The sequence below is a fragment of the Lottia gigantea genome, assembly GCF_000327385.1.
Source record: "Lottia gigantea unplaced genomic scaffold LOTGIsca_75, whole genome shotgun sequence".
NCBI classification, from domain to species: Eukaryota; Metazoa; Mollusca; class Gastropoda; family Lottiidae; genus Lottia; species Lottia gigantea.
Window position 1 is genome coordinate 1,137,682 of NW_008710508.1, and position 72,089 is coordinate 1,209,770.

Sequence of the window (72,089 nt, forward strand, 5' to 3'; positions counted from 1 at the left end):
TGCCTTGTGCTAGTATTACTGTGACATTATACCTTATTCCCGTATTACTGTGACCATATTTCCGGTGACAAAATTTTCTCTGATCAAGGTACTGTGCACCCATAGTAGGCCCTAATGAAATAGTTCATTATGTAGCCTACGGTAGTCTATAACTGTAAGTTTGCATGTAGGTAGCCTCTAATCGAGGCAATTTGGTTTGAAATTATCATAAATAAAAAGTTGTTCTCTGGTTGTAAATCAGATACCACAAATAGAATTACGTACGGTAACCGTTACTAACACAAGCTCCATTAGGATCACTGTAGATAAAGTATCACAAAGCATTGTGTTATTATCTTCTAGCAATTAAATGTATATCGATAGACCTACATCTCTACAACTCTTACCCATTGCCATTATCATTCAGCACGAATGTAGCATAATTGCTAAAGTATCTCTTATTTATTCAAGCGTTTGTCTAGTTTTCCACATGATTTAGTTTATATCAAATAATTCCGCGCTGTGACTGCGTGACTGCAGATGACTCAAAAAACAAAAAACAGAACTGGAGCCGTAAGCCTAACGACACTACAACCTGCGAATCTTGCAATATTCAACAAATCATGCAATTAAACTTTACCATAGATTATCTAATCGATTAATCGACATTGTATTCCTTTTTCAAAAATTTTCGCTGGAAAGTGTTAGAATCAATTCTAACGTATTGTGAGAATGGATTTTTTTTAAAATTAAAACGTACATTATTAGAATGGATTTTTTTTGGGAGGAATTGTATTTTTTTCTTTTTTACATTTAGGATGTACGTAGGAATCCATGTTCTAATTATTTTAGGAAATTCTTGGAACTCGGCCTCGGTCTTTCTTTATTTCTCTAAACACCTTAAACACGTATAGGCCTACATCATGCTTAAAAAGTGCAATTTTGATTAAAACACATATTTGCTTCTATATAATTGGAAAGAGCATGGTGATATTCCAGAAGAATTTGTGACGTATGTAATACAAAAAGTAAACATCGTAAAACTATCTTTGGAGAGATCTCATGAAGGGCATTGCCTCACAGGATCATCAAAGATAAAGGTCACACGATTTTACAATTACTGAAAAAAGAAATCAAAAGGAAAAAGATGACAAACAAAACAATAATTCAAAAATCCAAGCTCTTGCTTTTTTTGCTTTTTCTGATTTTTATGAAATTTAGTATGATTTTGATGAAAGTTTGTATGAACATTTTATTTGAACAATGATACTTTAGTCTGAGAAACGGGAATTTTTTAGCCTAGCCAATGATAGTATAATAGCCCACCGTCAAAATTGGAGCCTTCAAATCCATGTGTGTCCAGAATTATTGTTTGAATGTTAAAAATGACGAATCGTCATTTTAAGACACTCTGTGATATTCAGAAAAGACATCTTATAGAAATAGTGAGTAAAGTATTTATGAAGGAATTATGCGATTTTCCAACATTTCTAGCACTTCGGAAGACTATTTACATATTATATTCAAGACTAAATGCAACCCCCCAAAATGGCGCATTTGTCCCTTTAATATGATGAATTTAGTCAAGTTCGAACTTCCTTGAAGAGTATTTAATTTTCGGGGAAGGGAGGGTTTGATGTTATATGGTCTTTGGTATTGATGATATTTGGACAAATTCGAATATGACGACTTTTGATAAAAAAGAGTTTGAGTTATTGCCCTTGACTTTAAAAACCGCGTCTAATTTTGTTCCTGAACACTCGATTCAAATGAATTTATCATGTATCATTTATATCAGCAAGTTCAAACTCTATGATTATAATCATCAATCTACATGTATTGTAATAAATTTCGGTGTGATCTTTTATATTTATAAGATTTTGACGATTTTTGGTTGAACGGTTTTTGAGTTATTGCCCTTGACTATTTAAATAAATTTGATCTTGAAAATAAGAATCTACAATTATAAATCTATTTTAAAGAAATTTGGAATGATCTTTTATATTGATGAGATCATGGTCAAATTCGAATTTAACAAGTTTTGGATGAACAGTTTTTTGAGTTATTGCTCTTGACTTGGTAAAAATTGGCTTATAGTATACGTGATTGAGGTTGAGATTCGGATAAAAAGTATGGTATAACATATCCAATCTATGTAATTCAGATTTAAGAACATTGTGTAAAACAGTGTAAACAGTGTTGGAGAAAATAAGCAATTTGTCCATGATTTGGGATTAAACTTGATATGTTTACTGATTTTGGTGAGATATGTAAGGGTAACGAATTGTATATTTTGGAGTTATTGCCTCGAAACGAACAGCTTGTTAATTTGACACAACTTGATTAATCTTAACGTCATTTATTAACCTTGATTTTGTCAATGTTTTGATAAACATCGAGTCTGAACTTGATAAAGTCCATAGTGTAAAATAATTTTTACGAAACTCTGCTGATGTGCGTTTAATTTTTACATAATTTTCTGACCTTGACCTAATCAATTCCGTCAAAATTGGATTGCATTTTTGCTTTTTAGAATATGGACAACTATCCACTAAATTCAAGTACCGGTATCTAGAAGATGCCTGGGAGGGAGGGGGGTGTCTCTCCCAGAGAAGTACCCAATGGACCACCACCTCAATACGCCACTCAAGTGATGTGTAAGATAATATACACTTACTTAAAGCTTGAAATCATGACTATGCATACCGTTTGTATCTAAATATTTATAACAATTTCAATCATTCCCGCTCTTTTCATTCCATAAACTGGATTATAGACCGTACTTGTAAGGTTAAGTTATCTTCTGTCAATAGAAATTAACCTAAATTGGAAATATATCTTTGATGCCGTTTTAAGTTTATATATATTTCTGATTATTTCAATGCAAAAAGAAAGTGTATTTAACTAAGACTGGTTGTTGTGATATTAGAATTCAGATATAGCTAGAAAGGTCGAGAATATTCTACTGTAATATTATATTAAATGATTATTCTCTTTATTTATAACATTCATTGTGATTTATATCTTACTTTCTAGCCAGCTGTTGATATTTTAATGAATAAGTTAAAGCTGACTAAACCATGTCAGCATCTTGTCAAATTATTTCATATGTAGTTATGTCGTATATTCAAATCATTTAAAGTATTGTTACTAAACGAGTAAAACCATTTTCTGTTAATTAATTGAATGGGTAGACTTGTGAAGCTAATATGAAGTTTATATAGTTAACCAATTAGACTTGACGAATTAGTCACTACTTGGTCATTCACTGTTAACATTTACCCTACAACAGTACAGTATCAACTTTATATTTGTTCGCGGCCAATACTGTGTATACTTGGCCAACTGCGCTGTATACATCACACACAAACGTTGTAGTTTATAAGTTGATGTAGTCTAGTTTATTTTCTTCTTTCAGTATATTATGTGTAGTGTCAAATCTTGGAGTTGTGACGACGTTGGGAATTGGTTAAAAGAAAATGGATTGGAAGATTACGTCCCTTTACTTTGTGAGCAGCATAAGGTTGATGGACCTGCTTTATTAGCTTTAACAGAAGATGACTTGAAGAATCCACCTCTCAACATTCAAGTATTAGGACATGTTAAAAAACTATCTTTAAAACTTGGTCATTTGAAAGAGGAAGATATTGAGTGTAGATTAAAGAGATACCATGTTGCTGATACGGTTATAGATGGTTTTAAAACTAGCAGAAAAAGATTCTCAAATTTTTATGATAGAAATAATAATGATACTCAAAATGAAATTCTCAAACCAGTACTGTGTTTTATATATGCCTTGTGTGTATCTTTTTTAGTAGCTATTGGCATTGTTGTTTGTGATAACCGTGTTCCAGATATTCGTAGGAATCCACCCTTACCAGATTTGTTCTTAGACAATGTAGCCTTTGTTCCATGGGCGTTTAAAGCCAGTGAAATAATATATATAATAATGGTCAGTATTGGTTTCAGCCTTTCCATATTTCATAAAAACAGGTAATATTATATTTCAATTTCTTTACACACATTCCGTCGTCTGTTTCGTAAGTTGTATGTACCTTCAGGTATATAGCACTAGATATATTTCATGATATAGCTATGTGTTTTCATAGTATAATACCACAAAATCATACATTCACATTGCTGAGACTAAATGTAAATATGTTATTCATTTGACCTGAATCAAAGTATTTCAGCTTTTAACATCAACATCTTGTCAAAACAGTACCGGTATTCTACTTGTGTGAGATCTAATTTCTAAACAATACTGATTTTAATCCGGTATCACTAACAACTAACTCATTGTAATATAGGGGATTGTCTTATGTACAGTAGTAGATCAGCTTATAACATCACCATTTTGTCAATACAGTATTCTGTCTATGAAAACAAATTTCTAAATAAAACTAAATTTAGATCGGGCACATCCATTACATGCATTTACTTAATATAGTATTATGGGATTGTCCTAAACACTGCGTTTATGTGAACTGTAAGATGACCTATTTTATATACAGGAAATAATTTTATTAATTCCTTTATTTAAAGAATGACTGAAAAGGAAACACAAGCAATGTATAGCACAATCGATGCATCGCAAGACATCCTTGAATTGATTTTTTTCTGAATTGTAATAATTTTTTTAAAAGGTAGTATATCAGGGGTATTATATGGTGGACAGACTAAATATTGATACATCATATTAATGCAATACATCATTACATGCACAACTATCAACGTCAATGACCCGAAACTATAGCACCCGTTTGAGCTTGAAATGATTCAGAAAAATAGACGAGACATTGAGAAGTCACAATTCTCGTTTTAATGAGTATGGTACAGACCCTACCCTTAAAATATGTATTTCTAGTGGAAAGAAACCACGATATATGATTGTTTTAGAGCAAACGAGGAGATCATTTGATATTTAAGCTGAATATTTAAAGTAATTTAAATCTATTAGATGATAGCCAAGAATAAATTCGTATCTTGTGTTTCCATATACGATGACTAATACGTTGAACATACTTCCCTGTTTCCGTAGATAACATTTTGAGTACACGTGATTATGGCAAATTGACGAATTTGTTAGTAATTATCACTAATCGTATTACATTATAACTATATAATATGTCGGTGATATCATATACAATCGATCCTTTATAAAAGTTTGAAGGTTATATCAATATCCGCTATATAATATGTTGACCACTTTCTCTTTTCATGAATAGTCAACAAATGTCTTTTGTGATACTTTGCAATTCATGTTTCAGGGCTAATTCTGAATAAAATAAAAAATGCTTAAAGACGGGTTCCCTTATTTTCATTTATGAAAATGAAAAGGCTAATACCTATATGAATTGAAAGTAGAGATGTTCAAATCGTGGTGATTTTCTTTTCTATGCAGGAAATCTACGAGATTAACTCTGTATTTTTTTATTATTTGATGTCTTTAAGTTAATTTTACTCTCCTTAAACCGTGTTTGTATATTATGTATGTATTGTTTTGTAAAGTATGTATATACATGTGTGTATGTTTTGTATTTTGTACCTGATGAGTCATTGACTCAAAGGAATAAAGAATTGAATTGAATTTAGAAAGTAGAGATGTTCTAATGACTTGTGAAAATGTCCATAATTAATTAATAAACAATTAAAGAGAATTACCAGCAGAATTCAAATGAGTGACCGATCAAGAAAGGTCAAAAAGTTTTTTTTTTGTTTATCCAGTCTGTACTGACATGCACATTTATAATTGGTTAATTATATGCAATAAGAACATAATGATATAATTAAGAATACATGATAATTCATTAGAAACACCAGTTAATCAAATAGCTTGCATAATTTGACACTAAAAAATGAGGAAACCCATCTTTAATGTTAGTTATTTAGGAGACAATTATTCACAGCTCATCTACAGTACATCTACATAGCTACCGTACTGCATAATTGATATGTCATTCTTCTGTTTCATACAATTACCATTTGTAGTCAGTTGATCTGATACATTGATGCTGCACCCAGACATTCCTACAACCTAGAATTCTCTTTGTCCGTGGTTCTCATCCATTTTCTTTGCATCCCATTTTCATTATGGAGCGTCTAACTGTGGCACCATGCATCGTGTCCAAACCACACCCCTATACGTCATACTTCCTAATAAGACCATGTCAAAATTTTCTTGATACGGCACAATGCTTAACCCTTAATTCAAAAAGGCAGCCTTTTACCTCGGATATCTAATTATGTACTTATATTAGTGCCAACTAATATAATACCAATATCACCCATGTTTTGAGCTTCGAAAAGGTAGTATTTATAACAGAATTCCCAGACAGTAGGATGGTTTTCCGTGAAGTCAAAATCAACAAGTATAAGTCTTTTTTTATATATAAATCCTCTGATTCTAGGCAGTGCTAGGGCAGGAATAGGCTAGACATAATCAACATGACATTGACCCCCGATCCCAATCTGCATTCGAGACCCCGCATTTTAGAGAGCATTTTGGTAACCTTATGGTCCATTGTGGATCTACCAAAATATTAACATTAGTGTAATTTGGTACTGATTCTGATATTTTAATGAGTTTCAACCTAATTCAGAATCGGTAGTTATTTTGGAATACATGTGGACAGTTTTAAAAGTGCAAATTGATTTCTACTTTCAGGTCGGTGATGTTAAGAAGATTTTTCTATATGCAAGGCACTTTGATGTTTTTAAGATTATTTACTATCCTTCTAACGTCTTTATCTGTACCAGGGGTTCATCTGTATAAATATTGTAAAGTAAGTTTTATACTTTTGTTTATTTATTGACCGAGTTCCCAGTATCAGATTTTCTTTATTAACGATATGTATTTATTTTGTTGTGTTTTATAATAGAGAAAGAAATGCAGTTAGCTCAGAATTGGTATTACGGTATCTGAGAAAGATTTTGCTATTTGTAAAGTGTAAAGTATATGATAAGTTTTTAGGAACTTTTGTCGCAATTATTAGTGTATAATTCAAAAATTATTTTGGCGGATAAAGAAATCTCAAGTGATTATTTACTCGATTATCAGACTCATCTGAAATATTTCCGAAAAGCCTTCTCATCTCAGCTTAATTCTTATGCACTGTCTGTATATACTTTCAGAAGTACACTGGTGTCCAAGTTATATTGCAACAAGCTGTTCATATTATATCAGGTATTGGTCTTTCTGTTGGTGGCGTTAGAACTTGTGGTGATTTATTTTTCAGTGGTCACACTGTTAACCTGACACTTATAAACCTTACTATTATAGAGTGTAAGTATAGATAAGTGTTATATAACCTATTTAAACTGTTCATCGTGTCTGTATATTATACCGATCATACCTTTGAAATAATGACAATGAGCCATCATTATACTAATGTTTAACAATATCACATCTCAGAGAGACCGACCGTGTCACAGAGAATTCTGATGTCGCACTGTCGCATGTTTTATATTCACAAAGTGTTTTACTGTCCTTAAAAATACGAATCTGAATCAAATAGTGAAAAGAACAATTCCGAAACACTCTGAATCACACAAAATGAAATTCAAATTTGTCTTAAAGTCTATTCCTTATTTTTTTCAACATTATTAGAACTTTGGCAATGGCAAATTTGCTAAAGCAGCTATCCCAATGATGACAGTGATCGTGAAATTAAGAGCATGACGCGGTGAATAAAGAAACAAGTGCGTCACTTGAATTAGATGGTGAATATACGTTAATCGTCTTCATAAGTACCAGAAATGTACGAAAATCGCATAATTTCTTCAAAAATATTTCAAACTAGGAATTTCACTCTCTATTTCTATATAATTATGTCTTTTGTATATGATTGAGTCTCAATACTAATACTGATTAGCTTAGCTAATATAAGACTTAGGTACCAACGGATAGCGAATCTGTCCCTTCATGTCTTAGATCAATGAACCACTTAAAAATTTAAGCAATATCAATGATTTGCCTGTTTTCCTTATCACAACAAAATGTACTTTTCATGATTATAAAGCCTCACTTTAACTTCACCATACATGATAAATTGGATAGTAAAGGATAAAAACCTATATGATATATTTAGAGTAGCCTATTACCTACATTACGCTCAAAGCTGTTCAATTAGTCTGTGTATATACTATATAGCTAGGAAATTTTCATAACCGTGGAGACAATTTATTGAAAACTAGTCTGTCAATTGCTAGTTTCTCGGGCGACATCGTTTCTCGGTCAATCAATCAACCACTTCAAAGTTAAAACATAACATGTTTGTACATAAACGTGCATATTATTTGAACTCATGTGGAACGACTAAAAGAAGATATGAATCATTTGGGATGCATTAGTTGACAATTATGTTATCAGAACATATATTCTTTTTTTATGGTTCACATAACATATTATTTATAATAAGCATTTATTAAACAAATTACCACGAATAGACCACTAATGAAAGGATTTTGGCATGCACGATTTTGGTATTTTCATTTTGTGTTTTATACATAGGCTTTCAATTTCCGAAGTTTGAAAGGTACCGTACCATGCTTTATGCCAATGGTTACGAAAATACTGTTAAAAGTCAACTGGCAATTCATGTCAATGTTTAACAATGCCTATCTCATAATTCCTATCATAAAGTCGGTTAATCTTTAACAGAGACGAAACATTTTCATGACCTAAAATATGAGTTGCATTGCAATTTCATTATGAATGTTGTGATGTTACTCATTAATTAAAACATCTGTATTTTAATAAGGTTGGCCTTTAAATACATTTGCTTATTTCAGTAACATAGGATGTATTTGCGGAGTATACATACACTATATTTGCACTCAGTTTCAATGTGAGAAATGAGGGCATGGCATAAAATGTCATCATGTATTGAAACTTGACAACACATAGACGAACCATACAAATTCAGCCTATTTCATGACTTTTAAAAGTTCAGTTAAACATGACGGAAATGTACACCTAATGTATTTTGTGTTGGCGTATGGTTTATTTTTAATACATCTATCTGACTCATCTTGACGGCCACCATGCTTGTTCAAGCAATTAGTTTACTACTAACTGTACATTGTTGTTTTCTTTTCATTTCAGATTCTTACAAAACCCGTATTCGTCATTTGCGTATTTTAACGTGGCTTCTCAATCTGTTTGGTATGCTTTTCATACTAGCTGGTCATGAACATTATTCAATTGATGTCGTTGTAGCATTTTTTCTTACCTATGGATTTTTTATGTATTATCATGCTCTAGCATATAATCGCTCTTTAATGCAACGAGATGCCAAAAGAACAAGAATATGGTTGCCTTTCTTCAAATATTTTGAATCAAATTGTGCTGGTGCTGTGCCTAATGAATTTGAGTGTCCCTTGTTTTCATGGACTTCTTTTAAAAAACGTTTAACATTTTATCGAGATAATTATATTGCTGTTTGAATAAAATCATTCCTAAAATTGTGTACAATTTTGATAACCCCTTTCCCTTCTCATAGTTTATTGTTAAAAGCTGAATAAACGTTTTAATAATTAGAAGCTCACTGCATCGAATGTCAACGAAAATGAACCTTTCGTATTTAGGCCTCAAAGTGTTTCTGATTTGAGTTCGTTCATAAGTTAGTTTTGCCGCATTGCCCAACTTGCCGCATCGTGCCCAACTGCACAAAAACGACTTGTAAAACGAAACTAAAGGTTTGTGATATAATCCGGAATTGCCATTTGTTTCACATGAAACGAAATATTTTAATATGGTGTCCCGCATCGATTTTTATACGCACACATCTCTCTATGTGGACGTATATTGTCGGCATCCCCGTCCATCGGTCCGTCCGTCAACATTTGCTTGTAAACGCTCTAAAAATTATTGCCCTTGCCCCAAAATCTTGAATATGCTATTCCTCTCTTAGTTTTCAACCAATTTTGATGAAACTTAAAATGGATGTTATTGGACCTAAATCGAAAGTCCGTCCGTCAACATTTGCCTGTAAACGCTCTAAAAACTAGATTTTTTGATGGAATCAAATGAAATTCGGTATGTGTATACATATTCATAAAACGAAGATCAGGTTCGAAGTTTTGCAAAACCGGTCCACATGTGCAAAAAGTCTTTGTAATTTCATTTTTACAATCTTCCTGTAATTTCTGACCTGATAGCACTGGAAAAATTACGAAATTCGAAAATTCGTCTCTCACTTTTTTCGATCAAATTTTTCATTTTTTTTTTTTTGTTTTTACATCGATTGATCTCAAATTTTAAATGCAAAGAGACTTCACTAATGTTAATAATATGGTACAGTCAAATTTTATACGTCATTTCCGCTTTTAAACAGGAAAGCGACTGAATTTCAAATCTACTTCCGGTTGAATAACTTCCGGTGTAATTTATGTAGGTCAACAAAATTTAGCTGATCTTTACCAAATAAAATTCTATGGCCGATTTTAAAATAAAATCCAGACCGGAAGAGATACTTTGGCCGCCATATTGAAAAAAAACACACTTTTGTAAATAGAAAAATGGGGCCTCTATGAAGAAATGGACGTATATAATTTTGATGTGTATGTAAACTGCAATCGATTGCCAACAAAAACTAGGAAGCCGATTTTTGAATTTCGCTTTTCCTTTTTTGCAACTTCCGGTTGAAGTTTTTGCAAGTTCTATCTCTTGACCTTGACATTTGATCACCCTGACCTTTATATGATTAAAGGTCATTGACCTTGGCTATCAATTCATACTTTGACATTTGACCTCCGACCTATACTTGCGGTTTTATAGCGTTCCGAAAACAGCCAAATTCGCAACTTTGTACTGCTCTAGCATGTGACCTGAATAACAATTTTTCGGATTCTTAATGTGCTTCTCATGCTCTTTCCAGTGATATATAACAATCGTATTTTTAAAGCAAAATTGAAATTCGTGATTTTTTCAAATTTGAGTGGTTTTTTACAATATTTGTGTCTCTTTGAGCTTGGTGTATACATGTATATCTTATGACCTACTTGATGTAGAATCTTGAAATTTGGAACACAACTAGACATGTTAAATATGAATTCACTTATGACAAAAAAGTTGAGGTGGGCGTGGCACATTAGGGTTAAATTACTTATTATTTACATTTTTATCAGGGGTATAACTTGTATAAAATTCATTTGTTCAAAACAGGACCTTGCACACAATTACCTCACCCCTTTGGCCAGTTTGTGTGAAAAGGTCAGTTGTTTCAGCTTCGTAGTTCAAATAGAGAAACAGGGTTTAAATTTTGCATATTTTCAACTTTTGACCTTTACCATTGATAACCTTTGTAACTTCCGGTTTTATAATGTTTGTATTTTCCCCTTAACATGGTCAATCTAATCACACTTTCATATTTTATGTCTGGCTTCAACTTCCGCTTTCACAACCTTCCAAAAAAGCGAAATTGGCTAAGAACGTTGTTTTTTCAGATTCTCTAGAAAATTGGCACAAGAGCAAAGTCAGTACCACGAGTGGTTCTAGTTTTTCTTTTTTCTAAGCAATCGCAGGTTCGTCGATTTTTGTAGTTAGTGGTGTGGAGCCAATCAACCCCAGCTTCTACCTTGTCCACCAGGACATTCTGGGACTTATCTGAAACCAGTGGTGGTTGAGCCACTGCCGAATTATAGAGCACATCGAATACGAGAATTTCAAACTCCTCGCTTGATAATTCTGATATACTATTCAGAAGATTTTCACTATTCAAAAGATTTTCACTTTCAGACATTTCAGTTGCCATTTTTTCTAGCAAGAGGGTGACGTTATGGGCAAGCTGTAGAGGGACATAACTCTTGCAAGTTATTACCAAATTTATTTATTGCACTTGTCTTGTTTCGTTGTATGGATTTATGTATTTTGTATTACGGTTCTGATCTTTTGTACTTGGTATTTATTTTATTCCAGATTTTACCATAAAACAATAGTTTCGATTTCTTAACAGGTCCAATTATATTATATATATATATATATATATATATATAAAAAAAAGATGCGGGACAACAGATTAAAATATTTCGTTTCATGTAAAAAATGGCCATTCCGGATTTTATCAGAAACCTTTAGTTTCGTTTTACATGACTGTCGTTTTTGTGCAGTTGCGGCAAGTTGGGCAATGCGCCAAAACAAACCCACCGGTTCGTAAGATATGATTTAACTCCACTGTCGCAAAGATCATGATGTAGGCTAATAAATGATAGGAGCATAGGCCTACAAATAGAACAGAAGATATAAATCACCATCCGTAGCGGTATATACTCTACTTTATGGGTCAAGGGCTTCTTATTGTGTATTTGGTATAAATGAAAAGAGAATTCCTTAAAGGCCAGGTTCAAATAATCAATTAACTCTTACGAAGTTATCAAGTGCTACTAGCAAGCAGATTGTGACACAGTGAGCCACCATCAGTCTCTAATGTTGCAATTAATTAATGAATTAAAAAAAATGTGGCTATTACAACCAATGTTGTAATAATAATATTCAAACTAAAAATGTCGACTAAGTAAGGCACGGGCACAATTAGCATGTTCAATTTTCTCAGGTTCAGAAAAGGTTTTATGTAGTCTAATGTGTATGATTCAAAGTGATTGTCTCCCCTCGATAACTTGGGCATGTTCGTCTTTGTTACCTTGGTTTGATTCAAAATTTAAGCATATTTCAAACCTGATAAAAAAAAATATATATTCTCTTCTATTTATACTTTTTTTTATTAGCTATAGGCCTTTTGAAAATATAAGAAAGAAACTTACACTTACAGTTACACGAGATCATAGAGTTAATTAACACAAAGCATTAGATTTATAAAGGAAGTAAAACGAAGGTGTCCAACTCTTAAAATAAGAAGTCAAAAATGTCACCATAACAAAAATAACTCAAAAAAGTAAAATAACAAGTAGGCCTTGGGCCTATTGTGAATATTGAAATTTACATCTGCAAAAAGTAAGTAAGATTTATTTTAAGGACCAGTGTTGGGAGAGAGGGAGATTGTGTTCTGGAATGAATAAATTGTATGGAGTTTTATGTCCTAACCTAGATCTACAGTGGTGTAACCTATTTTCGTGGATATAAGGATTCAACACCAAATTTCGTCAAAGTTAAAAAAAACGAAAAAAAAAAATTTATGTCTCAGATGTTTCCTCAGATATTCTACAAAATAGTTAAAATTGGTTTATTTCGATTTTCTTTATGAATCCTTCACTTTGACCCATATTTCATGAGCAAGCAACTCGGCAACGGCGGCAGAATGCGTCACCTATTTTCGTGTACAATGTTTGATCTATAAATAAGTCTAGAAAAACACGTTGTATGGATACCAGGTGGTATAATTAACTTCTTTTAGTATTTATCTTTAATATCAATTCATTATAACTAGTGACAATTCCTTCAAAGAACCAGGATTTAAAAAAAAAATAGAGACTGACAAAATATGATACGTAGCGTGATTTAGTGCTAAAAGTCACTGAAACAACATAAGAATATGGTCCACTTTGTGTTCCATAGAAATTTTCTGCTGACACGGAATCCGCTAGTTGATCACATGAGTTCATTCGTTGGACTACATTCTAGCAGACGACACTTGGAATTCCGATTACCGCTTGGGATTATAAGGAAATTCGTCCGATAAAAACTGGTGACGTTTGGTAATAAGTGAAATCCGCCATTTTGTATTTGTCAAAATATACATTAATACATTTTACCTTGCTTGAAACTACTGGATTCATTCTACTAGCTGATATTGTAGAGAAAACCCATGTTTATTAAAACAAACTAATGCGGAGGTCGCGCAAGGTCGCTCATGTAAATTATTAATTCTTTCCAGAAATCCACGAATAATAGGTTTCCACGAAATTAGGTTACTCGACTGTACTAAATAGTTACAGTGGTTTAACCTATTTTCGTGGATATATGGATTCAACATCAAATTTTTTCAAAGTAAAAAAAATGGAATTTTTTTTTATGTCTTAGATGTTTCCTTAGATATTCTACAAAATAATTAAAATTGGTTTGTTTCGACTTCTTTGTGAATCCCCCACTTTGACCCATATTTCATGAGTAACCAACTTGACAACGGCGGCAACATGTGTGGTGCTACTTCACTTATGTACCTCTTTATGATCTATTTTCGTGTACAATATTTGATCTATAAATAAGTCGAGGAAAAACAAGTGGTATGGATACCCGTTGGTATAATTAACTTGGTATTTATCTTTGATATCAATTCATTATAACTAGTGACAATTCCTTCCAAGAACCATGATTTAAAAGAAAAAATAAGATATGTAGTGAGATTTATTGCTAAAAGTCGTTAAAACAACATAAGAATATGGCCCGCTTTGTATTCCATAGAATTTTTCTGCTGACACGGAATCCGCTAGTTGATCACGTGACTTCATTCACTGTACTAAATTCTAGCAGACGACACTTGGAATTCCAATTACAGCTAGGGATTATAAAGAATTTTGGCTGATAAATTGTAACGTTTGGTAATAGGTGACATTCGTCATTTTGTATTTGTCAAAGTATACATTAATACATTTTACATTGCTTGAAACTACTGAATTCATTCTACTAACTGACATTGTAGAGATAACCCATGTTTATCAAAACAAGCAAATGCGGAGGTCATGCGAGGTCACACTCACACATGTAAATTATTAATCCTTTCCGGAAATGCATGAAAAATAGTTTAGCACGAAATTAGGTTACCTGACTGTATAAGGCTTAGTTATATCTCTTCTGAATCTGAGCCTAAGGGCCTGGCCAAACAGGCGAGTCTGGGGTCGTAGTGAGCCGAGCTAGCTGTCTTACCTGGGATGGCCATTTTTGCCCCTTATATGAATGCAGACTGGCACTTCTTCTGTTTATATGATAACATGCTTTATGAAGGTTACATCATCAACATAAATACCAAAGATAGGAAAATACTGATGGCAGTGATGGTGTGCACACTGATTTACGGTGCATTTTTGGATGCATGTCATGTTCTCAGTCAACAACAGGAACAGTTTAATTCTTTGCTATAATGAAGATTAAAGAGGAGTCGTATTGGTTGATTATCATGCTAAAGAGTTACCTGGCAGCGAAACATACGGATTGGCCATCACAATATAATATCTGGTGTTTAACTAATTACGAAATTGAAATAGACATAATTTTGACCTGTTGATTGCACTGACCTAGCATATGGAGAATATTTTAGCTATAACTTTGTACATTTTGAAAAGACATAGGGTCAGTTACAATGAACATAAAATTTAAGTTCTCAAGAATGGTCAATATGAGTACTATTCATCAGTGAAACCTGGTGTCAATTTATGACACCAGGTATATCTGCTGATGAATGTATGCTCTTATAGGCCAAGTTTCAATTTCTTAAATTTTATGTTCATTGTAAGACCTAGTATCACTTTAAGGGCCTGGTTATAGGTGGTGGGCCAGCCCAGTGAGCTGACTCTAGTCAATTTCTAGTATTAGTATTCCTTTAATTAGACTGTATGGTATAAGTTAATCCTTATGTCTTGACAAATGAATACATGCGACCCCATGCACTATGCAATTATTTGTTTTTGTTCAAGGCCATCATACGTTCGACTATCCTCATAAATCAATTCTTTGATAGAAATAGAAGGAAGCTTGGCTGCCATATCTGAAAGTAGGGTGTTCAGTGACGTCAGCTGATAAACCAGCAATCAACCCTGTGACAGGGGGAAGCTAGAATATTGGGATCTAGTGAAACTAATCCTCTGATAGTGTTTGTGTATGAAGAAAGAACTATACCATTCACCAGAACTCCCTATTAATGGCATTATGTCAAGCTTTGCTTGATCAAACACTTGAACCCTAGTTTTAGAAATAGCATCAATGGTTCAGCCTCAGAGCTGGCTTGGAACTTGGATAGAGTGCAGATCATGCTGGCATTGAGAAGTTCTTAAAGCTTGACTAACATCTCAACAGAACAGCAAGCTTTGAAAACAGGGGGTTAATTTTTTTGAAATTTTGATTTAGTCTTGGGTGTATTTTTATATGTGGACGTATATTGTCGGCACCCCTGTCTGTCGGTCTGGTCTGTCTGTCCGTCCGTCAACATTTGCTTGTAAAAGCTGATTTTTTGATGGAATCAAATGAAATTCGGTATGTGTATACATATTCATAAAATGAAGATCAAGTTCGAATTTTAGCAATTTTCAACCGTTAGAAGCAGAAATATTCCCCCGAAATCTTGAATATGCTATTACTCTCTTAGTTTTCAACCGAAACTTAAAATGGATGTTTCGTTTTTACCATCCGCATGCCGTGGTGGGCATATATGGCTGTGGTCCACTATCTTTATATGATTGGAGACAGTCCCCTTTAACTCATTATCTTCTATTGTCTAATTAGGGTATGGGTAACTCAAACACAGCTCCAATTGATAGAAAAAGAAAGCTAGAAGAGGTTGAAGGAGAAAATAGCAGTGATAGTTCAGATTCATCTCCACTTCATATTCCTAAAAAGTAAGTAAGTTCATAGTCAGTGAGACGTAGATGAAAAAGTCTAAAGAAGTCTAAAGTACCTTTTTTATTTTACAGGATAGACTAACTTTCACTGTTATAAAGTTTACGAAATAGTCTTACTTAATTTGAAATAAATGAGGGCAATAAATCAATGCATAGATAATGCCTTTTGCATACTTGTATGTTTCCTTGGCCCTATTGTATTATCATAGGAGCAAAGAACTCACGAAGCAAAACTTTGTTGCACAATAAGCATACATGTGTACAGGTCAGGAAAAAAAATCTGGAGATTTGCCTTGAAAAATCTGGAGATTGGGTGAAAAGTCGGGAGATTTTTCCAAAGCGCGTAAGTTCGTGATTTGAAACTCCAAATAGATTCTTTTTTTCTTTTTTTTTTTCAAATAAGCTTTAAGCCTTGTAAATTAATTAAATTGATCATAGGCCTACATGACACAGTTAAAATTAACAATCTATAATTATGGATAATTCTAGAAATAGTGCCTGATATTTTAAATTTAGGGGCCCAAAAAAAATTTGATGTTATCATTCTTCAGTATTGATTGAATCAAAAATAATGTCAAGGTAAATGATGTTTGAAAACAAGAAAGCAAGCATGATCCCAGCCGTCTAAAGTAAATGGTACCGGTAGGCCTACATGTAATATCATATTAAAAATCAGTATGTTCTGAAAGAAATATTTAGTAAATAATATGTACTGGAATGTTACTTTTTCCAAAGGTGTAATTCATGACATCTTAAATATCTCCAGTGCGATCATTAAATACTTTTCCTGCAACACTCTCACGATGTATCGAACTGAATTTTCCGCTTCCATTTTGACGTTCTTCAGATATGGAAAGACTTGTAATAAGTGATGATAGATATTTTGTTGATTTATGATAGAGAATTTGAACATTGAAAATGGTAGGTCCCGTGAAAATTTGATCAGGAAAAAAAAACAAAAATCGGTAGAATCGGGTATCCCGCCGGTAGAGCGGTAGACAACATGCAAAAGCGGTAGAAACCCGACAACATAGGTAGATTACACATGTATGAATAAGTTCTTTTTCAGGAAACGTACCAAGTCCACATCAAAATATATCTTTCAAACTTTGTTTATAAATGGGGAAAATAGTGATATAACAATCAAAGCTATAGGGAAAGACTGGAACCTTCATAAACACTATCTATGTCAGGTAAGTCAACAAGTATTAATTGATTGTATTTGTTTTGCACTGTTTCTGTAATAAAAATATATTTTATTACATCATTCAAAAATGTAGAAATATGTTCATATTGTTATAAATTATGTTTTATGTCTTTGCATATATCTATGTAGAAATATCAGATTTTATTGTTCTAAAGATAGGTAAAAGGTAATGTTTTAATATTGCATTATTTCAGTGTGGATATTTTAATAGTATGTTTAATGGTAAATGGTTAGAATCAGAGCTAACAGAAATAGAGGTTGATATACTTGATAAAAATATTGATGAAAAGGGTATGTTTAAGCACTGGAAAAGATACTTTCTGTCTGATTTTCTTGAAAAATAATAGTGGACAAGCACTTCGAAGGTTCGGGATACAAGCGTTATCATCTAACAAAAACAGAAATATCAGTTCATCGATTTGTGCAATATTTAAAAATTAGTTTATTGTATTATTCTTTTTTATAAATTGATAAATTTTGATTGGCAAATTCATATATCTATCATGGTTATGACTTTTATTGCAGCACTTAAAATTGCATTTGGTTCTCTGTATACAGATGATATAATGGTGAAACCTGTAGAAGTTGTAGGAGTTTTAGCTTCTGCTACCTTTCTCCAATTAGAAGGTTTAATACAGTATTGTCATACACTTATGAAAGAATCAATAAGGTGAGCTTAAACTAAACTGAAAGAAGACTTCCAAACCTAATTTGAAATATTTTTGTAGTGTGTAAAATTAAGAACTGGATAAGAACTAGGAGTTTCATCAAAATCAGAAACAAAGTTGTTAGGATATCCTGTGTTTTTGAATTAAAAATAATTAAAATATACCTCTATTTGGATTAAATTTCTACCCATTGTATCCAAATTTCGTATATATATATATATGCAACATAAAAGTTTTCCTTCATCGTCTACACAATTAAAAGCTTTCATTAACTAACTCTAATTGTCATTATTAATTACAGTACTGATATTGTAGTTGAATATTATGAAATAGCTCATCAATATGGTTTAATGGATATCAAAAAACTTTCCTTTGACTGGCTTTTGCATAATTTAATGTCACCTACTAATTTTAAACTTCTAAAGAATATCAGGTATGCTTGAGGTTTTTAATTATTTCATTGATAAATGCAATATTTATATATTTATAAGTTTTGCTAAAGCTCCTTGATATAAACTAGTGTCCAAAAGAAACGATACCAACTTATTTTCAAAATTGTATTTTACTAAGTGAATTGTCTAATATGAAAACATGCCAATTCGTATTGCACATCCCAAACACAGCATAGTCGATAAAAATACCGGGAACACGTGATCACTTACGGGAAAAAAAGTAAATTTCATGAAAGTGACATTTCCCTCTCTAGCATGATCTGCACGTGCATAAAAACTGTATAAAACGGCTGATGTTGGGCTGCGCACGCATCACTATCACCAGGTTGATGCAGCGGTTACGTCAGACAGGTCAGACGTCAGACAGGCCCAGGAGTGGAAGACCACGAGTAACCACGCCCCGTGAAGATCATTACATTCGGGTATTACAGCGACGTCCACAGCACTGGGACACAGGATCAGTCGACAGACCGTCTACAGGAGACTATGGCAGTTTGGTATCCGGCCACGTCATCTCTACTACGGACCGCTCCTGACGCCTCGACACCGTAACAACAGACTGATCTGGGCCAGGCGAGTTCGACGTTGGCAACGGCGGGACTGGGCACGTGTTATGTTCTCTGATGAGAGCAGATTCCTCATCTTCAAAAACGATGGACGGCAGCTTGTATACCTAACTGTATCCAACAGGTCCGGCCGTTTGGAGGTGGAGGGTTAATGGTTTGGGGTGGCATATGTGGTGACGTCAAAACGAGGCTTGTCGTAATTCGTGGAAACCTGAATGCACAGCGTTATATTGATGACATCCTACGGCCTGTTGTGGTGCCCTTTATTCAGCAACAGCCTCGTGGACTCCCTTTTCCAACATGACAATGCAAGGCCACACACAGCAAGATTGACACAGAACTTCTGCAACGCCAACGTACAGGTTTTGCCATGGCCCGCATGTTCACCGGACATGAATCCCATCGAGCACTTATGGGACCACCTCGATCGGCAAATCCGACGTCGCCGTCTGCCTCCAGTCAACGTCCAGGACTTGGAACGATATCTCCTCGAGGAATGGCAACGCATCACTCCCAACGTCATCATACATTTGACGGCATCAGTCCGTAGGCGTGTTCTGGCATGTATTGATGCTCACGGTGGACATACCCGCTACTGACTTGACTTTGTGACCTGTGGTGTGACATTTCCTGTTGTTTCTGTGATCAGTGCTCTAACGAAATGTTCTTTTTCGACCCCACCCATCTTTAAAGGCTTGTCATATTGGTTGTACAGATTTTATTGAAATTAAATTTTTGTACAGATGTTGTGAAAGGATTTCTCAAAAGCATAACACCAATCCTAAACTTCTACATTGTTTAGTTTTTCTTTTATGTCGTTGCAAACAGGTGGTATCGTTTCTTTTGGACACTAGTTTAGTAAACCAGTACAAAGTTTCTCTGATATTCTTCTTTGAAGCTGTGTGTATATATCATACAAATAAAGAAAGAAAATATATAGAGTGCCAATAGAGCTTTCTTGAGGTTTTTTGAATTATTCAAACTATGTGGACTATATTATTATCTCTATATATATATTATTTATAGTTGTGAGTTAATGATTCAACTGATATCACATCCTGATTTATTTGTATTACAAGTTGAGATGGATGTTTATAGTTTATTAAGAAAGGTAAGTCATTCAAAATATACATGAACAAAGTTACAAAACTTCTGGTCCATAATGGTTTTGTTTGGGGTTGATTTCTATTTTTAAATAGTCAAAATATAGTTGCCAGAATTTGCTGCCTTGGTAAAATCTTGCCGAACATGCTGCAAAATGTTGATATTTTCCATTTCCTCTTATTTTCTTATTCCTTTATCTGGACCCCAATTAATTCTTTCAGTGGATATTTTTAAAGAACAATCCAGCATGGGATGGAACTTGTAAAGAATTATTAGTAGAGGTTGATAATTTCTTCAAAAAATTTTATAAAGGTAAAAAAAAAATTTCAGGAAAAAGATGTTACTCCTTGTAGTTTTTATGTATTACCATTTGAAACAGAAACAACAATTAAGACATTTTAAATTATTGTATATTTCAATATAGTAGTAACTGTGTACAGCCAGCTTGTTGATTAATTTTACCAGGAAGGTTTGAATATTATTCTTTCAGAAATATTCTAGATTTATTAAGATTTTTTAAATGCTCAACACTGTATGTGATTGTGGTCTATTTTAGATAGGCATATCAGATGTTACCTCCCTTGGAAAATGGTACTCCTGAATCAGACATAGGAAATTTAATTTTTTTTATTTTCTGACCAACTTAATAGAGAATCTATGAAAAAAAACCTAAACAATTACATTATTTGAAATTCCAGAGAAGAAGTTATGTTATTTAGAATGTATAGAAGGTAAAGAATATATACCAGTATTTCAACATGTAAGATGGCAACATGTAATTAATGAGAATTCAGCATTAAAAGCTATTAAAACAGAATGTGTTTTACCTGAATGTAAGTTTTAGGGTATATTGATTTTTATACGCCCACATGAAATGGGGGGCGCATATTGACGTCACACATGTCCGTCCGTCGATCTGTCCGTCCACAATTTCTCGTAAACACTCTACAAGACACAATTCTTGACGGATTTTGACAAAACTTGGTATGAGTGTTCGTAATCACCCAAGGATGAACCCTATTGAAAATCAGAAGAATCGAAAAATATTTAGTATAAGTTATTGCCCTTGTTCTTGAAAACGCGTTCAATTTTTAGCATGTAAACACTCTAGAAGGAACAATTCTTGATGGATTTTAACGAAACTTGACATGAGTGCTTGTTATCAACCATGGATAAACCCTATTGAAAATCAGAAAAATCGAAAAATATTTAGTATGAGTTATTGCCCTTGTTCTTGAAAACGCGTTCAATTTTTAGCTCGTAAACACTCTAGAAGGCACAATTCTTGACGAAATTTGGTGTGAGTGTTTGTAATCACCCAAGGATGAACCCTATTTAAAATCAGAAGAATCGAAAAAATAATTAGTATGAGTTATTGCCCTTGTTCTTGAAAACGCGTTCAATTTTTAGCTTATAAACACTCTAGAAGGGACAATTCTTACGCTTTCAAATTTAGCTCTTAAACACTAAAAGGCATAATTCTTACTGGATTTTTGCCTTCTAGAGTTTTCACAAGCTAAAAATTGATCAATATTATCGCCCTAAAGAGTTCAAAAGAAGTGTATGTCTGAAGGTTGAATATTTCATACTGGTGATTGTTACTGTACTGCTAAATATTTTTATTCAAAATCAAAGCTGCCAGTGGGCGTATATTACCTTGCCTGGCAAGCTATCTTGTATTTCAGCTGTGATCATTGTTTTAAATTTTGAGCTCTATTTTTAATATATCAACTATTATTACATTCAGATATTTGTGAGTCTTAAAAATTTTCTTTAAAGTTCATTTGACCAACTTTATCTATTTGAACCTATTGGAAATTTAGCTTCTTGGACTCTGTAAAAGTGATGCGGAGTTGAAAAATACAGTTGGAAAGGGTTGCTCTGTTTCCATATCAACACCTGCCACAGTAAAAAAAAAGGTGGGGGGTTAAAATTTTGACTCAAGAAATTGAAGATAAAGTTCATTATCACTTGAATCCTAGGTTTCCTGATTAAGATGTTGTATCTGAAACATGGTTAAGCAACATGAGATAAGGTCTGATCAAAGACATTGTGACTATTTAGAACAATGAATTTGTGTATTGTGAAAGTTGCTTTATGAAGTCTTTTATATAACAAATTTTCAGATTGGTTAGATCCATTTTATAAACATCAATGGTTTTACAGACTTCAATCAGAACAAAGTATTGACAAGGGGTAAGTATTTCATGATAGTTGATTTATCATAGATAGTGGAGCATAGTATTTCTCTTCCTAATACATTGTAGTTTATGATAATTTAAAATATACTATACTTAAAATTATTAATTTGATTTACTTACTGTGATTGATATAAATAACCTATATCATTTCTTGCTATTAACTCTCATTTAGAATTCTAGTTTTGGGCTCAACCATAGATTGAGGAATCAGTTTTTCTTTGGAAGAAGAGCTTTGGTGTTAATAGTTAGCACTAATAGTTTGAATTATCATATTTAAGGCCTACAGCAGTAGACGAAGAACTATTTTATAAAGAATGTTCAAGAAATGGTAGAGTATTGTTGAAACGTGGAGAGGTATTATTTACTTTCGAAAGTAACTTGAATTAAATGAAGTAGAATTCCATTTTGTTTTCTTACATTTTGTTTTGAATGTGAGTATCAATTAGATGTTAATGATACAAGAGGAATGTTATAGCATAATAGCATCAAATAACATTTTCATAAGTTCTTTATGCCTGAACTTGTAGCTGTACATACAAATTGTGATGAACTGAAAATGGTTTTTTTTTTTTACAGTATTGTTGGAGATGGGTTGGTTATAATTATGGTGTTGACTTATTATTGTCTTATGTTAATGGGTATGTATGCGTTATAACCACAAATGCACGTCTTCTTTACTATTGATAGTACAAAATTGTTTGAATATGTATGTCACTGTGTATTATTTTGAATATATTCATGATAGATATGAACATAATTTATACTTGTAGAATGATAATTATAACAAGAAATTGTAGTAATTCAGCATCTGGCTCTATAGGTTTACAAAATACGAGGAATATAATGTTAAGGTATTTATTTTAATTTTTAAACTAATAGTCTAGAAAGGTTTTTTGACAATGATTATTGCAAACTAAAAAACTGCTGAAGACATATTGAATACTAGAAATTGCTGTTGGCTGGGAAATAAGGCTGTTTGATTTTAGTGAACAACTAATCAGATGCGTGGAACACTGAAATCAGCAGAATTTTTTCATGAAATTGGCCAAAGGCCTAACTTGCTAAAATTATTTGTATATTTTGTAGATTGACTGCAGTAAATTTAGATAAAAACGGATGTGTAGAAAAGAGTAAATCTACAGAATTAACATTATTGTCATTATCTAGAGATGAGGTATTATCCTATTTATCTTCTGTATGTTGGTCTGTCAGGCATCTGTATTAATTTTTAGAGTTAATACATTGGCCTATATCCCCAGATGAAAGCTTTGTTTTTCTAAAAATAACTAAAGTTAAGTAGATATTACACAGTTGTATTATCATGAATTTAATCATATTCCCAAGAGACACTATATATGTATATATAGTAAGTTTCTGCCCATTTGTGTTATTACTGTCAATTTGAAAGTGATAATTCCGGTTAATTTTTTTTTCAGGAATGTGTTTTGTTACGTGTTGATACAGATCAAATATTTCCATTAGTTATTATATTAAATGTATTAGTTTATACTCCCTTACCAGATTATCCTAATCCAGAATTATCTATACCAACATTACTATCTATAGATCATAGTGATGTGGCTGTTCAAACTATAGGACTTCACGAATCTCCTTCTAAATCAGAATTACAAACTTGACAATGTTCACAGTTTTCTAATAAAATATTTATTTCTTACCACTGTGTTAATTGATGGAAAGTGGTTATGTTTATTCCGCCCATAGCTATTATATCGATACATGACTGTTCTTTTGGCCATTGTGTCACACCCTACAAAGGTGCAGTAGGCACCGTTAAACTGACTGCCATGACAGTTGGCTTGCTTACAATAAGTCATCATATAACAATTGATATTGAACGTATTAAATTCAAGTACAGTGTTGTATACAGATGTAATACTGAATTTATTATTACCACTTGAACGGAGACAATAAAGTAACAAATATTTACAGAGAAATAGACTACATGTTGAATTAACCAAATGACAGAACAAAATTACTTCATTGATCTTTTCGCTTAGAGTCCACCAAGAAAGGTTTAAATGTAATAGATACGACAAAAACATGAAGATATTTATGGCTTTTGATATTTCATATTAATGGAGAATGAAGATAAAAAGTCACAAACTGACCAAAAAGTGTATATTCATCAGTTGGACTAACCAGGTTCCATGACTTACGAATATAATCACTATATATCAATATATATCCATTGAATTAAATAGTTATTGTAAAACGCTTCTGAGCATGTTTCAAAATTATGGATTTATTGGATAGTTGAGGGATTCGAGCTGTTGTATAGTTATACCAGGAGATACCAGATCCCTTGATGTTTTAAAGTACACCTCTTTCTTTCGGTCCATTATCATTTGTTCTTAACTTGACAGACACGACAGCGCCTTTTTGTCTCAATAGCGTAGCCAATTTAAATAGGACCAGTTGTCATAGCAAGCATTAGTGATGATACTTTTTCTGGCTTTCGTACAAAACCTTCACCACGTTTGTCCTAGCCTGGTACCAAATATATCTTTGAGACCTGTTATAATGGTTGCTCCATATCCGTAGTGTGAAATTACTACCTTAATGCATTAAAAGATATAGTTATCCGAAAGCTCATCTAAATTCAGCCTAATAAGTATTCCGGTTTAAAAAGAATAACAAGAAAATTTACGACTGTTTTTGCAAATGATTTAGTGATTGTGTATATCCGAAATACAAATCTGAGCTAGTTCCGTGTAGATTACATCTCCTAGAAATATGGAGTTTCTTGTTTTACCGTAAAAAAATAATACCAGAAGTGTAATGTTTCCCATTTCTTTATCACTCTTCAATAAATCATGGCACGTATATGTAGCCTACCAAATTAAGAAGGATGTATGCATCTTAACATTCAATACATTTTCGTCATTTTCGTCAAATGTATAAGCAAATCAAACTATATACCAGTTTCAAAAACCATTAAACATAACGCCATGCATAGACCAAGCTTTTGATTTTTAACTAATTTTACATCATTTTACCATAGGTGCAATTTTATATGTAATTGCGAATTTAGGTTAATATCTCTTCTAAATATGTGTTTTGTGGTATGTGAAATCAAGATGATAGATCAGTTGTCAGGAGAGAATTAGGTATAATTTCTCATATGATCTGGAAAAGGTCAAGCTGAATTATATACCAACAAGATAGCTTTCCGGTCAAGGTAACATACGTCCATTGGCAGCTGTCAGAAATGAAAGCTAAATCTTTATTGACCAAATATATATTAAATATCTTCATAACAAAACGAAATTTTCTCATAATGAAAATCCTCATAATTCATTTGTGGTTCAAAAATTTTGAATATCTCATCACTTTACAGTTACAGTTATGCTGAGTTTCTCCACAATCTTTTTTAAATCAATAGCAATAACCCAGAAACATTGAATTATCACACTCCTCTCGTATCTTAAATTTTCAAAGATAGAATATATAATAAGTTATTATCAAATTAGACCGAAACATCCTGTCTCTCAATGCCTTCGGCAGAGAATCCGAAGACTGTCTATGAATAAATCTTGCAATAGCACAACCAATTTGGTTGCATTGAAATATTTTTCTTCCTTGAATTTTTTTCCAAAAACTAACAATTTTCTTGTATGTTATGAGGTCAACTCCAACCCATCCCTTTTGTTTGCCCGAACTATGCCAATATTGTCACGTTATCACACGATTATTGTCACGTTATTACGTGAAAACCAATAGTCACAATAAACATTAAATGCATAAATAAGTGTATCCATAAGTATGAACTATATTGAGGTCGCAATATTGGTATCATTTGACAAATCACTGCAATATACCAGAAGTAAAGAGTCTCGCTAAGACGGAATAGATTCAGCTTTATGGAAACTGTTTAGGATTGCCTAAGGCAATTAGGGCTTTCGACGGTTGCTTGAATGGCCTTGAACTATAATTCATTCAATTCTGAGTTTGAATTGTTAAATATACCATTTAAGCATGAATTTTTGGTTGTAGATTTGAAACTTAACGGAATTCTGGGCATGGATGTTGTGTTGAAGAAAAGTGATACTTTTCACTAAAAACAGTGACATCCCGCTTGTTCCTAAGAATGAAATTCCAACCTGTGTTCTATGGGAGGGTTTTTGGGTCTAAATAAGATGCTCTGTTAAATTGTCTAATACATATTATGATATCGTCAACTTTGTCATATTGCTTTAGTAAATTGTGATAAAACAAATGTGTTTTGTCATTTCCTCACTAATTACACGTTTACAGATCATTTTGGTATTATCATTTTAAACATATCATTTGGTATCATTTTGGTATTATCATTTTAAACATATCATTTTGGTATTATCATTTTAAACATATCATTTTCGACATATCATTTTGGTATTATCATTTTCGACATATCATTTTCGACATATCATTTTCAACACTTCTCTTAGCAATATGCAAATGAGGTCAAAAGGCGTGGCTTCCAGAAAAAAAGTTTTCACACACGCTAATACCTCCCAAGGAAAGATAACTCGGAATAACCGCTCATCGTCATACATTTTTAGCAAAAAAAAAAAAAAAAACCAACAACAGTAAAGCTCTGCTCTAGAGGTGAGTATACTATAATGTTCTGCATATAATGTTCAAGAGTGGCAAGAGACGACACGTCTAAAACAGTACTACACTGCGTGGCAAATTCTTAAGGCTATTTACCACCAAGAAGAGTTCCATATGCCATGCATATATTGTTGAAACAGAAGTTGCGAAAATTCTTAAGACAAATACAATAGTTGAAAGTGAAAGTCCTTGGTCTGGTCCAGTTTGTTTAGTAAAAAAAAGATGGTACACATAGATTTTGTGTCGACTTCAGAAAATTGAACGATGTTACTCGGAAAGATTCTTATCCATTACCACAAATTAATCAGATGCTAGATAGTCTTGGTGGTGCCGATTTTTTAGTACGTTAGATTTAGCAAGTGGGTATTGGCAAGTCAAACTCTCGCAAGATACCACTCAGAAAATCGCCTTCAGCACACACTGTGTGTTATACCATCACACACTGAGTTGACTCTTGGTAATCTACTACGGGAACCTCAACGTTCCGTCATAAGCTGGGAAAGTTTATTTGTAAATGTTTCGTAATGTCTTTGTCAAATATTTTGTTCGTTTTTTGAAGTTATGTGAGTGTTAATAAACGTGTTTAGTTTAACTTATTCCTTAGAGCATAACTTGAGGGAAGTCTTGGCAGTTGAATTGGATAGCTGTTCAGGAGCCATTCAATCCCCCCTGCTACAAATAGAAGGATTTCTAAATGCTTTGCATTTATTGGCACTAAAAACGTTCCTAAACATGCGTATCATCACTAACGTTTTGCAAATTGTTGTGACTTATTCGCTGTAACGTAATGACTTGTAATATTTGTTTGTTTGACCATTATCTGCATTATGGGGATCGATAATTGAACGTTGTTACTGCGTTACTACAGTTACTCTTCAGTTTCACTTGTCAGCGGTGACGCTGAACAAGCGGTGGACTTACTTTGCAAAACCCATAATTGGCCATGAATTTACTTGAGGTTAGTCGTAGTCGTACCCTGATAAGCTATATCTAGCTACTTTACAAATATTGAAAGCTACAATTTCGGAAAGCATATCTTCTTGATTTTGGAATGACAACATCTCAAAAGCTTCACAAGTTGGATTAAATTATTATTGTTATATTATCATTTTTATTATTAAGCGCTGCCCGGTCAATTTCTAATGAAAGTCGATTTTCTCGACAGTTTGAAACAAATTCCGATTTTTTGACTCACTGTTTTTGACTGAAATAGGCTCAGGACATGTTAAACTTTCTTTAGAAAAAAAATTCTTTCAAGCAACTAGTCAACTACATTGTGTCAGGAGACTAATGATAGGTTATGAGTTTCTCAGACTTTGCCACATTCTAAGGATCACAAAGAAACTTGGCTACAAAAACTTACTAATTGATTTATAACTGTATCCAATTGGAAATTAAAAACAAAAATGAGAGGAAAACATTTGTTCGTGACAACGTTCACCATTCATGATCTGAGATGTTTTAATGATTTATTTCATATTTAAGACTCATTATATCCTATTTGTAAGAGCGTAAACTGTCTGTGGTTTTCTTATTGGACTGATTTGTGACTGGTTATCGATGTTTCAAATTACTCGGGAATTGTGAAAGTAACATTTTTCCAGGCTTGTTTTCTGTATCTAATACATCATTGTCTTTTTGATTGACTTTAAACGAAATGAACTAAGAGAGAAATTATTTTACTTTGTCTTTGTGTGATGAACGATGTAATTTATTGCTGTGAGAAAAGAAGGTATTGTGTAAATCAACAGGAAATAAATAATGTGATGTGAATTCTCGAAAATGTTAAGCAAACAGTTTTAAAATTAAAATGAATATTTACTATACCACTATGACCTCATTAGCTCGACAAACATAATTATATAAAAAAGACAACAGAAACGAATTATTCATTATAATTTACACAATATGTGTAAACTGTTTGATTTGTTAAAATTACACAAGTACATAATAATATAGAGGATTCATAGCATAATCGATAAAAATAGAAGCCCACAGGAAGCATTAAGGTTTGAATTACACGTATGTAGACTATGTTTGATAACATAATGTCAAGTGTCAGGTTATGATCGAATACCCAAGTTTAAGAAATGTCCATTTCTTTTTAGGTCTATAGGTAATAGTGGTTGGTAGTTTGTTTCAAGGTAAGGGTAGATAGGTAGGTAAATCAGTGGCGTTTAAACGCAGCCTCTATCACGTCTACAAGAAATGTGAACGGACGGACGGACCGACCGACCGACGGACAGACAGGGCGACGGCAATATAAAAAGTATAAACAATCCGAATCGGAAAACGCAATCGAAAATTACAGATTAGCAAACTTGTTAGGGGATTCCCAATTCCCCACACTTGGTGAACAAAGCTTCTGTTTCACAGAACATTTGATTGTTGATTACTTAAGTTGACATTGGTGTGCATAGTAATAATCCATACCACAAATACTACCAAATATTCATTAAAGTCAATTTGATGTTACATGATCGATTTTCCTGATTACCAGATTCTATGTAAGTTATACAACTGAACACCTATAGGCGGAGATGTTTCTCGAAGACGAAATTTGAATCCGTCCAATCTGCACTACTGTACTGTTCGATGTCAGTTGATAAGGTTAAATCAACAAAACGATCACGTAATATCAGAACGACAGAATCGTCAATTCATTTGATGTAACGATGTTAAAATTAAAGACAATGGAGAATATAGAAGATATTAGTATGCATATTACACTGATTTTCGGGATAGAGTTTATAATTATATTATACCATTGGAGATGTTATCCATGACACATTGAGAATACCAAAAAATATACAAATCAAAGGTCTTCCTGAAACCGGTAATACTTATAAAATTCTACATTTGGACAGAATACGAGAATATTTTAAAGGGGAATAACATCCAAAGGATTCAAATAGAGTATCCAGATCTTCTAAACCCTCCAAATTCCTCATATAGTTGTTATAATTTTTCTTTTAACTTTCCATATATTTGCAGCACATACGACTGCTTTAAAGACACTGTGTACGCTTTAAAAAAGCCACTGACAGGTCGGATGGTGAAAATCTTCAAACCGCCATTCTGCACACATTCTTATTATATTCTCTTTATTTCAAATGAGGCTGATAATTTCGTTAGTTATTTTCTTTAACCATCCTGCTACGGTTCCATTCAATATTCCTTATTATGGTAAGGAATTCAATAGTCGCCGACTGAGCAGAATAATTAACTTTTCTCAACAAAAGCATTTTTTTCTCGATTCTAATAATTCTTTCTAAATCACATAATACAATAAAAAGATAGTCCCAAGCTTTTTGATTTAATAAACACAAATTTTTATGTTATTTTCACTTTTTACCTGGAATTGCATTCCATAAATAGCCTAATTTGTATGTTAGATAACCTATTGTTAATGTGACACACGACAAAATAATAAAATAAAATAAAAACAGAACCAAATAATAGAATAATTTCCAAATCATTAATTTAATAAGATAGGACAATAATCACAAAACTATTGAACGATAAAAAATGTCGTGAATGTAAAAAATTTCACGTAAAATTATAAACAGAAAGGGGAGTTTTTTAATATAGAAAAATTGCTGAGTTAACGCACTGAAGTGCAAAGTAGCTAATATTTAAATATATTAGTGAATTTATTGGTCAACCTTTATGAAATAAATTAAATTAGTTAGACTAATAAACCAAGTATATTTCTGTATTCTTTACTCTTATCTAAAACGGGCGACATTTGATGCTAAATAGATGGTTTCTTTATGGGTGAAGTAATTTAGTCTGCAGAAATTTGGTCAAAGGAAATTTTTTTCAACCATAGATGTACACTGAAAAAGCCATTCCCGTACGTTTAAGCTATCGAGGAGTGGTTTTACCGATGCCCGTAACCCATTGGATTCATCAGCTAATGTGAGGAACAATTAATGGTTCACATGATTGCAAGCACTTTAACTATATTGATTTTGGGGAAGAAAGATTACTAAAATGAACCATATTCTTTAAAATGGTAATAAAAGACAGTTTAACTGTAATATTACTGGATGAAATAGAATTCAGACTAGATTATGCCAGCGTCAACAACACAAAGTAGGTTTGCTTGAATGACAACAGTAACGTCATAATCTGGTTTAAAATTTTTACTCAAAATTAGAACAGTGTCAATAGATACAGGTTGTGCTCAGGCAGTTTATTTTTCATCTCCAAACTCTCACGCCATGCCCGTGTTTACGGATTAATACTACACTAAACTATAATAGACCACACCTTATCTAAAGAGTGATTTACTGCAAAGGATCATTCTGCAGTTCCGTTATCAGATTAAAATAATAATCCTAGAAATATTGGAATGGTAGGAGATAAATGAAGATTATAATCACCTCTTTCACATATTTTATAAAACGTTTTTGTCCCATTAATATCTCATTTAACAATTTAATTCAGTTAAAAAATGTTTTTAACTAATATTATCCAATGAAATCTTATTTGATCCAGTAACAATTCCTATTGCATTGTTCCTAGATGAATTGACTTCGACACTTATTATTTTGTATCAAATACATCTGAAAGTTATGCGGACCTTTCAGTAAAGAGGGAAATTGGAGAGTGAAAATTTGGAATCAATGTACGTTATGTAGACGGTCTCTCAGTATGATCTATTTTAACACAAGATAACAGATGTGGTCGTACTCTTCCCATCTTATTGAATAGTTAATTTAACATAGATAGTGAATAGGTCGACCACTTAAACTGAATCATTGGAAGTTTGGTACTGATGAATTTTGATTTGCATATTGATCGAATATTTCTCTTGTTAAATATGACAGTCTGAATGTGATTTAACCTGAATACTATGCTGATAATAGCTTGATTGACATACAATAGTCAACGTCTATTTGACTAGTTTGGGAATTACTTCTATTTGATTATTTCCAGACCATCAGAAGGTAGGTCTTCCAACTTTATCTACTAGATAATATTTCATCACGTACTTGTATTGATACTATTGCATTGTCAAAAAAAAAAATGTTTAGAGCATCAGCAAGAACATCATTACGATAGTGCAGTAACTGTGATAGTGTCGAAGCTCTGATAGTTCCGTAGCTCTGAGAGTGCCATAGCTCTGATAGTGCAGGAGCTCTGATAGTGCAGTGGGACTAAAAAATAGGAAGTTTAGAATTACAAACAATCAGCTGTCCGGCGTAATTTTTATCCCTTGTGATAATTTAAATGCCAATAATATAGATATTACAGTTATTTATCATAAAAAGTTTCTTTTTGGTTGTATTTAAAGGAATACCCATAGCTTACTTGTCTTGTACCCTGTAGGGTATTTTTCAGCTTCAATTGTTGGATTTGTGATATCGTAGCATAATGACAATATACACTTTACATTTTGGTCTGTAATGAACCCGATCGTACTCTTTCCCTTGAAGACAATCTAATAAATTCTGGAAATAATCGTTTTTCATAAATATTACATGCAATCATTCTTTTTACATAACTTGGCATTAATGTTGTGAGATCGAAAACGATATTTGCGACTGTAAATCATACGTAGTGGCACGCTACAATGTCAGTTTATATCATAGGGATGTGTAGTCGATTCGATATTATCATGTGACCCTTAGACTTTTGGCTGCTCACGCAGTTTTAAATGGCCGACGAGATATAGTATTCGTTAAAATGAAAATATCCATCGTTTCGAATATATCTGGTTTTGTCCGATCGGATTTAAATAAATAAGTGTACACATTCAGAGGAGAGGAAAATTCCCATAAAACGAGGCCTAGTTTTCCCTTTTTTCTACAACTTTCAAAATAGGTATCAGTAACTGAAATAGGCTGATGTTTCGGTCTAGGTTTTGAGCTGTCAGAAATGTGATTCATTTTGATACTTTAAAGTACCTGCAGCCATATTAAACTATTCTTTGTTCACACTGAATTAGTATAGAACTTCCAAAAAAGCACAATTTTTTAGTATTAATGTTTATAGTGGTAACACACCGTTACCCAAGATTTCCTAGGTGGAAAGTGAGAAGATTTAAACTATAAAGAAAATCTAAGATCAATCTCCTGTAATATAAATAATTGTAGGTTTGTTTTAACAGCTGCTGCTCTGTAGAACCTAACAGTTTAATTTGATTTTTAAAACCAATATGTGTCGAAAGCAATAGTTTCTGGTCGGTTGAGTCTGATCAACTAATCTATTCTTTATAAACCATCATATGACCTGCAGACAACTAACAGATGACTTGGCAAGAATACCATTAATATTGTAGCCTTCGATGGGTATTTATAACAGATGCCGGTCAATCTTGTTCATAGAAGCTACAATTTGATTCATATTCGATATATACATATGTAAATGAAATTTAATGGCGACAAATAAATGCGTAAACATTGTAAAAAGTTAATTAAGCTGCAACATTAATTTATCCTTATTTATTTTACGAACGAATCTGTGAACATTGAGTGGAATTGTTCAGAGGTTTACTCCTGTAGAAAAATATACTGGATTTGCTTGCTACTTATGGTTAAAACTGTTCTTCCTGTTTTTCGTCTTAGAATTTCTTCCTTGAAATATTATGCAAAACATGTATTGTATAGCAATTGATTTCGCAATACGTAATCGTGATATGTCAGAATTTTATTGTCGTTCTTACTGTATAAGAAACTACACTTTTTAAGTGTAAACACTATACATTAAGTTATTTTACTAGAGAAATTCAAAACCATAATGTGTGTAAAGTAGATTGAAATGCAAAATAGATATTTTGCTTTTAAAGGTCTCAGATTATATCATTGGCATTCTGTGCTGTTTACCCTATTAACCAAAACCATTGTTTCAAGTTGATGTAAAAATTTGTATAGGTTTTAGTCACAGCCTATCACCAAATATCCGTTAATTTCACAAAGATGTCAAGCACAGCATTTAGTTAACAGGAATAGGTTGATGCCCAAGCCGCATCGGACATATTTTTAATTATAGGCCTATATTTGAAGGTTGACTTAAACAGTATACAATGATAATCTTTATTTCATTTATAAAGGATTTCATTTTTATGTCCAAGTTTATCTAGGATTCATTTTGATATTAACGCAAATTGCTTTTGTTTGCATCTCATGCTTATCATAACCATAAAACGATTTAATCAACCTTAATACTTGTCTCTAGATGATAATGGAAAATAGTTGTATGAACGTTTGCATAATTGATGGCCATATCTTTTTTCTTGTATATATTTAATTGGCACATAATCCAAACCAAACCTCAACAACCTCGCCGTTTTTATTTTAAACCCTTGACACTTAATCGACAACGAATAGGTATTCACTAGGACTTTCTTTAATATAGTTTTTCACTAAAGTGGAGTTCTTTACACAAATACAATTACAAATTGAATGTTTCTTTGGTTTACTGTTTATTTTAACGTAAGATAAGACAACTATTTTCCCACTAGGTTTTGTTGATGATACAAATTAACTAGACTGGAAAATATCCAATAATAAAACGAATTTTGAAGGTATCTTTTTGTCGATTGCTATTTAATAAGACGGAATGCGGAAATTAGTAAACGAGTGACAAGTGTGAGATATAATCAATGTAGAGATCAAAGACGATGCTTGATCTTCCATATTCTTTAATTGTCAGTGTTTAAACCGATGGAAACTGTGGTGTGAAGATAAACGAGAAGGATAAAAAGACAGTATTTTACCATTACCTCTTTACTTGAATCAAGATTATATCTTATATCTTTTACGTTAACAACTTGTTCGTGTAGCTTCATTTTAATCTGCTGTAATTTTCTTACACTTCAATTCATCTTAACTTTTATTAGTTTGGATGAGAAGTAATTTTGAGTTTCATGATACAAAAACCCAGAACTGGATTCTCTGACTGGTAGCAGTTTTTTATTTGCAGTATTTTGTCTTTTAGTGAAATGTGTTGATATTTATCAAACATAAATAGCTAACTGATCTATTTAAGAATATTCTTTTTTTCTACTAAAAGTAACGAGCTTTGATTATTTATACAGTGAATCTTTTGAAAGCAATAAACCATTTGATTTGAAAGTAGGTAGATTAGTTTCATTTCTATTCAATCTATAGTGTAAACATAGAAGCATAGAAATAATAAATAACTAAATTTTAAAAATAACTAGTCTACTGAGAGATATTCATTCAATCTGTTAAAAACATGCTAGAAAGTTTGCAAATATAGTGCTCTCACATCATAGCAATCAATGGTCGAGCTTTCTGCGAATAAGAATGAGGAATTTATATATTGATTGTGTATATTTCAATTGCGTTCGATTTGCTGTTTTACACTAGTTTATTTTTTGATTGTGTTCGATTTGCTGCTCGACACTAGTGTATATTTGGTGTTCGATTTGCTGCTTTACACTTGTTCATTCTTTGCTGCTTTACAATAGTTGATATTTTTATTGCGTTACACTACATTAGTGACATCCAGATCGCATATTATTGAGGAATCCCCTTTGTTGTTGTAAGTTGTTATAATTATTTTGTATTAAACATTTTTATATTCATATAAACTCTGATTTACAATAATGGACCCCAAATCCATCTGGCGATATACACGAGACGAAATGTATAACATCATCGTCCAATTCTATAATATGAGAAACATTCAGCACAATTCCACCAGCAATTCTACAAGCCTCATCAGAATCCTCGATTCAACCGACAACCTTATCATCATAGACAGAGACACGATACAACTAATCCTATTGTGAAGATGCTATTTCAACTTATTAAGTGTCTTCACCACTTCACCTATAATTTCGAAACATGTCAATGGTTTGCCACCTCGTGGGGTTTTATATAAAATAAGGACATGGATATTCGACGTCAGCCTACCAACACGCTTCCAGAGAGGATCGTCACCACACCAAAACAGAAATGCACGCTATCACCAACACAAATAACAATATTTACCGACACTACACAACACACATAATGCTAGTACAGTACAAACCATTTTTATCAGCAAACCGATTTTCCCACACATCCTCAACACCACAGAATTCCAGTCCAAGATCCAATCCAGAAACTACATAGTCTAAAACTAAAACCACATCCCGCTGCTGTTTGAGTAAGAAACCCCCACCCCCATGCAATCCCGGCACCACGTTAACCAAAAGGATAAAACCAAATGGTCTCTACCTACTTTGGTTCCTCCAAAATCAGTAATATCCCAGCTATTGATCCCGATACCCAACCGAATCTTAGTGCCCGTGTCCAACATAAAAAACATTTAATTTCTAAGATTTCTCCAAAGAAGGTATTATTCCACATTCGATTGAACGACAGAAAAGAGTCTGGTGAATCCATCCATAATCGGATGATGGAATTGGTAAATTTGGGGCAATTTCTGTGTCATTCAAAATCGCGATGACTATATTTTTGAATTGGAAACTAAATTAAATAATGAAAATCACTACCGCGAACTGTATGGCACTGTATCTGGTTCAAAATAGGATCCAAGTTGGATTGTATTAATGTAGAAATGACTAATCTTGTAAAATCGAAGTATTTTTACGAATAATACCTCCTATCTTACTAACTTTTTTCAATTCTAGTTTTTCTAGAACATAATTTAGACCGTAGACTTTGTAGAACGCAGAACGCGGATTGTAACCTTTGGAACTTCACCACTGGATCGTATTAGTCGGATTGTACTCTTCGGAACTTCACCACTGGATCACTGTTAGATGGATCGTAATCTTCGGATCATCTTTTCGTACCTTGAATATTACGGAAATTAAATAAGATCACGTGATATTTTCTGCACATCATTATCGTGTTTCTAACGAAAAATAAACTACATCAACAATACAACCTAGCCGACACAAATTTGGTCTACTACACAAAATACCTCGCTTTCACAGTATAACATACTGTGGTATGTCGCGAGTACCGCAGAATATACGGTTAAAAAACGGTTAAAAATTAGTGAAAAACAATTGCCCACCTGTCCGCCGGTCCGTCTGTCAGTCCACAATTGCTCATAAACACTCTAGAAGGCACAACTCTTGGCAGATTTGGACGAAACTTGATGTGATTGTTTGTTATCACCAAAGGATTAACCGTATCGAAAAGCAGAAAAATATTTTGTATGAATTATTGTGCGTTCAATTTTTAGCCCGTAAATTTGTCTTGAAGGGACAATTCTTGGTGGATTTTGACTAAACTTGGTGTGAGTTTTTTCAATAACCCACGAATGAACCCTATCGAAAATAAAAAAAACCGAAAGAATTTTATAAAGATTTATTGCCCTTGGGAGCGCGTTCAATTATTTGCTTGTAAACACTCTTGATTTGAAGGCAAATTCTTGACTGACTTTGACGAAACTTTGTGAATTTGTTTAATATTACCATTTGATGATATTGGAAAATAAAATATGACTTATTGACCTCGCTTTTGAAAACGCATTAAATTTTCAGCTAATAAACACTGACTCGATTCTTTGACAAACATTGGTAATATTGTTTAGTATAATATGCATTTCCCATGCAATTAAAAAAATAAAGCCAAATCCATGAAATATATTATTAAATTATTATTAGTAGACCACATTTGTGTCGGCTAGGGTGTATTGTTGTATTGCTGTTTTTTTTTTCATATCCGCATGCATTGATTGTGCCACGGCAGTTTACTGTGAAGATTGAATTATTCATTTTAAAAAAAATCATATGTCAACAATAATTATCTAGTTCAAAAGTACGACGTTGAGCGAAATTGAAAAAAAATTGCACAGGAAATACACAGAGTTATTTACGTATTTTTCGTTTGAAACACGGACGATAATGATATGCAGACAATGTCACGCTATCTAATTTAATATCTAATATTCATTGTACGAAAAGATGATACGAAGATTACGATCCAGGGAACACGATCCAGTGAGATCCAAAGAGTACAACTCTACTAATACGATCCAGTGGTGAAGTTCCGAAGAGTAGAACTCTACTGATACGATCCAGTGGTGAAGTTCCAAAGGTAAAAATCCGAGTTCTGCGTTCTACAAAATCAACGGTCTGAATTATGTTCTAGAAAGACTAGAATTGAAAAAAGTAAATAAGATAGCAGATATTATTCGTTAAAAAATAGTTCGAAAGAAATGACACCTAAGAAATGACCACGTGATTTTACAATCTAATTTGGATCTTATTTTGAACCTGATACAGCGCCATAGTATTAGACCAACCAATTTTTATTGAAACGGATAAACAAATTAAGGCTTTTTTCTGATTCTCAATATGACTATCTTAGCACAAAACCGGACGTTACCAAAAATTAAAAAAATCCGGAATCCGAATGGCGCGTCATGAACACCTTACCTAAAGGTAGGCCGCTTATTTCTGACCGAATCTTACCAAGTTTCCGAATACATACCACTTTTTATTACCATTGGTGTTCTCCGGGCCTTCAGAAAACATGAATGAAACTCAACGATGGTTTCAAGTTCGATTAGATTTATTCGGATTTAAAAATACATGTTGATGTTTACAGTGACAAGTCGATGAGCCGAGTGCCGAAACAACTCGGTGAGACAAAAACAACAACCTCAAATAATCTCGAAACCAATCGATAATCGATACGAGTTAACCCCCTTTTGCACGACTCAGTCCCTTTTAAACATACCCTGCTGCATTAATGAACACTATACTTCCTATTCTATGCACAACTATACTTTTTTTCTATTTTCTGAATAAATTTCAAAATAACGAAAAGTGTGCCAAAACAACAAATCAAGTGACCATACAAATACACAACATAATATACAATAGATCATACATCCATTGGGCACAGTCGGTGGATAGGCCGCTTCAAAATATTGTCTCTGACTTTCACATCAACGACGCGTACATGTCCATCATTACCTGGGTAGGTTTTAACTATGCGTCCTAATGGCCACTTTCCTCGCGGTGACTGAGGATCTATCAGGAGCACAATATCACCGGTCTCTAGATTTTTACTAGGAGTGTTCCATTTATTACGCTTATTGAGTGTTGGCAAAAACTCACGGATCCATCTACGCCAAAATTGTCCTATTAAGTCCTGAATTCTACGCCAGCGTCTACGAGGGTCATAATTAACACCATCGAATTCCAGAGCTAAAGCATTACCGAGCTGTCCACATAAAAAGTGACTAGGGGTAAGGGCTGGATCATCGTCCGCACTAGCACCAATGTAACATAAGGGACGACTATTTAAGAGTCCTTCCGTACCCACGATCGCGGTTAAGAGTTCTTCATCCGAAATGTCTGCATCTTGGAGAATAGCTTTAATAGCACGTTTTGCTGACTTGATCATGCTTTCGAAAACACCACCAAAATGAGGCGCAAGTGGCGGATTGAACCTCCATTTAATTCGACAAACAATTTCCAATTTTATTTTGGTCGAGTACACTAATGAGCTCCTTTAACTCACGATTGGCACACACGAAATTCGAACCATTGTCCGATACGATTTCCAGTGGTTTTGATCTTCGCGACACAAATCTGTCAAGAGCACATAGAAAGCTATCTGTATCCATGCTCCAAGCAATCTCGAGATGCACAGCGCGAGTTGCGAGTGAATATCTCTTGGTCCGGGTCTTTCCTCTTCCTTGTTTTGTTAAATACGGTCCTCCAAAATCTAATCCAGCTCTCGCAAAAGCTCGAAGAGGCTCGCCTAAACGCACACGAGGAAGGGGAGCCATGATTTGTTCAGCAGGCTTCCTTCTGCACTTAATACACATTGGACACTTTAGATTTACACTTTTCACTAATGCCCGAGCACGAAGGATCCAAAATTTAGTGCGAATTTCCCAAAGCACAAATGACACACTACTATCATGATTTAAACACTTATGATATTGATTAATTAACAAATTGGTTATTTGATGCTTTTGTGGTAAAATAATAGGAAACCGTGCACAATATGACAGGTGGTTTGCATTTTCCAATCTCCCTTTTACACGAAGCACACTATTATCATCTAGGAATGGGTTAAGATTTGATAATTTGGAGCTAGATGAGACACATCGACCCTTTATTAACTCACACAATTCCGATTGAAACACATCTTGCTGAGCACATTGAAACCAATAATTTTCCGAAATTTCAATTTCCTTTGAGGTAAGAAAGGAACCACTAAGTTTTTCACGATTTCTACAATTGTGCACAAATCGCTTCACCCACCCTGTTATACGTACAAGTCTGAGCCATTCAGAATATCTATTGGGGTCCAAAATGCCAAAATCAGTGGAGGTCAGTAGTGTAGTAGCAGTGTTACGTATCTCCTCAAGGGCCTCAGTGGGAACAAAGTTCTTGTCAACTGGCAAAGAAGAACAGTCTTGCAACAAATAGTCCGGTCCGTTCCACCAGAGATTACTACCTGACAGTTCGCTTACTGATAATCCACGTGTTGCCAAATCAGAAGAATTTTATTTTGTGGGAACATAATGCCAATTTCCAGGGTTAGAATTTTCGTGGATTTCACCAACACGATGCAAAACAAATGGCTTATAAGACCTTGACTCTCCCCGAATCCAGAATAATACATGTTTTGAGTCCCGACCAATATGTGATGGAGTTAATATTCAAAACCTTTTTGATAGTTTGGGCAAGACGTAAGCCTAAAATAGCACCACAGAGCTCTAATTTAGGTATAGAAATGGTTCTACCCTAGGTTTAGAGGCAACAAGGTTAACAGAAATGGACGAATCATCATAAACTGTGCGAAGATAACAAGCTGCGGCATACGCCTTTTCTGAAGCATCTACAAAGGTGTGCAAGGTTTTTTCAGAAGAGGACAAGTTATTATTAGTAAGGCAACGATTAATTTGGATCGATTTTAATTCTGATAATTCTTGAAACCAAGAAAGCCATGGCCCAATGAGGTCAGCAGGGAGTTCTTCATCCCAACTTGAATTCCAATCTTAGCACGAATCGTGAACGGGGCCAAAAGGTTAAGTGGATCAAATAGTGAAGCGGTTTTACTGACAACAAATCTCTTTGCCAGTATTGTAGTCGGTGGAGACTCTACATGAAAACCAAAGTTGTCGAATTCGCGTTACATAAAATGCCTAACGACCGACGGAAGATCTCCATCTTTAAATAACAAAGATGTAGCACGATCACTGGGAGGTATATCTCTCAAGACTTCTGGAACATTTGAGATCCACTTTCGAATTTGAAAACCTGCACATTGCAGCAAGGAAGAGATCTCATGACGTAATTCGATTGCGGCAAAAGTGGACTCGGCACTGTCGAGCAAGTCAACAACATACATAGAGTTAAGAACAGAATCTACACCCCGGGGAATTTGATTGTTGTTAGCCTGTGCAGGTTCCCTTATAACAGCCTGTGACAAGTATGGAGAAGAAGTGTTTCCGAAAACCAATCTTTGATATTCGTACTCTCGAATAGGTGAATTTGTGTCTAAATCTCGCCAAAGAAATCTGTGATATCTACGATCAAATGGAGTCATATTTACTTGTAAAAACATTTCAGTGATATCGGCTGCAATCGCGACTGCTCCGCTACGGAAGCGAACTTATACATCAAATAACCCCCGTTGCAATTTAGGACCTGCATGAATGCGATCATTCAATGATTTCTGATTATAGCGTGCTGCGGCATCCATAACTATACGAACTTTTGTTGTGGACTTATCTGGCCTAATAACTGGGAAATGGGGCAAATACCAAATTATGTCAGCACGTCGCTCTGGTGGAACTATTTCCTGCACATAGGATTTTGCCAAATGGTCATCAATCACATGTTTGTAAGCTTCGCCAATATTGGGTCGTTTTATTAGGGACTTTTCCAGATTCAGTAATCTTGATTTTGCCATGTCATAGTTGTTAACAAGTTGGGGTTCGCCAGTTTTCCAGGGAATACCAATGCTATACCTATCGGTTTGAAAGGCAATGGTCGATCGAACTGAACAGTCAATTGTCTTCTCTATAGGAGTATGGGTTTCAGTATGAGGCGATGTGACCCCCATAGTTTCTAGCTCCCACATTCAATAAGTGTGTTTGTTTCACTGTTTTCCTGAACGAAAAATGCCCTTGCAAAGTGACTGTCCTGTGGTAGGCGTAATAAGGGGATCATAAAGTCCAGTACATGTCCAACCAAGAGGCGTCAGACGGGCTACGGGTTCCCCAGGTTTACCATAAACTTCAGTAATACAACGATGGACTTCAGGGACATTAAGGCCAAGAAGGATTCTTACACGGGGATTACGTCCAACTTGAGGGAATTCAATTCCGTCCAAATGTGGCCAATTCGGAGAGTACTTATTCCTATCGATGACTGTCATGTCACCGGTCACATTGTCTACAGTGTATGCATCGACATTATAACGTTTTCTACCATCAACAGTCTTAATAAGAAATTTGACACGACTAGTAGATATGGGGGTTGTTGTACCTCCTAAAACACCCACATTAAGCGAGCACAATGGACCACTTAATTCTAATTCTGAAGCTAAACTAGAGTCTATGTAAGTGTCTGTCGAACATTCGTCTAGTAAGGCATTCTCAACGAATTGTCTGTCCCCATTAACTAGCAAGACTGGCACTATTCGCATTGCCACATAATCACCATTGCCATTTGCAGTATGTGTGCGAACTCGAGGGGAAGGTTGAACTTCACTTCTGCGATTGTCATTTCTATCAACATTTACATAAGAGTCTGGTCTAAACCCCCTTCCATGAAGGAGTGGACTGTGAGTCCTATTACATCCATCGACACCACACTTTTGTGTCGTAGGACATTTCGAGCCAATATGGGAATTGTCAAGACAACGGAAGCAAAGTCTATTTGATTTGGCACATTCCCATCTTTGGTTTATGGACAGAGAGTGAAAGTAATTACAGTCAGTTAGTCTATGGTGTTTTTGGCACAATACACAATATTTAGATATGTTCGTAGAAAAGTTCCTAGGTTTGTAGCGAAAGGGACTTGTTCTATCAGCTCTAATTGTTACACCTTCGACCTCTTCTCTGGCCTCAATGCGATATCTTAGTTCAGTTGAAAGCCATTTAAATAAGGTCGTTAAATTCTCAGGCACGCCAGAAGCACTGGCCCAACGTTTATAATGTGTAACACTTACGGCAGGTAATTTTGATCGAGTGATACTATAAAACATGGAGTTTTCTTCAAATTCTTCTGTACGTCCAACCCCCTTGAGAGTAATTATTGCCAGTTCAAGCTGATCACAGAATTTCTCAACAAGTTTAACATCCTGATAATTAACTGGTTTCATATTTTTAATAGAAACAATTTGAGTTAATATTAGACGCCTAGAACCACCGAATTTTTCTTCTTTTTGGCTTCGATTCGTAGCCAATCGTGGAAGCAGGGAATCCTTCTGTTGCCTTGTAAGCGTCACCTTCAAGATATTGACGAAGTTGTAACATTTTGTAACCATATGAGCATTCTGCCTGATCGATACACTGCTTAAAGGCATCCATGAAAATCTGATACTCCAATTTGTTACCGTTAAATTTTGGAATAGTGACACGCTTTAATTGGTGATACATGTCTTTGTCAACTTGCAAATTGGCATCTTATTGATTAGGGCTCGCTCCCCTCTCGCTGCTCGTTGGGGACCTAATGTCATCTGCATTGAACTGGAGTGTGTAGGCCTTATTAAGGGCCAAAAGAATGTCAATTGCTTCTTCCTGACAATTTAGAACATGTCCAACTGCGTTTTTTATTTTTTCGTGTGATTCATTAGAGCATAATAATGCAGTTAATGCTAACCTGGCTTTAGTAAGCTGGCTCTTTACGATGCGCTTTCTTTTCAACCATAACTTCAGTCTTTCACCATCACCAATATCGCTGTCGTTGTGTTGATTTGGCCCATCACCATGCTGTACGTTTTCTGTATTTAGCCGGCTTCCAGTACCTTCGTCATCGGACATATTGGATTCGAGTCACTCCAACTAGTTGAGCAGTTGACAAACAATTGTCATGCTGAACGAAATGGCTACCTCAAAAGATCCAGTTAATATACCAAATACAGAGTTCATTTGGATCCAAGTCACTCCAACTAGTTGAGCCTTTTGTAAACAAACATGCTGAACAAAATGGCTGCCTCGAAAATCCGTTGAATGGTACACATCATTTTCGGCCAAAATAAAGAAGGTTTTTAATTCATCTGGATTTAAAACCACGCTCTGCTACCAAATGTTCTCCGGGCCTTCAGAAAACATGAATGAAACTCAACGATGGTTTCAAGTTCGATTAGATTTATTCGGATTTAAAAATACATGTTGATGTTTACAGTGACAAGTCGATGAGCCGAGTGCCGAAACAACTCGGTGAGACAAAAACAACAACCTCAAATAATCTCGAAACCAATCGATAATCGATACGAGTTACCTCCCTTTTGCACGACTCAATCCCTTTTAAACAATTGGCTTATAGAAATTAGATATACCAGATAACGCGTTTTTCATTTCTTTAGATGAAACGAGTATGTATATGGCCTACGAATATTGATAACAAGTTCGAAAAGCCTTTCTGGTCGTCCAGACAAAGACATTTTAGATTTATTAAAAATATTCCTCACACGAAATGACTTCACTTTCACTTCGCGCCGAGTAATATTATGCGTACATGGCTGAATGGGAACGGTAAATCTCTTTAATTTCACCCTTCAAACCTCTCTTCTATTGAATGTTTCAAGAGGATATTTTTTATTATTTGGACAGAGTATTTCGAATTGGTAAATAATCTTATAAATATCCTAGTTTATTTTTTGATCGTGTTTGATTAACTGCTTTACACTGGTTCGTTTTGCTGCTTTCAACTAGTATATATTTGATTGCGTACGATTTGCTGCTTTACACTAGTAATATTTTGATCGTGTTCGATTTTCTGTTTTACGCCAGTTTGCTTAATTATATAAGTTTGATTCTGAGTTATCCTAGCTATTAACTAATTACTTAATTTAATGTTTTAAATTTCGTCGCTACAATAATATTTCAAGCAGAACATCAACTCTGAGAAGAATTGTGTAAGGACAATGCAGATCATACTTTCATTTTTTTCAGATTTCAGTCTAATACAGTAAAGGTTGGAAGCATGCATATCATTCATGTAAAATAGAGTCATTTTTATTGGAGCAAATCGTTTCAACTCGCTTTGACGGCCATAAATAAACGACAATCGGCATTACCGAGTTGCATGTTTACTCGTTTACTTCCCAATAATCCCCATACACTAATTATTGAACACTTGAATATGCCAATGGAATACAATTTTCTTCAGATCTTTGTATTTTTCGTTAGAAGATTTCAAACGCTGGTAAAAACGAGTTCTCAAATGGTTTTACTTGTTGTCAATGTTGCCCGCCAAGTGAATCTAAAAAAATCGTACCAAAGCGCCGTGAGCCACGATTTGATCGTTGTTGGCGCTTCACTTATGTAAATGCACACTTTGATCTGTGTTGATACGATTTTCTTAAATAAAAACGCTGTTACGGCAGAATCGTCATTTTCTTTTGTTTAATTGCATTTTTGTGTCTTAAAAATTACTTGTTTATATATGGCCTGATTTCTAAGGTTTTATTGTAGCTAGGTCGCAGATCACATGTCAAAGGTCAAATTGTGCACACAGCCTTGAGCTAGTTTTTCTTGCCGCCATCTTAGAAAGTTAGACTAAACTTTTTGATATTTTTATTTTCGACCATAGTTCCTCTCAAGTTGTAAGTTTTCAATTTATTTATGTATATTCTTATAAGGAATTCTTTAATTATGTTCTGTAGACATTTTCTGTTGGATATCATGTGTAATTATTGGAATTTGCTCTCAAATGTACTTCAAAGGAATTTTCAATTTTACTGACAGTAGTCCAAAGGCATGCGTTTCATTACCACCTGCATTGCTTGAATTTCTGAAGTCTAAGTTGTCTGTAAGAACTATTAAATTTTAGATTAGGTTACAATTTCATTATGTTATCATGTGTATATTGTTGCCAGAAGTTAAGACTGTCTATTAGTGTTGACATTTTGCAAATTGGTATATTTTAGTTCAGATTCTGTATTTTGCTACGAATGCCTGTGGATTCTTATAATTGTGAGTTGTGTCTTATGATTGTCATTTTTATATTTTGTAGCAAAACCATTCAATTCAAGTAAGGACATTCAGTTCAAGTTAAGACATTCAACTTATGTTCAACCATTGAATGTGTATTCCTTAGGGAACTATGTAATTATGTGGATACTTGTTTATTAGTATATGGGATATGGTTTATGTATGCTGAAACTTCCTAATATGCTGGAATGACCCTTTGGTGGTACTATGTTCGTTGTTACGTCGATACCTTTAGAATGACCCTTTGGTGGTACTCCTTTCGTTGTTACGTCGATACTTATTGAGTTGACATGTGTTTAATAAAAACACATAATAGGCCTACATACTGAAATATGTTGAAGAACAATGTATTGCTGAAATGAATATTATGAAAACATATATTGATTGTACTGAACTGTGCTTGTGAACATTTTCTTGATTAAATATTTTACCGGTACATTTGGTCTTAGCATTAACTATGCTGATACGTCGATGATGTGTTGGTGCGTCACTTGGTCTACGACGGCCCCCACAAACGCCTTAGGTTTCTTCGCACTCAATTGGCTGAAAGTTTATTTAAATTACTAGCACGAGAATCTTCTCCGGAAACCAGTTTTAACCTAATTGTATAACACTTCTCGCATCAATTTGTTTCGAAAAAAAAGAATATATATCGAGATGGATTCATAGTCTGGCAATTTACTGTTTATTATAACGTAAGATCAAATCAAGGCTTTATTTTAACCGCGGACACAAATTACTTAGATTGGAACATATCAACTAATAAATGTGCTTTAGTTAATAATTTACAGAAGATTTGTCTAGTGAAATGTATTCACATATATCAAACATAAAGGGTTTCTTTGTGCAAAAAACAACGAGTTTTGATAATTTATACAGTGAATCTTTTGAAAGCAATTCACCATTTGATTTGAAAGTAGGTAGATTATTTTCATGTCTATTCAGTCTATAGTGTAAACATAGAAGCATAGAAATAATAAAAAACTCAAAAAAAGTCTACTTAAAAAACATGCTTAACAGTTTACGAACTCTTATTTATAGTGCTCTCATACCATAACTATTACTAGTTGCGTATGGATGCGTACAAAGATAGGTTTTTAACGATATTTGCGCTACTACGCAGAGAATTCGGCCGTAGTCTTGTGGGTGCGTCCGTGGTTAAGACCACTAATACATGTGAACCAATGAGCACCATGGATAAAGTAAAGAACATCAATGTGTAAGCATGCAGCTGGTTCACGTCTACATTGTGTGTTCTTAAACGTCTATTAGCTGCTCTAAAGAGTATTCAAGTCTTAACATAAATGTCCAAGATGGGATAATATTTATATAATGATGACTTCATCTGAAAATAGGAAGTAAATTGTAGCGATCAGTGATGCATGAAATTAAAATTGACATCAAGATGTATGATGTGTCACATTTCACCTCGCCTTATATAAGTTAAATAAGAGACATACTATATCATATATTGACACTGTATGATTATTGTTAAAATGAGCTATATTAAATAAGATAATAAATATAAGAAATACTGTTAAAATCGATATTAAATACAGACCACCATCCTTTTTAAATGCAATATTTTGTTTTACATACCAGTTTGATTGATAATGATGTATATAAGAGTTGTGTTATTTTATCACGATGTTCAAATTTCAAGCAATACGAATGGTCACTAACAATGAAAAGAGAAAATTTATTGAGGTCTCTCACACGATTAGGTTTCGGGAAAAGAGAGCAGGATATTGAAAATTTCCGGTTAAATAACAAGCCATTGATTCTTCTTGTCTGTTGTGTAATTGAAAATGGTCTCTGATGTGCAAGAAATTGTATAAGAAATGTCTGATAGTAAATTATTTATCTACTGTATGGAAGAAATTCATTGAAGATTTCAGGAAGTTGAATATTTTATTTTTAACTTGTAAAATCAATCTCGTATATTTTCTCTTTGTTCGATCAAATAGTGTACGTTCAAGGGAGAAATAGATGATCATATATTTTAACTTTTCTGTATTAGTTTATCTCTCTTGGTTTTAGTTCAAATGTGTACTGGTTATAAGTTAATGTTCTAAAACAAAAGACAATAAACAAATCATTTGATTCTTGGCAACAGTCTTGACTGCATTCTAATACTTGATTTATTTGTGAATGATTACCAAATGGAAGAAAGTTAAGTACTCTAGCACAGCACATCAATATTTTACTTACAGTACACCAAGTCCAGGTTATAGGTTACCCAGCTTATTCTAAATTTGGAAAAAGGTTTTGTTTTGTTGATTTATAATGACCTAAAATTATTCAACACATATTCAGGTAATGTACGTTTCATAACAAAGCCATTCTTGGTACATTCTTGAGTCTGTAACATTTTTCAGTTGACTTGAGCCAGAATGGTTATGTTTTCTCTATGGTCATTTCCTTTTGCCTCGTGTGTCTATTTAATCTATAACATCCTTCTAGAATATAAATTAGACAAATGGTAATTCAATATTTGTATTAAAGATTTTCCTTAGATTAGACCTTGGGTGGTAACTATAGTTTTGATTATTGTGACTAAGAATGAAGAACGACCAAGAAGAAATCTACGATAAATTAACACCACTGCAAACGCAAGAAAACTATGACATGGCTCTCAGACATAATAACAGAGAACGATAACTTCAATACCTGCAGCGCTAAGGAATCTTTGAAATTGATTCTTCTTGTGATCCAGGTCGAAAGGATTAGTGATTCGGATATGATTCAAGAGGTGATTGTGGAAGTAACAAATACTTCTTTGACAGTATAAGAAAAAATAGTGCCACGAGTAGTAATCCTCAGAGTAAAATGTAACATTTAATTTCACGTTCGTGTAATAAAACACACAGATAAAATTAAATTGTCTCTAACCTAGTTGTTGAATTAGCTCTTAACCATTTCACCTTGCCTTTCCATCGGATATCTTCGTCTCAAAATCAGTGCATTCTTCAATCTCTTACCTACAATCTCACATCCGAACATTTTCAATATTAATCTGCTGTTCTTCGATTAATCTCATATATGCTACTATCACGTCACCACCAGGACTAGGTCCCTTTTGTGCTTTTCAAGAAAGTCATCGTCACATCTCTTTCTTTCTGTACGATATTCAACAGTATTGAATTCATGCAAGATTACCTTATAATACTTCAAATTATATATGAGCAAAAATTTCAACGAAACGTTTCAATATGACTAGTGATACATAATAAGTATACACACCTAAAAACTCGTTCCTTAGGGTTAATTAAACCTTTCAATGTTTTCTAAACGACAAGTGTTTACTTAAATGAGCCATCTTTCCTAAAATATTTATTTTCACCTCGACCTTCATAGAGTAGTTGTATAGGATTTAATTTGAATTAATTTTAACATATCTTCAGAAAGGTAAGTAAACTTTTCATAGAATAACACCGTAAAAAGACATTGGCCCCATTTTAATCTGAATTTTAAAATATTTCATATTTAAGATGTTGCAAATTGTTCATTATCAGCTGTACGGCAAAGATCATAATATTTAATTCCATATACTATACAAAATCAATGGTTTGAAGAGGAAACTTAGTCAAATGAAGGATACTGCATGCTAAAAAGCAGAATTACTTATTCAAATTTTTGTACAACTGCAGTCTTTGATAATTGTTGCCATAAAATCCGATTGATGATTTTCTAAAAAAAAATTGTCTAACATTTGAGATGATCATAAAAAGCTAATCGTTTCCGAGTTTTATAAAATCTAATTTATTTTAATGGTTTGTTTATTATTATAAGAACGTCACAATCCGTGATATTTATTTTCGAGTTTTTATGACGGGTAATAATACACAGCCGTTGATGACTTACAAAATGTGCAAGATTGAGATTATTATTATTCTTAAAACTTATCTATGATGACCAAACGTAATTATTTGCCCTAAACGGAAAGCGCCCTAATGTATTTTTGTGCCTGGTCCTATATGTTGTGCACTTAAATTGTTCTGCAATGTTATGATAATCTGTTATAAGGCTGTTATGATAACCATAACGCCCGCCATTAATTCAAACATATTATTCACCTCAATAATCATTTCCGTTTGTGCATTGTCAAAAAGTTTAACAACTTTCAAAAATTTAGATTACGAAATTAAAAAACGTCAACAACGTATTTTACTTTTGAAAAGTAAAGAAGAGTTGTTTCAACTAGTGATAGAATTTATACTTCTTGGATTATTCTGGTGGCCGAACCAATCGATTTAAAATCTGCTACTGTCAATCTATGGTGCTAAACAGCTTCACATTTTTTCTAAATTATGTGTCTATTGCGTTTATACCATAAATCCAGGGCTGACAGAATTGGAATAATATTTAGTCATAAAGATGTATGAAAATTGTGTAAAATAATAGCTTGCGCAAATGTCATAGTCATTGGTTGAACACCAAACAGTTGAACTGTATGAAGTATTCTGTATAGTTATATTGTTGAGTTGATTTTTCCATTTGAGAGATTGATAAGTTAACACCTGTGTAAAAATTCTGCCACATTTTACAAGAGCAGAAGAAATATTTTCACGCCAGTATTCATTTTATATTAACTCACTGGCGTTTCTCAATTTCACTTAAGACAGAAAAGAGGTGTTATGACTATATATTTTTAGGCAACGTGAATGTCAAACTCACTTCCCACATTTCTGTAAGATAAATATGAGTTACATATTTTCTAAACAACCCGGACTTAAAATAATAAAGTGCTGAAAATTTAGAATTAAATTGCCCACGCCAAACTGTTGAGATTACAACCAGCAAGTTGGTATAATACAGATGGACTACCTATTGATATTGTGACAAGTGAATGTAGGATATTGGTTGGTAATTTGTATCTTGAGAATGTGATTTTTTGGTTGTGTGATGATATCTTTAAAAAAGATGGAAGTTATCTAAATGTGAAAGGTAATGCACAGTAAATATTTAATCTTCGACATGTCAACATCAAGAAAGATTCCCCAAAATAGCTTTACATCTTGCATCATACGTAAAGTGTTAAAATGTAATGGAAAGAAGCCAAAGCGGCGAATAATCTACTTCTGTTAAGCCAAAATCCTGAGTACAATTGTGATGCAAAGGTCGAAATTAGAATTGACCGCTGTTGAAACATAAACGAATATAGCTTACGTCTGTTAATCTACGATTTGCGAGAGTCAACTCTTTTGTTTTCCATTTAAAGAGCCATTGAAAAATGAAGACTGCTTTCTATTACGTGATTTCAGAGAGACAAGAGCACAATATTTCTCTATTCGGTGTTGTGTCTTATCAGACCGGTTGTTCAGGTCAAGCGTGTACCCAACTGCTATTAAGCATTTAAGCAATTTGATGATGATTATTAAATCTTTTTTGGACATGAAGGGAATTGGACAAATTCAGGGCTCTGTGTGATAATGTACAGGAATAATTAATGAGTTCGATTTTTTCCAATCTAACCAGTCAGTACATCCATTCAATCTAATAAGTATTACATATTACTGACATAACTGTTAATTATCCAGAGAAAGAAAAAAGTCCACTAATTTGATATTATGTGAGTAGCAATTGATAACAACTAATGACAATCTTCATTTGAATTTTCAAAGGACAATCAATAGTGTACATGAAGCGCCATTTTATTGACTCATCAGATATAATGATCACATTTTGTGAATGAGTGTGTACAGCACCTGATACCACAATTTGTTGGTTTGAATTATGGATAACCTTTTATTACGAGGAATTGTTACTGCTATTGTTCAAGTTGTATCTAATGATATTTTTAATGGTGCTGTTCATACTGTTATTTTCAAGTTGGTTTCGATGTGTACCTAGTCGTATGTCTGATATCGTTTTGGAAATACAAGTTATCAAGCTAGTCGTATTAGAAAAAATAGTTTAGTATTTTATGCTCTATTTCACACGTATAACTTGCTTAATACACCGTCAAATGTAACATATTAGGTATTCCGTGATAGGAAACCGCAAAAAAGGGTTATAACCATACCAACACGTTAAGCTGATTGAAGCATGGTTAAGTTATAGTTGAGTTTACTGCTGTTCACCATTACACTTCACAGACTACAATAATTAGATTTGAGCGTTGTATTATTGGTCCATAAAATAGATATGTATCTTAACTGTTAATGCAAGATGATGTTGACAATTTTATAACTAAATAAGATAGTTGATCAGGGTTATGCCATACACATCAGGCGAATTAATTGATCGAATTAGTTCTGTAGATTGGGGTCATATTTTGTGATTTTAATAAGTGTATCCCTTTAATATAACCTTCATCAACACCAATTAACAAACATAAAACACAATAAACAAGAATTATAACAATAATAGAGCTAGTCGATAAATGTTTTTTGATTAAATATCAACTTGAGACTTCTGCAAAGATTGTTCCTATTATTGTAATACAGTAATTATGTTACAGGTATTTGTAAGGTAGACACGTATAAATGTTGGCTTACTTGCTGCCTGAAATATCGTCAAGGTCAACTCCATAAACTGACCACTGCATTCAAGTTTTATTGAATAACGTTGTTACTTGTGAAAGTGTTTAAACAATAGGGTAAAACCATTTTCATAAAGAGACTTTTAATGAGTTTGAAAATCTGGGGCGTTTCTCACCTCAGAACTTCACTTGTAGATTTGAATAATACTTTTCTTTGAAAGTAGTCAATCTCCACTGCATATATCGCTAACCATCATGGAGTAATAAATGCATACTAAATTGATCTGACACCACTCCCTGACAGTTAGGTTCAAAGCTGTTCTTTTGATCCTCGAGTATAACTTGAGTTAACTAAGTTACCTATACAAAGGTCGACCTCTCCTTTCTAGATGCCCTGGATCAATAAAGGGTTGTTCATCTCAACAAACTCGATAATAAGGTCTTTGTTAAATGAATTCAAGATTACGCTTATTCTATTTCGTGTATGTTCAGAAAAACCAATATATTGACTGGAACTAAGTTGGCCATTTACATGCCAGGATAACAGAAACGGCAAGATTTATCGGAAACTAATTTCGTACACCGTATTATTTAGTAAATGAAGGCGTTTTGGATGTACAAGAAAAGAAATATCTCAACTTTAATATAGATTTTACTTCCACTTTGAGTATTTTCGAATATAATTTTGTGCATTAGTAAAAGTTTAAATTTTTTTTAAAACCTTATTTTTTTCGTGGGATCTCGGCAATACAATGTTTTATATTTGACTTCAATTTCATTTCAGAATTAAAAGAAATAGAAGAGCAAGATAAGGCCACTATTAATGGAAACCTGGTGACATCCATGATCAGGGTATGGCATTAATCAATACGATTGAAGTGACATGTTCCTGAGAATACCTTCGCTTACTTGACAAGTCTTTCCTCTTCACTAACTTCTGCGAGACGTACGGAAATAAACAAATGTTGTTTACACACAGATAAATGGAAACTGGTGATATTGGAGGAAATTTAATACAAGTTTGTTTGTATGATAAGATGTGAACGGCAATGGCGCGAAAATGAGTTCGTAAATGTCATCCATCACCTGAGATGTTGATAATTAATTTGATTTGTACAATACTCAGATGAAATTTGTATTAACGGTGATTTTAACTGGTATTACCAAGAAGCTTCTTTTTCTTATTCGGAAAGCATGACTAGTGAAAGTAACGTATCGATAACATGGCAAGCTGTGATAATTACTGCCTATACCACTGTTTCTATTGTCTCTGTTTTTGGAAATGGTTGCGTTTGTTATTTAGTGTTATCTCAAAGGAGAATGAGAACGGTGACAAATTATTTTATAGCTAGTTTGGCTACTGGAGACATACTTATGGCTGTTGTTTGTATACCATTAACGTTTGTAGCAAATGTTCTGTTAAATTACTGGCCATTTGGTGATGCTCTTTGTCCTATCATAACATATTTACAAGTTGCAATTGTTTTTCAAAATGCATACACTCTTCTAGCTATAAGTTTAGAACGATATATAGCAATTTTACATCCTTATAGACCAAGATTGCCAAAAAGGAAATGTCTCATGGTAATTGCAGTATGTTGGTTATTAGCTTTTCTAACACCATTACCCACTGCCATAACCTCTAAAACTGTTCCGTATTTAGAAGAGAATATAACAAAATACTATTGTTATGAAGTGTGGCTAACAGAATCTGGTCGAGTTGGTTACAGTACAACTATCATGGTGTTACAATATTTTCTACCACTTGGTGTGCTTATTTATACATATGCTCGAATAGTCCATGTTGTGTGGATGAAAGATATTGGATATCAAGCCCGTGGTGAGGGAGATGGTAAAGAATTTGATCCACGAAGAAAGGTATAGTATAAATTTAAATCAAACTAAAATAACAGACGCAGTTTACATTGAGCCGTATAAATTTGGTTAAAATACGAAATATATTAGATATATAGGTTCCGATTCGCTTTGTATTATACCTCTTCCAAAAACATTGATGTGTATGAAACTATTTTAGCAAACTAATGGTATTGGGGGTTCATTGTATCGTTTGGAAGAATGTTTTAACGTTTTATTTGGGTGGCAGATTCATTGCTCCTATAGATATTTGATGAATGTTGTTTCTTAAATTTATACGCAATTAGAAAATCATGTGGGAAATCAAATTGTATATTGTGGTGTTAAAAGGTATCCAGCTGAACTATCATCTTCCCAATATCCAGTATATTACTAAACTGGTAACCTGTTGTAATCGCGTATTGTTAAACTAGGTGCTTTAGCTCACTAACTTACGATTTGATTGAATTGTACGCCAGCGAATGCAGCCAATCAGAGCTTTCGATAGAAAGGCTGTAAAGATTATGGCTTTGTGTTCACAGATTTTCTATCGAGACCTTTGATCGCTTCTTTTACGAACTTCCACAAAAGGTGACTACTGCAAAGTATAAGACAAAGTTTGCAATAGTTTGACATTGTGAAGATGTAGAACTAAAGAAACTTGAATGAACTAACCAAATATAACATATTTAATGAAATTTCATTTGACAGTTTCATATTGAATTTTATCCCGCCCATATACCTTCTTAATGTGTATTTAGTTTCCAAAACATCTCAAAATAAAACACATTTCTTCTTCGGATAAATATCCTTTACCAATTATCCCAGGCGTCTACTTTGAAGACACGAAACTGGTTGAAAACATCAATATCTAAGTACTTTATAAAGAAAGAAAACCCTTTTTTCTGCAATACTATTTCAAAGCAAAGAACTCAATGTAGCCAATAGGGTGGAGCCCTTAAATAAGAACTTGTAGTTGAAATATCATAATAAGAATAGTGCAACCGTACTAATCATTATATTTTATTCATCAGTTTTAAGAAACGCTTGATTGATTTAAGTTAATTGAAATACCAATTTAAGAACCTGTTTCCAACGTGTGTTTTATGATGATTATATCAAAATCTGTGGAAATCTATTTGCTCAAGAGAACCATTGATCTGAGATAAAACTCCAAATAGGTTAAGGCTCTCTTGTGCATTTTGATTTCTAATGTTTTACATTTACACGCCAGTAATGTAATTTGAATCTTTTCTTTATTTGTTTGGCTTTTTGAATTTTGAACCACACCCAACTTACGATCAAATTTCAGCCTGTCTTCAGCATGATAAATATAATCTTGAATCTTAGTGGTTGCTTGTTATTCTCCCAAATTTTTACTGTATGAATGTGCATCATGTGCAGTCTTACGAATGTCGTAGCTCTGTCCAGTGCCAATTTTTTTTAATGTAAACGCATAGTCAATTTGAATGCTTCAGACTGGTTCATTAAGCTGACACTTTCACTGAGATTATAGAATCCCATTTATTTACAGTTAACAGATATTACGGTCTGCTTTTCACTAATGAAAGTCTTGCTAAACATTAATTCCCTTATAGCTTAAGGCATCGTTTTGATGCCAAATACATGGCGTTGAATTTCTTTTTAAAGGTGAAAACATTACTTTGGATAGAGTTTTACATTATGGATATTAAAATCGCCCTTTACAATTAAGCGAATGTTACTTACATTATGTAAAATCTAAAGTGGGTGCTAAAAGCTATAGATTTTTGCACTTAACGATATTAATATAAGCAGCTTGCATCTAGTTAAAGATAACTTTAAATCAGTGGCAAGCTTGATTTGATTCAATTCATATTTTATATAAGACTAATAACTGACCACAGACTTCTTCAGAATTGAATATGGAATGAAAGTGCTCAAGTGATTCTTGGCATTTCAATTATTGTATGAGGAAATGAATAAGTACTGTGGTCCCTCGGATGAGATCGTGTAAATTGGAATTTAATAGTCTTGTTCATAATCAAACTTTGTTGGGAATATTAGTTGATTCGGCCATGTTCTATATAGCCTGCGAACTGTTTTCAGTTGGTAAAATCATTTTCCATTTCAATTGCAAAATAGAATGTAATTTTCAGACTCAAAAGGTATTTTGTTCAATAAAATCAGTATTAGAATTCTGTACTCGAGATCGATGCTTTCCTGTCACAATCCACGTATGATTCTCGTCCATCAAAAATAGTATGAAGAGGTGTATAGGTTTTTTGTTTGAGTTATTATTTATGGTAATCAAGTATAAAGACTTGATGGTTTCAGTTATGTCATAGGTTGTGACATACTAACATTTGGAAACCCCCTTTTTTTAAAGAGTAACGTGTCACTCGTGGTATTTGAGTACAATAGAATCTTGCATGAAGATGCCATAGATATAGTAGACCTGATCTATTGCCTGGTGAAATAAATGTCATATAAGGTTAAGATCTATTAAATACTTAAAAAGACAAACTAGTCGTTCATTCGTCGTTCACTCACCCAAATAGATATATAAAATTGATCACTTTTCGACATTTTATTAGCTTGGGAGATAATCAAGTCCGGATTGTTATATCGAGGAATACTATATTAAAGAATCGTACTCTCTTGGGTATAAATGTCTGATATAGTTTTCAATTTGCATTAAGGTGATATGAAAGTTAACAAGTCATGAGAAAATTTTCTGTGTCAGTGAATAAATGATCATTCTTAGACATGGGTATACAGAATTGGACAGACAGATGATATTTATTTCTAAAATCAACATCATAAAAACAGAAGTTCCAAAATATCTCTAGAATACGGAATGCTCTTATGCAACAAAATCCTATTAACTATATGTGATTAATTGCAATTGAGAAAGATGTGACAGACAGGATTGTGAGATTACTGCACTTAATAATTAAAACAAAAGTGATCTTATGATAATAAATTGTATCTTGGCACGTTTCATTTTGAAATGGTTCACTCTCTTACAATTTAATTATAAAAAATGGTAGGAGATGAAAGGTAATTACAGGTTTCACGTGTAGGTTGGAGAGTTTTACAATCATTAATTTACTATTAAAAATAGAAAACTGTATCTGGACGTTCTAAGTAGAACAATACTCAGTTAAACGGTTTTCGATTAGTTCTCATCCAGAGTATTTTAAACCTTAAGTTCGATTTCATCAATATGAGACACTTTTATACTAACAATTGAGATAATATTTTGCGTTAAATCCAGTTTAACAGACGAACACGAAATATATTTATGGAACCTGTGGGTAAGCTAAATGTGCGCACAAATGTTCAGTCTAACGGCAAATCACATTAACAAAAAAGATACAGATTGCAGATACAATACCATTGCAATTCTGTGCTTTATAAGAAAATTATTCGAGAGATTTGTGCTTTAGATTGGATGTGGAGCGTTTAATCTGTTCATGATTTACTACTTACCGGCATCGGCAAGTATCTCAGAATCAAAGGCATCAACGTGCAAGATTACTGCCAGCTTTTTATTACATGTCCGTCCATGTACAATATTTCATTTCCCTTGGTACATTGGACGATTCGTCCTTTTAAATGCTTGTCTTTTGATCCTCAATTTGTGATTATTCCATAGATTTAGCAACCAGAACTGCCAACTGTGGCTAAATTATAAAAATAGATTATAGTGGCAATAACGCCCTTCATAATCCCCGATCCGATTTGTTACGGTTTGAAACAAAGTGGCGCAACGAAAAAAATGCTTACAGTTTTACTTCAAAGGGCAATGATGCGTGAAGTTTTCGTGTGCTTTCTGCATTTGTCTGTATCGTAGACTTAGTATCTAAAAAGATTCAAATAGTTGCCAATTTTAGCATAATTTATAACTAAATTTCAGAACTTTATAGATTTACCTTACCTATTCGCGCGAATACATTCTATATTATATATTATTCTATATATTTCATGTTGGCAATAAAAGTAAACTTGTTACGGGTGATTTCTTTATGTCCATGTTCCGTTGGTCTAAATATTTGATCCACTAGAACAATTTTGCAGAAATTCTGTTAGACTAGAAATAGCAATATGCTAGAATTGAACCTGAGAAAATGTTGAGTTATTTAGACATCTTAAAAAAGATTGGACTGAATTGAGATTCCATCGTCTACAAAAATAGAAAAGTACAAACAATAAGTTGATTGTTATGTTCAAACTAGAAATAGAATCATTTTAAGCCAGTCTGTATAATTAGCCTTATTGTATTTTGCACGGAGATCACATAAAAACGATAATTCCATTATTACACTTTTTGCCAATCATATCATGCTCACATTATTTTTCTCGTGTTACAAAGTAAAGTTATCACAGAAATAAAATAATTGAGTTGATTTTCTGTAATTTATATAATTTTCTTTAAACAAATCTTGTCTACTAAAACTTACCGTTTTAACTTAAAATAAAACTTTGATTTATAATATTCTCCCTGATGTGTTCATGACAAGTGGACATGATTTTCATATTAAATATATGGCCCAGTATTTATATATCAATCATGCCTGATTATGTCAATTAATTGTTATTTGTATAGATGTCTGTGAATAAATGGTGTATTTTTTTCTGAAAAGGAAATAAAAAAGACCAACCTAGACTAGACTTGTTACCATTAAACCACCAGGGAATAACATTGCTATTTATGTTCTACTGATTAATGGTCAAACGTTTTATAATTCTACTTTCAATCACAAAGGATTATGCTAACGGTTCAAGAAAATATTTATTTAAAGAATAATGTCCTTAAAGAAAATATAAGTAAGTGTAAATGAATCGTTTGTCAATAAAGTAAATTTAAACTTCAATATTTCTTAAGGCAAATGTAAAGCCCCTATATCAATCACAACTGTATAATTTCTTGCAAATCGGATGTAATTTTAGAATTTTAATATAAAAGTGATTAGAAATGAAATGAAATCAATGAAGTTTTACGTCCTACTTTTCTGCACCTTGTGGGCTAATGAAGACGGGCAACGCCAACCCTAACCCATCCGAACGACTACACGCTTTTTCCCCTCTTATCTGCATCACTGACAGGGGGGAACTGGGTTGAAAAATCCGAAGGTATTATCTCGACCTATGCCGGGATTGAACTCTGGACCTTCAGAAAAAAAATACTTGTTTTCATTTGATAGCGTTTCACTTCCAGGTAATACTTTATGAAAAATGTCTTACAACAAGCCATATAAACTCTTTGAAATTCTCATCAAAAGCTGATCGTCTATAATTTTGAAGGTCAAAACCTTAATACAATGAAAGCCCGATGAGATGAAGTTCGACGGACCATATGAATACTTCGACTCAAACAGTACTTCTAGACAAATTATCGTTGAATTTGTGTATGATTTTACCATTACTAACATTTTGTGAAGTTAAATTTCGTTTGTTTCTTGTCATAATCGTATTTTATTCATAGCTGCTTTTTCTTCAAAACTGACTAAAATTTCGTGAATGAACCAATGAAGTTTTCTATAACAAGCTCTTGATAAAGGATTTACTTTAGGAAATAATTAATAAGTTCATTAAGATACAGAGTGACTATTATCTGTACGCAAACAATCATTATTATAATCAATTTGTATTTACGTTGAAACAAACTACAGTTTAGGTCTGCACGCTCCCGACACTTCCACGTGACTCAGGACAGTTCTTGCAAACCTGTTTTATCTTATCGCAAATAAATGCTACAGTTTGATTCACTTTTTATGAAACTTGTTGTACATGGTTATATATTAAAATTAGATCTTAGACGTTCTGTTTTTACTAGCTGTTATTTTTAATTTAGCCACTTCGTATTATTAACTGAATTCAGCCTTTTAGGTGTCACAAAATCCCAGCGTTGCAGAGGGCAGAAATTGATTGGCTGACGGTGTCATGAAACAGGTGAATATCCAAGGAGGCCGTCTTTAGACCCTAGAATATTCCAACCAGGCCCGTAGCTACAGGAGGGCGAGTGGAAATTTACTTCTGTCTTAGCGGTCAACTTTATGTTTGATCGATCGTACTTGTATTTGCTTCCGCCCGTAATTACATCTTAAATATACATATTTTTTTTAAATTTCAGAATCTGACTTACTATATGTGTTCATTTTAAAGAAATACAAATTGGCGAGACAGTGTTTGAATTGGCAATTTCAAACCAAGAGTAATGTCTCGCCTGTACGAGCTTAGAATTATTCATTATATCTCGCATTACCAGTTTATCGCGGGTCAATATATCGCAGTTGACTTTTAATTACAAATTATTGGTTTGCCTAATGAATTGAAATTTCATTAGATTGATTTCACTGATGTGCATCTATATCAATCCATTCACTTATATCTTCAATTTATTGAAACATTATCATTTCGTTATGTTCACACTGACGTATTATTGCTATTAGGTTTTTTCAAGAAATAAACTACTATCAGCATTGTTGGATTGAAGGTACTGAAAGCTTTGAACACAGATAATAAAAATCATTAATGCTCTGAATATCTATCTGGGATGTGATATTTCACTTTATTGTGATAACAATTTGCATAATAATTTATATTGTTGAAATGATCATTGTAAAGACCTTAACCTCTTATTCCGAGAGGATATCAATGGTTTGAATTCGTCCATTGAGGCTTAAATATCTTTCAACATCGTACAACGTAATCAAATATTAAATGCCGAATGAAGACGAGACAAAGAAACTATTTGTCGTAAGTCTTCGAAAGGGACAACGAATTGGATTTTCTCAATTGCAGTGTAACAAGAGGTAAGGCCCGTAGCGAGCCCAGAGTCTAAGGGGGAGAAGAGGAGGTGGTGGGGGGGGGGGAGGGGAAATTATGGTAAGGGGGACTAAAAATTTCATTTAAATCATCTAAATTTTTCATGGGGGGGACTACAAATGCTACGACAGTGTTTACTGGAGTCGAATTGACAATATAGATCAAAATTGTAATAATGTTTTCTCTCTATTGCAGGCTGTATTAATGATGATTGCTGTGGTGGGTATATATACTGTATGTTGGTTACCTCTACATGTTACCACAATAGTTGGCGATGTCCATCCCAGTATATATGATCAATCACATACAAGATATATTTGGGTGTTTGCTCACTGGTTAGCTATGAGTAGCTGTGCGTACAATCCTTTTGTGTATTGGTGGATGAACTCGCGATTTAGACAAGGATTCCGTTTTATTTTAGCGATGATTGTCAGATGTGGTTCAAATAAAGACAAGAATATGTTTGGACCAGATAAGTCTTTCACAGAGCTCAGTGTCAACAATCGCCACGTTTCTGAAACTTGCGTCTCCTCTCTCAATCCAAAAGATGATTATGTATGAAGCAGATTGTGATTTTTTTCAGTAACATATCGAGATGGAGATAAATTAATTTTTGTTTCTCCTAACATGTTGAACTGATCGAAAGTAATATTTATGACGTGCCTACTGAATTGTGCATTTGATAAAATCTTTATAACAAAAGGGTACATTATATGAGAGGTAAGATGATAATTGAAGAAGCGCATTGATAAAAAGTACCAAAGAGAAATCTAAACCGACATACGACCTGAAAGGGTTACAATTGACAAAAAGGCAAAAATATGGCAAAATACATACCAATGTAAGTGTTTGGTCAAGGACATACTAGTAGAATTGTCATGGAAAAAGATTATGCGAAAGAACTGATAGGTCATTGGAATAACAAATATTTGCCTATTTTCGAACACAATCTAGTACATAAAAGTAATATTGCCGTGGAAAAATGTTGAACTTTATTCATTTTTGTTTCCATATAAAGCATCCTTAAATCCCTTACAATATTTGTATATGAGTGGGTGTGGCATTCATTTGCTGTAATTGGTATCTCTTTTCGTCTTTTAATAAGACTAATTTCCTTCATATCAATATCCAAGATTAAACTTCTCTTAAATTGTATTAATTGATTTTTGTGATAATTGAATTGATAAGCAAATAGCATTAGTATTCGAAGAATAATGTGCTACGAGTTTAGTCAGATCGATTGAAATTGATGAGCAGTTTGACAGATGTTAGAGAGGACTATGGGATCGCAATACCACTCACTTATTTACGAACATTATTGGATTATTGAATGGCCAGTTTCAGCTAATCCTCTACACAGACTGGCAAATTTAAAACGGGACTCGAATACGTAAAATCAACAAGTTTGTGTCTGTTGAAAAGTCTGAAGAAATAAATCAATCAACCTAGTTTAGATATCAATACTGTAGAACGTTACTTACTTTAAATTTAACATTTCCTAAGCAACAATTACACTTCATTTCACTCTACATTGCCTTTAAGCTGAACTTTTTTTCTATCTTTTGTTATCAGACTCGGTATATGTTTCGAGAACGAATTTGAAACCGTCTGCTGTAATAGGGCATAGCATAAATGTTTATATTAGCACCATTGGTATTTTATCCGAGTTAGGAACCCGCTATACCAATTGTCCAATTAGTATCGTTTTGTTAAAAATGACTTACATAAGTTATTTGTGCATTTGATCAAAAAACTTCAGATGCTCAGTCGGTTTCATTCAAATCATTCATGGCTTAACAAATAACTTGTGAATAACTTGTTCTGATATCAGCATGATTCATAGTATATTTCAAAGATTTTGTAATCAAAAATTGTATTGAACGCAGAATGTTACTGACCCAATTCCGAAATGAATGATCTTCTTGAACAAATCTCTATAGACTTTCTATTCGAATTCTCAACATATCTTCATATGCTAATATTGCGTGGTTGGTGAAGTGGGAATTGTAGCACAACAATACTTCGTTAATGGTTTATTTCAATATATACACCGTTGTTTAAATCAAATTCTTTTGTAAGTGTTAATGGCATTACTTAACTTAAATGTCTAAATGGAACTTTCCATGTTCAATGCCTCTTTTGCTAAATTATTATTTTTTATTTAGATTAAAGGATCCGTAACAGATTAATACTTCTTTAAAACTACGTTTTGGGGGAAATTCAACTCCGTATTTGATATAGTAAGAATATATCATTTATTGGATAAGATTCAATAATCTATGAGGGATTTGTTTGTGTTTAATTGTAAGACTTTAAATTACTATTGTGTCATTAAAGTATTATTATTGTCAAATTTATATAGCTTCACATAGCAGCAGATCATGGATAATATTAAACAATAAATAATCGAAGATGTATTTTTCAATTCGATTCAATCTGGTTCGAGGTTGTTTAGTATATACTCATCTACATTTTTAGATGAAATTGTTCAGAAAATAGAACAATTATCTTCACAAGATCTACCTAATGAACGAAGTAGTTTCATAGCTTACTCCGATTCCATATTTTTACTATCATGACAATCTGACCCAGAACTGTACGTGTCTGTTACGTGTTGAATGGAAGTTTGTCACATCGAAATTGATCTGGACTGTTCAGACTTTCTACATTGATGGCACTTAATCTCTATTTCATGTCTCAATGGACATTATTAAGTAAGAAGACAACTGGCTGTAGACACTTTGGTAGCCTGTTATGTTTTAATCACCTGTTATTCTAGCTCTGATCACAATCCATACAATACTTGTATACAGGCTTAGTTACATGAAGGTGATAATGACTTTTTATGAGATTACTGCCAATAAGTCAATTCTCTTGTTACACCCTAACAGGAAGATTGGCCTGTATACTATCTGATGCTTCAATCTTTTATCTATCAAATATCAACAATTCTAAAGATCAGATAAATATACATTCACATAATGTGCGGAGGTGGGGGGGGGGCATGATTGCAAGAAACAAAAAAACTACAAATATAATTCGTGGGAAAATTTCAGGCAAACAATCCAGCATACAAGAATGTTCAATGGGCGGACAGAATTGAAGCTGTGGACAATCAAATATATTTTCTAAATCGACCTATGTTATAAGATGATTCTATGTCTGTACACATTGTACTTAATCTATGAAACCGAAGTACTTTAGTTCAGATTAACAGGGTCACGAAAACACTTAAGTAAAATAAACGAATTGTTCAGTAGACTTATTGAAGGTAATACGATTTGAGGCTTGCCAGAACACAAGACTGATAACAGTACCAATTATCACGTCAGCATTGTTGATAACAAATTTCTTTAACAAAACAGTTGTATTTTATATTTACTTAAGTAAAAGAGAGTCTCATGTTGCAGTCAGTGTAAACATCAATAGTTGTAATAACCTGAAAAATATTGTGAATAAATGACTGTTAAATTACTTCCGACAACTCTAATTGTTAAATAATGCAAGAAGAAGCAGTATTAAAGAAGCTCTTTGGTATGTGAGAACATGTTTAATAAATTGATTGCCAAAGTAATTAACAAACACCAAAGTTCCAAAATTGTAAAACAGTTTGGTAGTACATGGTACAACGGTACATGGACTTGCAACCTTATCAAATCAATATGTCCACATTTGGCTGTGACTGCAGTCTTAAAAGTAATTTTGATTTGAAATTTTTTTAATAAATAGTGCAGTATTAAGTTAATACACTTCAATGAAATAAGTTCATCAATGTCAATATTTACCATAACATAAGACGACTGCTTGAAACATGGATTTAATTAAATTTTCAAAGAATTTTTTTTCTCCGCGACAAAAAGAGTCCAAAATCGGATAATTAATTTGTAAAAATTTGGTTTGTAAATGTAATGAGAGCTACCCAAAATATTTGCTTCTTAAGATTTGGAAACATTGTTATTTGTTGACAAGAAGTGACAGTTTGTAGAAACCTAAATTGAATAAAACGTCAAAAACACTTAACAGTGTTCCGATGATACTTGCAAAACAATGGACAACATAACACAAAATTAGAAAGTTTCTGTCCTGTTAATTGGATTTCTTAATAGGAAATATCGACAGGACTACAAACCCTTGGGTAATATAACACTATATTAACGGCAACAAAAAAATCTATTAAACATTTCATTCTAAATATATGTTAATTCAATGTAAAAATTCGTTCTAATAAAATAGTCACTTAAAGGTAATGTGGAATGCCAAGCCAAATCTATATGATGAAATTTCGTGTGCATATTTTTCGCCTCTTGACTAAGATTTTTTTCAAATATTGATTGTTTGTTAATTATTATGTATGTTTGATTCTATTCGGTTATTAAATGATGTAACAAAATAAATGTCAAAAATGTATTTGTTAAAACAAAAAGTGATTACAAATGATATAAATTAATATCATAAATCTTCGAGACGATTAAACACTTAATTTGCAATTTCTTCCTTGTCTCTGATTGTGTTTTATCATCAAGTTTAATACATGAATTATAACTCAATACACTGAGTGAACTTTACTAACTATAGTGGTTGATTAAATGACGTTCTGCATATTGTAGGTAAATAACTTATTTTACCTATAGTTATCATGTAGCGAATTTTGGTTGTGTCTGTTATACCATCGACACCAATGACCAAATGATTCGAATAATGTTTAGGCTGTAGTGTTTCCTGAAAGCCTCGTAAATCAAGGTGACAAACCATGCATAATTTTACTCGTATGAGCTAGCAGTATCAAGATGTTTGAAATATCAAACATGTCAGATAGGCAATTGAAAACAATAGATTATTGGTAAGTAGATTGAAGTGAGAAGATAGCCTCCTGGTGTTCCGGTTCTATATAAAGAGCTGTCTACTAGTAGTTAATTTATTTAATGCGTGACTTGTGATTAGATATTGATATCAGTAATGGATTTCAGTAAATGAATAGCAACTCTAAAGAAAACTAGAAACCCAGCGGCCAAACATCGTGGTCGAAAAGTGAAATGTTGGCGACATAAAAGTCGCCCGATTTAAAATTAACAATTAAATCTTTGATGTTAAACATCAAAAAGACAGACTGGTTTGCTGGCATCAAAGCAGGCTTGACTATACGTTCGTTTCCTTTCAAACGTTCTTAATCTTAAAATATATATTTCATTTCATTTAATGTTTCTTACGTGGTATTTTGGTCTAAAAGCACAAGATAAATACAATACTTTGGAATTGTTTTGGGAGAGTGCACACATATTAATACAAGGCGCAAAATTAAAATCGAATTAATAACCTAAAGAACGTTCAGAAAGAAAGTGATTAACCCACTTTCTGTCTAACCTAAAATGGGTGTAAAGGAACTGAAGGATGTGAAACCGGGTCGACATATATTTCAATATAACACAGGCGGCAAAACGTCACTAATTTCTGTTAAAGTGTTAAGTTATCAGGAACCAAGATAAAATTTGTATGATCATTACTGACATGTCTTAAATTATTTATTATCAATATCCTTCTTTAACACATTACCACATTTTATATAATTTTATAGACTACTGGAGTGCTGGAGATAGAAATTATTGATACCCGATTAAAACGACGAGGATTGGGGAAAGTTAATTCTAATTAATGGCATTAATAGAAGAGAAATCAAAATCATCTTAGTTAAGGTCATGATTGGTGACTCTTGCAAGCTACTTTGTCAATTGTCTAGGATCCATATCACTTAAGTTATTCTGAGAAAAATATGCATCGTAAGGAGGGTTTTGCAATATGCCTAAGTATACTTTGTGTCTAGTGGCTATCGGGACCCTACCCTCTACGAGTATAGTAAAACCAATTCTGTATCCTGGTTGATAAAGGCCATTTATTTGAATGACGTAACAATCATCAATACATATTTAAGACTTGAAATAAACAAAACATTTGTACAATTTATTAATTGATGTAATTAACTAAACAATGGGTATTCAAACCCGTAAGCCATAAGGGTTTTAAGAACAGTCTGGTCTTACCTTGATGGCGCGAAAAAACTGTTTACTTCGTAAAAATATTTATGTATTGTATTGTTGCACTCAAAATTTAATGATAATTCCAAATATTAGTTTTGCACATAAGAGCATTTAGATTTATGAGAACGTACTTTCAATAAAAATCTTGAAATGCCACGGTAAGTTCGGTGACGCAGCTCAAATAAGGTTAGGGCATCTAACACTGATACAAAGATGGAGATGAAATGAGATGAAGTTTAACTTCCTACTTTTCTGCACCATGTGGGCTTATGAAGACGGGCAACGCCTCGCAGGGTGCGATGAGACATTTTACCAGGACAGTGGCATTAGTCTGCTCTTTTTCGTTTTCCAACTGTCTTGGGATCTTTAAAGTGCACAGTCTGTAGCACACGAGGCCTCGGTTTATTGTCCCATCCGAACGACTAGAAGCTTTTTCCATGTCAGCCCCACTTACCTGATAGGGGGAAACCGGGTTGAAAAATCCGAAGGTATTATCTCGACCTATGCCGGAATTGATACAAAAATGGAGGAACTGACAGTAGCTCAGCAAGGGGATATGATGTATAAAATGTAACACTTGTCGAAAACATCATTTTTTTACAATATCTAATAACACGAAAAATGCAAAGGTTGGTCGATAACATTTCATGCTCAACTACTATAGACCATACACAAAACGTTATACACACAAACACTCAAGAATTCATGGGCATAAATAAAATCACGGCACAAATCAGTGGCGGCACCAGTAGGGGTACCCCGAGTGAGGTTGAAATCTCAATCCCGTCCGTTTCAATTAAGTAACAAATTGGCCATTTAAGGGAATAAGTAGTACCATGTTTCCATGTTTTAAATTTAACGCGTCTTCTGTCTAAGAGCCTCCATTTTCTAGAACGGTTGATTCTTGGTGGATTTTGACGAAACTTGTTGTCCTATCAAAAATCGGAAGAATCGAAAAATATTTGGTTTTAGATATTGCCCTTCTTAAAACGCGTACAAGATTTAGCCTGTAAACACTCTAGATGACCCAATATTCTTGACAGATTTTGACGAATATTTGATAATATTATACAGTATCAACAAGTTCAAGAGAAGTGTATGTCTGAAGGTTGGATATTTCATAATGGTAATTGTTACTGTACTGCCAAATATTTTTATTTAAAATCAAAGCTTCCATATTACCTTGCCTGAAAATCTATCTTTTATATAATGCCTTACGCTGGGTAAATCGTAACGGTGTGACAGGGCTATGGGGATTTTAAGCTGAAGAAATGAAGTCATCATGTTTCACCCGGAGGTCAATTACTGAACATTATTAAATATATCTTCATCTTCGTAATGAATTAATTAATTTTAATTAACTTATTAATCACCCAATGCCGAAATATTGTAATACAAAACCATAATCTGAATCTCACACTTTCAAATTGTATTCTTGGAGGATAATATAACATTCACAAGGTAACTGTATAGCTAGTTTTTTTTGGCGAATAATATATTTCGATGTAAACGGTTTTGATGTGTACATTTTCAACCTATAACGATCTCTTACTTTGCTCTATGAAACACGTTTTCGTTTGACTTCTAAAGCAGATTCAAATATTTGTTCACAAATGCTAATTGATATCGATTTGAGTTACATATTGTTGCTATTAATTTTTTATCAATATAATTATTGTTGTGTTGTAACACAACTTATTCAGTGAGAGTTTCCTAAAACCCTGGGTTCATTAGAAAAGGTTTCATCGATTAAATTGCAGTGGGTTTACATCAAGCACAATTCCTGGCCAATTTTGACGAAACATAATGAATTTCAATAATATCCCATTATCGTCAATCTGTGCTGTGTACATGTCTCAATACATTCAATCGAGCATGGTTGTCTTCTTTGAAAGGTTATATATCTTGGGAAGCTCGATATCAAATCTTCAATAAATTTCTATAAATTCTATCCTTCATCACATCAGATATGCTCAACAATGAATTTATTCTCTGATATTTTATATTAGCAACAGTTTTTACATTTAAGTGTTAACACACCTTCGAATAAGTACCGTTACTTCCCTCCATACGTGGAATTTTACAGTAATATCATTTAAGTGGGTCGATTCTCGCGCTTATGTTCTTTAATAAGAGCTATACTTTGTGTAATTTTCTCTTATGCACGAAGGAAAGCTATGTCAAATGTCTATGAAAGATACTACTGAATGGCGCTGGGTGTTTCGAAAGGGTGAGCAAGCCCGTTCGCACCGCGACAAGAGTTAACCATTCATTATAGTGAAACTCAATCTAGTACCCCATCAGCAGAAATCGGCTTTTTGGCGTGGAAATAAAAGGGCCTGTGTTGAAAAAAGTAATAATAGACGAGTCAATAGTGATCTTTTTCATGTAATAAAGCAGTTGATTTTTATGCTTGTTGATGTCTGATTGGCATCTGGTTGACGTCCTTCTGTCAGACTGATTGTGTAATTTTTTTCCTATTCCATTCTTCAGTTACTGTAACGTAACAGATATCGGTCAATTAAGAAAATAAATGTTTTTTATTTATTCTTGTATTATCCTTAAAGAACAATATTTCCAGTAATTTCAATATAAACAAAACATTATAAATACATTGCATTCCACCAAAATAAAACAACAACAAATAATCACGAAGCACCAATCAATAAAGATATCTATAATCATTTTTTAAGATTTAAGAGCGATTAATTAAATCACGATTCAGTTTACGTGGTATCATGCAATTTGATTGGATAACAGCGGTCACGTGCATTCGGTTTATATCTGTGTAAACAGAATGAAAATAAAAGCTCTGCTCCTAAACGGACTACTTTTATCATTGAGTTTGATTGACGTGGCTACTACACGGCGTCGATGTTGTTCCTTCTAACGTCAACAGAACCGAAATCGACCCATCACTGAATGATAAAGGTATTTTCTAAATTCCCTTAAATGTGCTCACTCCAAATTCCAACAATAATGAATTCTGGACTTATTTTGAACTCGCCTTTCAATAATTGAACTTCCAATTTGGCCGCTCCGTCAACTAGTAGACAGTAGACTATAAATAGGTGACCTACTTATTTTTGATTGGCTGTTCTCTAGGACGTCTTCATTGTTAGTATCAGTTCATTAACGTTATGTTAAAATGTTATGTATTTATGCGCCAATTTAGTGCCTTAAGTTATTGTTTTATTACATAAATATTTAAACACTTATTCGCGTTGATTTAATTATAAGGAATGACCTGAACATTTTTTCAGTTTATCGATGTATAAACAGAAAAAAACCTGTGTACACTTTTGTATAAACCGCTACGCAGTGTACACATGTTTTTTTCTGTGAAAATTGAATAGGCCTATTGGCATTGTAAAATCAAGATTTCTTCATGTAAATTGTGCATTTCTAAATTTTCAGAAAAGCTACCAAATAGATCAAAAAATTGCTAGCTGTTGCTTTATGTTGATACGAGCGAAGAGTCTACTTCGAAGTCTACATTTGGTGCAGCGCGGATCGCAGTCATTTCATCCGTTAGTTGGTCGATCCTACCAAATCCAACACTTGGACATAATATTCTTGGTTGTTTAACTCGCGCCAAAGAATTTGATTCCTATCGAAAATGAAATAAAAATATATTATGAGTCATTGTCCCTGTTCTTTGCAACGCTTTGAATTGTTACTCTACAAACACTTTGGAAGGCACAATAATGGTTGGATAGGAATAAAACCGGGTGTAATACTTATAACCCACGGATGAACGTATCGAAAACATATTTAATATGAAAGTCTGCCCTTGTTCTATGATAACTTTTTCTTGTCATCATAATTAACATTCTGGTGATGGTTATCCTTCTGACAAATGTATATAATTATATATACAAAACTGCCATGTAAAGCTTTCTTTCAAATTACTGATTTAACTAGTGCACCCGATTGTGTTATATTTCCTAATTTCTACAATGTCTCCAATCGTTATTTCAGAAAATATGGAATTCAGTCTCAAAGCCTTTGTTTTGTTTTGGATCACATTATGGAATTGTGTCTTTGGGTTGCCCGAAAGTCACGGACACAGTCATAATACAGCACCAGCAACAAGCATGACGCCTGGTTTGATTTTGATGTGCGTTGCTCTGGCAATCTTAATGTTTATGGTGAATAAAATTGCAACTTGAAAAGAACAATGAATCATCGATGTTTATATTACTTTTATGGCTGTAATGATGATATCGCTAAATTAATATGTAAAAATAAATATTTGTAAATTATTTGATCTATAATTTTACTTTGGGTGTTATGCATTTGGGTTTAAGTGGATATTCTAGTATAGTTGAATTATAATTTAGAATTGATATACATTTTCAACCAATTCAGTTTAAATTTAACTACAAATGGCGGAGTTTAAAGAAAAGACAAGTCATCATTTTAACTCTGAATCGCGGATAATTCATGACACACATGGAGTTTGATGGCTCAAATAT

The 72,089-nt window shown here is 33.3% G+C and overlaps 3 protein-coding genes across 3 annotated transcripts; all 3 read left to right on the plus strand.

Annotated features, from left to right (window-relative positions):
- Positions 1 to 2,577: 2,577 nt before the first annotated feature.
- Positions 2,578 to 9,440, plus strand: LOTGIDRAFT_221916 (hypothetical protein). Its single transcript, XM_009066341.1, has 5 exons — positions 2,578 to 2,636; positions 3,398 to 3,972; positions 6,647 to 6,764; positions 7,114 to 7,264; positions 9,086 to 9,440. Exons 2-5 carry the CDS (start codon positions 3,404 to 3,406, stop codon positions 9,424 to 9,426), a joined length of 1,179 nt encoding a protein of 392 aa, XP_009064589.1. The 5' UTR covers positions 2,578 to 2,636; positions 3,398 to 3,403; the 3' UTR covers positions 9,427 to 9,440.
- Positions 9,441 to 12,829: 3,389 nt separating this feature from the next.
- LOTGIDRAFT_221919 (hypothetical protein) lies at positions 12,830 to 24,360 on the plus strand. Its single transcript, XM_009066342.1, has 15 exons — positions 12,830 to 12,931; positions 16,373 to 16,485; positions 17,558 to 17,681; positions 17,890 to 17,986; positions 18,221 to 18,365; positions 18,665 to 18,796; positions 20,408 to 20,492; positions 20,707 to 20,797; positions 21,184 to 21,318; positions 22,612 to 22,681; positions 22,965 to 23,040; positions 23,263 to 23,324; positions 23,457 to 23,537; positions 23,773 to 23,860; positions 24,123 to 24,360. Exons 2-15 carry the CDS (start codon positions 16,376 to 16,378, stop codon positions 24,321 to 24,323), a joined length of 1,497 nt encoding a protein of 498 aa, XP_009064590.1. The 5' UTR covers positions 12,830 to 12,931; positions 16,373 to 16,375; the 3' UTR covers positions 24,324 to 24,360.
- A 29,776-nt stretch (positions 24,361 to 54,136) lies between these two features.
- LOTGIDRAFT_93159 (hypothetical protein) lies at positions 54,137 to 61,987 on the plus strand (the record flags this gene model as incomplete). The annotated part of the gene is made up of 2 exons (XM_009066343.1): positions 54,137 to 54,790; positions 61,775 to 61,987. Coding segments are annotated over 2 exons (867 nt in total), but the record flags the coding sequence as incomplete, so codon positions are not given.
- Positions 61,988 to 72,089: the final 10,102 nt, after the last annotated feature.

Excerpts from the sequence above, each read along its gene's own strand:
- LOTGIDRAFT_221916 (XM_009066341.1), top strand. The coding sequence starts at position 3,404 with ATGTGTAGTGTCAAATCTTGGAGTTGTGACGACGTTGGGAATTGGTTA. Across the intron at positions 6,765-7,113 it reads ATCTGTATAAATATTGTAAA|AAGTACACTGGTGTCCAAGT; the intron begins GTAAGTTTTATA and ends ATATACTTTCAG. Across the intron at positions 7,265-9,085 it reads AAACCTTACTATTATAGAGT|ATTCTTACAAAACCCGTATT; the intron begins GTAAGTATAGAT and ends TTTTCATTTCAG.
- LOTGIDRAFT_221919 (XM_009066342.1), top strand. The coding sequence starts at position 16,376 with ATGGGTAACTCAAACACAGCTCCAATTGATAGAAAAAGAAAGCTAGAA. Across the intron at positions 22,682-22,964 it reads GAACAAAGTATTGACAAGGG|GCCTACAGCAGTAGACGAAG; the intron begins GTAAGTATTTCA and ends ATCATATTTAAG. Across the intron at positions 23,861-24,122 it reads TGTCATTATCTAGAGATGAG|GAATGTGTTTTGTTACGTGT; the intron begins GTATTATCCTAT and ends TTTTTTTTTCAG.